A 72089-nucleotide genomic window follows, 5' to 3' on the forward strand; every position below is an offset into this window, starting at 1 on the left:
ACAATTCGGTAATCGAATATGTATGTATTTACATAATGATGTATGTACATAATTGATTTGGTTTGATTTTGATATATACATGTAATATTAATTATATCTATCATTTGAGATTCAACTACGTGATTAAATAATTCATAATTATGTAAGTACGTGATGTTGATAGTCATTTTTTGTCCAAATATTTTATAATTTAATTAAATAATATAAAAGAGTTAAGTCAAAACAAAGAGAGAATAAAAAATTATATGAGGTGGTCCACCGACCACTTAATGGTGGTTGATTGGTTCCTGATCTCCCCATATTTTTTGTGCATGCGTGAAAAATTTTGGTGCCACTCCAATTGGTTGATTGGTTGTGTTAATTTTCAAATTTTATTTCTTATTAATTTGATTGATTGATGAATTTAGGTGTCCCAAGTGTCCTAATTGTTGTCATGTGTTTGTCAATTAAGTAGAGGTTGTTGTTTGTCGACAGTTGATGGTTATGGTGCTTAAAATTTTGAATTTGAAATTCAAAATTCTTAACTCTTATTTTCCTCCACCATGCAATGTCTATAATAGCCCTTTTCCTTTACGTCCAAGATGGGGTTAGGGTTAGAATGGGCAGGACAGTTCAAGTCTTTTGGGTAATAGGAAGAAATTTATATTCTCAGTTCTTTCGTGAGTAATCTCCCACTTGAAACACTTATTTTCATGTTTTCAGGTCCGTCTTACCACCATTTTTATTTTATTTTCAAGTTTTATTATGATTTGTATGTAAGTATACATAGTGGATTTTGTACACTTTAATTGTGTTTAGCATTCATAGTGGCTTGCATGCATTATATGTTAAAATATGTCTCACATGAAAGGGTAATATGGATATTATTTGGACTTAATGAAATTAGATGGTTATTGGTTTTGGAAAAGAAATGTACGATTACTTAATTAGTAAGAAATAATAGGGGAAGTAATTCTCCTATTTACCTACTTTTATGAGGAGTAGGATAACTATTTATTTAATATATATATATATATATATAATTGTCCTTTCTTTACCCATATCTTCCTTTTCATCAAATTTTTCCGTGGAAATTGGTGAAGCAAAGAAAATGGGTTAAATGAGAGAAATAATTTATACAAGTTGGAGATTTCATTATGGCTAATTTCGATATATTTTATGAAATATTTTATTTTCACGATGATTATGTGACCTCCATGATAGTTGAAGTTTCCTATCTCAGTAAATTAAAATTTTACATGTGGTATCAGAGCATGATTGAAGCCACCTACCATCAATCCACTCTCTCTCATCACTCTCCTGGCAACCACCTACCGTCAATCCACTCAACTCCCTCATCCCATTGAGTCCCTCACCCTTGACTCGCTGTCCAATGCATATCCCGCTCTGACTCCACCTACCCCTCCTCCTCCGCTGCCACCGCAAACGGCATCGGCGCCCCCACTCCTGGCACTGGTTTCGGATCGAGCAAAACGGACTGGCAGAGCTCCTGCGCTATCCTCGCCAGCAAGGTCTTCTCTCAGCAACAGGACATCGGCAAGGCCGGCGGGACCTATCTCACCTCCGTCAACGGCCACAAGACCCTAGACCTAGTTCCGATCGGGGGCAGTCGTAGTCCAGCAACCAAGCAGCCCAACCGGGGCCCTTTTCCAGCACCATCTCCGGCCATCCCTCTCCTTCGGTTGTGCCTCCGTCATTTCCGATCATCTACCTACAACAGGTAACCTCAGGCCACTCTCCACTCACAGTCGTGAGTCTTAACACATATTCAAACCCCCACACGCACATAGCATGCACATACAGTACACACACGTCCAGCCACACCCGCACACACACTCCATGCACACACACGATCGGCTCTTCACAATATGGGCCTAGGCGAGATTTAATCAGTACTCTTAATATTTTGTTTAATATATATATTTTTTTCTTCGTTTTTCATGTCCGAATTCATATTTTCTCATTGACATAATTAAATTTTAAAATTAACACTAATTATAAATTGACAAAATATGTAAACAAATAAAAATAAATGTAATAAATCTATAGAAATAATAGATTGAAACAATATAACATGATTATTATTATTATTATTGCAAATCGATCGACGAGCAAAACTTTAGAGATATCGGATTCTTGACGGATACAATGCTCTAACCTCAAAGCTTCCAAAATCTATGAAAAAGTAGAAAAAAAAAATTCAGAGTAAAAATAATAGAAAAATAATGCACAAACATTGAAATCAAAATTAGGATTGATGAAAATTACAGAGAATCGGGGCCCCGAAAATGATGACTACAAGAACTGGAACAAAAATTATAGAGAGAGAGAGAGATGGAAAGATTTTTTTAGAGAGGTTAAGAGAGAGAGATGAGAGTAATAAATAGTTAGAAATATAATAAAGTTGTTAGTTGGGAAGTCAATGAGACTTGAAAAAAAAAATTAAATTGCATTTATTTTATATTTTAAAATACAATTTCATTTATTTGTTAGTTAGGAAGTCAATGTATGGGAAGAGAGCATAATAAAAAATGTTAACATTATTTAATTAAAAAAATTTGGAGGCCAAAAAATATATTATTATATTAATAAAAAATTGGGACCCCAAAATTTTTGAGGCCCTAGACGAGCACCTCTGCCGCCTAAAGGAAGAGCCGGCCTTATGCACACACTGTTTGCACACCAGCAACACAGTGGAACACACACATGCAAACACATAGCAACCCACTCCCCACATGCAAACACACACACACCACGCGCACAGTAAATGCACGCAGCACCTTCTCTCTCTTCGGCCGTGTTTTGGTATATGGTTGTTGCCTTTTACTATTTTTGTATTTAGGTTGAGGGTATTATTAATATTGTTGTGATATTATCATTAATATTACGTATGTTTAGTATTGTATATGCTCATGGTTGTTGTTGTATCTTGATTTTTTTTAATTATTGTAGTGTTTTAAATGTTATTGTATTATTTTATATTTATGTTATCATTGTTGTATATTCGTGTATATATTTAATTATTATATTATTGTGTAATATTGTAAATTTATGTTATTGACGTTATATTGTTGTAGCGTCTTATTGTTGTTATATGTATTTTAATATTTAAATGTTCAAGACTAGGGTATTTGTTGCTATTAAATGTTTAAATGGTAAAGTTTATATTGTTGTTATATTTAATGTTTGACATGTGTTTCTAGGGTTTTGTTGTTATTTGTTTAAGTTGTTATGAGAATTTTATTATGGTTGTATTTATTAAGATATTAATATTCACATTGTAAGGTTTATATTGTTGGTGTATATGTATTTTTAGATGTGTGTTATTATTGTATCTCCTAGTACGTGTTATAATAATAATAATAATAATAATAATTATTATTATTATTATTATCCTTTCTGTGCAGGTATATATAAATATATATATATATATATATATATGTAGTAGGTGTTATTATTATTACTATTACGTGTTATTATTACCATATATCAAAGTACATGTATTTATTATTATTATACATATATATACGTATGCTAAGGTAGTGATATTGTGATTATGTTTTATTATTATTAGTATATAATTAGTATTTATATTTTAATTGTATTATGATATGGTATTAGTATTCTATTATTTTTTATTTATTTATTTTTCATATTATGCTAACTATTTAAAAAAAAAATTATGCTAACTATTGGAAAATTTGGGAAAACTATAGAAAAATCATAAAAAAATAGAAAATTGGGAGAAAATTCTAGAAATATTTTCGACTTGAGTTTCACTATTTTCTTTAATTGTCTTTTCATTATTTAAGATTAGGGAGATATGAAAAATTACAAAAGATAAAATTAGAAAAATGTTTTGGAACACGAAGATTATTCCTTGTACCTTGTCATTCTGATACACTCACTCTCACGAAAATCACTGTGTGTTGGCTTGATGGCCTTGACTGGGCCTAAAACTTGTCGACCCCTTTTAATTGGTTCATTCCCGAGTCGGTTTAGCCTTCCATTTTATTTTTCAATTTTTTCAATTTTCACAGATTTTTCCTTAATTCCCTTTTTGTTATTTAATTATTTCAAGAAAAATATTGAAAAAACACAAAAATAAAAAATTCCAAAAAATGTCTTTGCACTTGAAAAAATCACAAAAAATCCAGAAAAGTCTTAGGAAAATCATAAAAATATTTTCGAGGTTTGTATCATCCCGAAGAAGTCTGAAAACCTCCCGGAATATTATTTTCATACTTAGACAAATCTTACAAATTTTAAAAACCCCGGGAGCGTACTTTGTGTCCTATTCTCTCAATTTTTCAATCCCGATGATTTTAAAGGGAGGCATGAACTATTCGGAGTGCGATATGTCCCGGTTATGAGGGAATATCCATATAGTATTTTCATTATTTTTTGATTTTTGGAAAGGAGTAATTTCAAAGGCTTATTAAGTTTAGTTTAAGGGATAATTTTCAATTGATCTGGTATCGTTCATAAGAACGGGCGTGTAGGGGGTGCCAATACCTTCCCCTCGCATAATCGTACTCCCGATCCCTATTTTGGCAACGCAGACCCATTTTACTCTTAATTGGGTAGTAATCAAGTATTTTAACCACATTTCAAAAGATTTGTGGCGACTCCAGCACACCTTGTTTTTTCACGAAAATATGTTTTCAAAATTCACACCATTTTTCCCAGTTTGCAGCCGTACTCGTGCGTGTTTGGCAGGTCCAGGACGTCACGATAGAGCGAATTTCAAATTATTCATTATTTTATTATTATTATTATTTATGCGAGAAAGCACGCTACCATTTTTCTTGACTGCATGGTGGTACAATAATTGAAGGATCCCTTCTCCCCTCTTTATTATTATTATTATTATATCTATAATGATGGAAGCCGACTTATTATTATTATATTTTATATATATATATATATATATATATATATATATATATATATATTATGTATGCTTGAAGAAGGTAGTGTTGGCTCTTTCTTATTTATCATTGTTTACATGTTTTGGACATCTTGCATTATATATTTTAATGAACTAATGAGGGTCATGAGGTGAATTTTACATATATATATATATATATATATATATATATATATATATATATATATATATAATATAATTGGTTTGGAGGTCTGGCAGGCTAGGTTGGCAGCTCCATGATAACAATCAATCATTCATAGTATATTTTATTATAAGTATATTATCAATCTGAAGACATTGATGTATGACCCGCACTATAGAAATAATAATAATAACACAATGACATTCAATTTGGAATTTGAACATTAAATGATATATATAGATATATATATATATATTATACATGAAGAAAGTATGTAATTGGGTATTAGTTTTTAAATAAAAATTATTATTTTATTTATGTTAATGTGTGGAACGAATGTACAGATAAAATTTTAAACAATTTTTGTTATGATACTAGGGTAATGCATAAAAATAAATAATCGATTGTATCTATTTTTTTTTTTTGGATTGCTACACGAATTGCCTAGTTTGGTAACCCAAATTGGGATTTGGTCGCCCGAATTCTCTTGAGATTTCAACCGCGAACATCCTCCAATATTTGGAGCATAAATTTTGTTAGAGAACTCCAAATAAGAAGATTTTGGTAGTATCAACAGAAAGTTAGGAACAAATCCCATAACTTTTGCATTGAACATTTTTTAAGATGGGAAGTTATTGATAGAGAAAAGTGCACATCAAGGGGGCGATAGAAAAAAGAAGGTGATTTGGAGAATCTTGTTTTGGAGTTTTTCATTCCAAAAATGATTTTAACACTTTGAAATAATTTTTACACATTTATAAAATGATTTTCAATGAAATATAGAGTGCCTATAGTCCAACTAAGGTCACCTATGAGTTTCTTTACATAATCAACGATAGTATACTCACATAGGTCCTACTTACAAAATACATGAAATAAATTCTTCTAATTCTTCAAGCTTGGACTTCATGAGCTCCATAAACATAGTCATAGTCCTCAAGTTTGGTTTTTATAAGCTCCATGTTCATAGCCAAATATCATCGTCTTGTATGCTTCACTGCTTTCCAATTTACATCTATTATTGTGCTTAATATTTTTGTTAATCATTCTAGCCGAGAGTATGTAGTCTAGAGGGGGGTGAATAGACTCTTTTCGCGGAATGTGTATTTTTCTACAAAATAGAATGCTTGACAAGATACAAGTAATTATATCACAATACATGAATTATAAATCATGTATAAGACATAAATAAAAGAGTGAAGGGAGAGAAAGCTTAACACCAGAGATTTAACGTGGTTCGGCACCAAGCCTATATCCACGCCTTAGCACAAAGTTAAGGATTCCACAATCCACTATGAGTACTCCTTCACCAACTGAGTAAGCCTTACAACTCGGGTACTAAACCCTACACTTGGGAACAAATCCCTATCGCTCTCACTAAGAGCCTTCACTTCGGTTCACAACGAACCTTCACCAAACGGTTCACAAAGAACCTTACAAGCAACCTTACAAGAAGATGGAAATACTACACAATGCTCCTTAAATGAGCAAATATAAATTACAACCCAAACCTCACACTTTTCTCTCAAGAATTGAATCAAACACAATAAGTGAGTAAGAGAGAATGAACACATGTAATGAATAACTAATATGCAATGTGTTAGGTTTTGTATAAAATGATGTTTTTCACTAAAAATGATCAAAGACCTTCAAAACCATGTTAATACAAGTCTAATAACTTGTATTTATAGTTCAATAGCCAAAGAAGCCGTTAACTAGCCGTTTGGGAGAAGAAAATATACTTTATTTGGTAAACTAGCCATTTTTCGCCTGTTGGAGCAGTTTTGCCGTTGGACTCGTTGAGTAGTCCCTTGCACTTGTCGACTAGTGTCAACTAGTCACTCATCGACGAATCCCTTATTCTCGTCGACGAGCGCTCTGAATCAGAAAAAGTCATTAACATGAAAGTTGTGGGATTTTTTTCTTAACTTTCCAGGGACACCAAGATCGTCCTTTTTGGACTTTTCCAGCAAAAGTTATACCCCAAATACCGAAGGGTGTTCAGGACTCGAGGATGCACTACGTCAGTCGACGATTGCTCTGTTTTTCCTTATAAAAAAACCTTTTAATGACTTAAAATATTTTTTGGACAAAATATAAGAAAGATATTAAGTCTAATGAAGTGCAAAACTTGTTCAAGTGAGCTTTTTCTCAAATATAAGATATCTTGATTTATGAAAACACAATTGTTGATATCTTATATACTTGGTCCTTTTACAAAAATATACTTAACTTTCTTTAATCTTTAGGACATTAACCATGCTTTGAAAAAATCGAGACCACGTATAAAAATGTTCTTAAAACTAGGATGTTAAAAACTTGTCCCTTTGAAAACATATCTTGAGTTTAGGATTGTTTTTGACAAACTCTTTGAATTTAACTTAGAAAACCATTAATGTGAGTTTGTGACTTTTAGTGCAATCCTATAAACTAAAGTGTCCTAGTATGCAGACATTGGCTCAACTCTTGCTCAGAAATTATGTAGAAACAAAACATAAGAGTTACAACAAGTTCCTACTACACACAAACCTTATTACAAATAATTCAATAACGAAGCTTCCATCGGTTGTGCTTGGGTTCATCCGAGTACGTGACCTTTTAATCTTTCTTACTTCGATCGTCAATTCGGTTAGCAAAAGTAATTACTTCGTCAATGTGTCACTTGTACCAGTACAAAGCATAATCTGCAAAGAAGGAAGACACTAGGAACAACAAGTAGGTTAATATCATCAAAACACAATAAGTCATAATAGTATGGCCATCAAGGCTAACAACTTTAATACCTATGTACAAACTTAGTAGCACAATTACATGTCTTGGTTTGTCATCATCAAAATAGAATGAAACCTAGAAAAGTCAATATGAACAATGGTCAATCTTATATTAGGGTTATAATACAATGATTATATACGAACCCTAAGCGTACAGGAACCTTAGATCCTATCTAAACTATTCCTGTAGTAATCCTGGAGGAAAAACCCTATGATTTGCCCAATCTATTGGCCTCCCGATTTGAATTATGTGACGTGCGCCGAATGAAACCATCGACGGTTTAGGCCAAACCGTCGACGGTTTGAAGTCGAGAGTAGAACCCTGCATTATGCCTAAAACCGTCGATGGTTATCCCTCTGCCTGCAACATTCTCTTAAGCTCTTGCTCCTCGCTTAACGTAACTTTCCCGGTACATGCATTACCACTCAAAATATGAGCCACATCCCCAATAATTGGATTGTTTAGGAGTCAATTTAGTACTATCTAATTCAAGTTGGGATAATTCATGGTTAATTAGGTACCGTTCCTAGAATAGGCGTGTAGGAGTGCTAATACATTCTCTTCGCATAACTATACTCTCGATCCTAGTTCCGATAAAAGTAGAACAAGACTACTGATTCCTTGTCCTTAAGATTAATCTATAGACCAATCAAAGAGTAGTAAATAGGTGAACTAACCGCAATTAGAAAAATAACAGGTTAGTAGTGACTCCATCGAACCATCAATATTGTTATCACCCCTCACCATTTTGGCCCCTTGTCCGAAACGTTGCAACTTGCTTGAATAGCCCTTTGGCCATGTTTAATAAGTTTTTTTTTTTAAATTTTATATTATTTTTATGTTGTAAGATCATGCTAAACATGTATTCCACGCTCCTTTGGAATACTAGAAATTGGTCTAAAGACACAATTTGGTGGGAGTGAACCGAATAGGTAATTGATCCCTAACAATGGTTTTAGACTCGGAATTGCGTGATGTAGCACGATAAAGTTTTAAAAAGAAATTCTTCCAAGTTTCCAACAGATGGCGGCAACTGTTGTTGCCAAAATTTTTTCGAGAGAATTTGGATCAATCACAACTTTGATCACCTAGCAAAAATAAGAGAAAAAATGGCTTGGAGGACGTTGGGTATACTTTGGGGATCATTTCGATGCCTAAGTTAGGGAATCTGGAATGATTGTATGTTTGCAACAGTAAAAGTGTGGATGGGAATGAGATAAGATGAGATGCCTTACCTCCCTCGGGGGATACCTTTTATAAGCATTCATGATACCCCCTATTGATTTCCCTACTAATGGATCGCAAGGGTTACATTTTAGATAGATTACTAGAGAGTAAAGATTGGTATTGTAGAGACCCAAAAAATATAATAACTAAAGAAATTGGAAAAAAAGAGGAAATTCGGTTTGGGAAGCCCAAACCGTCGACGGTTTGGTGAGGGGCGTAGAAAATCGTCGACAGTTTTCTTTTTATTGCGGGCCGGTTACAAGTAAAATAGTTAAAAAGGAGCGGATAAAACCCAAACCATCGACGATTTTGTGAGAGGGGTAGAATACCGTCGACAGTTTTCTCGATAGTGCTGAAATATAAGAAGATCCATGAGCTCTTTCTATTAATCAAACAAAATAAAATCTCTCTCTCACTCTCTCTCTTTACCCTACGGCCCTACCCCCTCCCTCCTTTGATTCTCGTTCCATTAAACCCCGTTTTGATTATTAGAAACCACCACGAGGTTCATGGAAAGGTTCTCTACAACTTCACCAGAGCCGATTTTCAATTTGGGGTTCCGGGGTACCACTCCAAAATCAGGGTAAGTGAGGTAATTTAGAGTTTTATTGTTAATTTGGAGTATATAAAGCCTAGAAAATACTGAATGATAAATATACTGGGTGTTGAGTTGATTAAATTTGGGAAATATGAATTTCAGGGTTTTGAGCTTCGAACGCCGTGGGGTGTGAATTTAGGGTTTCAACAGGCTTATCAGGAAACAGGTAAGGGAAATATGTTATGCTAGATGTTTAGAAATTTTTACCAGTAATTTCTAGTATATATAAATAATTATGTGCCTTCATAATATAATTTCAGGAAAAATTCAGAATATGAAATTGTGGGTAAGAAAATATGTATTTTTAGAAAAATTTAGGAATCTAAATTTTAGGAAAATTCTACAGATTATAAGTTATTTTTATACAGCAAAAAAATATAGATCATAGTATATGAGTTTTATTTATTTAATTGTGTAGCATGAGAAATGACAATTTAGTACACAATTTTACACAACTTCTATATTATCATGATTTACAGTTGATACAAAAACATGAATTACAGATATTACAGAAATATGATTTTAGCTATCACAAAGTTATAATTTATAGTTATACGGAACCATGATTTTACAGTTCTTACAATACCATGATATACAAAAAATATAGAACTATGATATCCAGGTAATACAAAATCATGGTATTACAGTCAATACAATTATTTCAGATAATACAGAATCATGGTTATTTCAGTTATGCAGAATTATGGTAAACAGTAAGATACATACATACATACATCCATACATATATATACAATATTATATAATATTAGATCCCTGATGGACCATATCAGATTACAGAGTAGGGTATAGTAGCTAATATAGAATACGGAGTGCAACCACACATCTCAGATAGAGTGTGGAAATTGATTGGTTGATTGTGCCTAGAGGAGAGACGAAGACTCTCCGGTAGTCCGGGTTGAGGGGGCCAATCAGACCATAGAGGTTTCAGTTTGACTTAACCTAGTAGGCCAGCCATAGTTAAATCCCACCTACGGGCTGCACAACCTGAGCATGCAAGGTTAATTCATGCATACAGTTATCCATCCAAGGAAAAATTTTCACAGATATTTATATATATATATGTGGATTTACAAAAAATAGAAATTATATATATATATATATATATATATATATATATATATAATAGCTAAAAGTATGATTAGATAGAAAATTTAGAAATGCTTGTATTTAAAGTGATCTAGGTGTGAGTTATGATATGATTTATATTATTATGATATTTCAGATACAATTTGATAGATAGATATATTATTCATGAAAACTCTTATGCCACACATTGGTATTAACATATTTCATCTTATTGAGATATGTCTCTCCAGAATTCTAACATTTTAGGTGATCTTGTTAGACGAGCAGAGCAGGCTAAGAGATAGAGAAGACTGTTGGTGCAACCTTGATTAGAGGGTAAGTAGTAGGAAGGAGATTTTTGGGGATATGTTCCTATAATGTTTATGGTCTTTTGGGGATGCAATAGACTCTGGTATTGTATTGTATATGTATATAAGATCAGACATATTATGTTTTTGTAGTTTTGTTGACATGTAATATATATAAACAGGAATAGTCTCGGTACCTATGGGTTTAGGTTAACTCAGGTTATGATTTATGGGTATTAGAATAATAATGTTTTATGTAAAAAAAATGGTATAAAAATCAAAGCGTTACAGGTGTCAGGTGCCAGGTGCCCCTCCTTAGTGGGGGACAGGAATTAAATGGTTTACTTTTTTTAATTGGTTTTTTGGCTTCTTAAGGTGCATGCCTTGTCTCCCATTAAATTTCAAATCTTTCGGGTGAGTTCTCCAACTGTAGCATTGAGCGCATACAGCAGCAGCTAGCCTTTCATTATTTTTCGCCATTTTTGGATTTTCACTCACACAGAACCTCCGTCTGTAGCAGCACCTCACCAGCACTGGTCACCTTCTTCACTACAGCAACCTGCTGCTACTCTTCTCTTCTGCAACTACGACCTTGGATTATTAACATTATTTTGGGATTTTTTTTCTGGTTGTGCTCATTTTGGTTGGTTCTTTGGAGCTTTGTTCAAAATATTTGGTGAGACATTTCCATCTTACTACATTTGTTTATACACTCGTGTATTTGTAAGACTTATGCCTTTTGTATCTACTTTGTATAACATATTTGGTGATAGTGGATTTGGACCGTCGTGCCCCGTGGACGTACCTCAACATTTGAGGGAACCACGTTAAATTTCTTGTGTCTCATTTTTTATTTATTGTTTGCATTACTCCATTGATTTACTAGTGGGAATTGTTTCTCATATATATATATATATATATATATATATATATATAAATATAAATTTTTTTTCCCAACAAGTGGCATCAGAGCGGTGTTATTTGGACTCATTAGTTTAGCGTAAATCATGGATGGTAATGTTGGTCACATGATTAGTTTCAATGGAAGCAATTGGGCAACTTGGAAAACAAAAATGTAAGACCTTTTATTTTGCAAAGATTTGGATGGACCTATTGAGGGTGATAGTCGAAAGCCTAAAGACACGAGTGATGATGGGTGGAATAAGCTTAATAGGAAAACCGTTGGTGTTATCCGATAATGGATTGATAATAGTTTTTTTCATCATGTTTCTACCGAAACTTTGACACATGAATTGTGAAAAAAATTAGAGTCTTTATGATAGGAAGTCGACTACAAATAAAGTTTTTCTTTTCCGAAAAATTGGTGATCTTGAAATATAAAGATGGTGGTCTTATTACAGAGCATTTGAATGAGATGTAAAATATTATCAATCAGTTTGCTACTATGAAAATAGTTTTTGATGATGAATCGCAGGCCTTAATGCTTCTGAGCTCTTTGCCGGAAAGTTGGGAAACTTTGGCTGTGACAGTTAGTAATTCAGCTCTCGATGGAATTGTTACTATGAACCAAGTAACAAGCAGCTTGTTGAATGAAGAAATTAGAAGAAAATCAGTTGGCTCTTCTCATTTAGAGGCACTTATGACAGAAAAGTAGGGGAGAGGCAGAAGCAAAAGCAGATATTCTCACCGTAATGATAAATCAAGAGGCTAGTCCAGCTCAGTTTCGAAAAAAGATATTGATTGCCCTTATTGTCATAAAAAAAGGGCATATGAAGCGAGAGTGTAAAAAAATGAAATTCAAGGAGCAAAACAAAGAGAAAAAATTTAAGAAAAAACATGAAGATACAACTTCAATTGGATCAGATGGTGATCTTATGGTTGTTTGTGATGAAAATTGTATTAATTTGACAAGTCAAAAGACTGATTGGGTTATTGATTCCGGTGCATCATTCCATGTCACTTCTCGGGAAGATTTCTTCACTTCTTATTCCAAAGGAAATTATGCAGTTATTCGGATGGAAAATGAAGGTTTGTCAAAAACTGTTGGCATGAGAAATGTTTGTTTGGAAACAAATATGGGATGCAAGTTGGTGCTCAAAGATGTAAGACATGTACCCAACATTCAGCTAAATTTGATATCTATCGGAAAGCTTGATAATGAAGGGTTTGAGAACCATTTTGGTGATGGAAAATGGAAGCTCACAAAGGGTAATTTGGTGGTGGCTAAAGGCAAGAAGACTGTGCGGCTTTAATACGCTCAAACAAGGTTGGCTGAATCACCAAGCTAGCAATGAAAGCCTGATGATCACCAAACACCATTTCCATGCCAAGACTTTCTAGATCTTGCCTGACATGATGCTGAGCTACAACTGCAGATACTATTGCATGTTCTGACTTACGACTCAACGCATCTGCTACCACGTTAGCCTTTCTTGGGTGATAGCTAATCGTACAATCGTAGTTCTTAATCAATTCTAGCCACCGCCTCTACCTCATATTCAGCTCCTTCTGCGTGAAAAAGTACCTGAGGCTTTTTTGGTCTGTGAAGATCTCACACTGTACCCCATACAGATAATGTTGCCAGATCTTCAGTGCATATACCACGGCAGCTAACTCCAAATCATGCGTAGGGTAATTCTTCTCATATTCTTTCAATTGTCGAGAAGCATACGCCACTACCTTACCCTGCTGCATAAGCACACATCCCAAACCCTTCAGAGACGCGTCACTATAAATCACATATCCACCATCCCCCGAGGGAATAGTCAACACTGGAGCAGTAACTAGTCGGTGCTTCAACTCTTGAAAGCACTGCTCGCAATCACTAGTCCACTCAAACCGAACTCCCTTCCTGGTTAATCGTGTTAGAGGTCCAGACAGTTTAGAGAAACCCTCTACGAACCCACGATAATAACCCGTCAGTCCTAGAAAACACCGAACCTCCTACACACTCTTCGGTCTAACCCAGTCAACCACAGCTTCGATTTTGCTAGGATCAACAGAGATACCGCCCTCAGACACCACATGGCCTAAGAACGCGACTCGATTCAACCAGAACTCACACTTCGTTAGCTTAGCGTACAACTTCTTTTCTCGCAACCTCTGTAGCACTAACCTCAAATGACCCACATGCTCTTTCGTACTCCTCGAGTATACCAGAATGTCATCAATAAACACCACCACGAACCGATCCAAGTACTCATGAAAAACGCTATTCATCAGATCCATGAACACAGCCAGCGCATTCGTCAACCCAAAAGGCATGACCAAAAACTCGTAGTGGCCATATCTGGTTCGGAAAGCAGTTTTCACTACATCCTCTACTCCGACCCTTACCTGATGATATCCTGACCGCAAGTCGATCTTTGAAAAGACTTGCGTCCCCTGCAACTGGTCAAAGAGATCATCTATACGAGGCAAAGGGTAACGGTTCTTCACCGTCACTTTGTTGATCTCGCGGTAATCAATGCACCTACGCATCCACCCGTCCTTCTTCTTCAAAAATAATACTGGAGCTCCCCAAGGCGAAACACTAGCTCGAATGAATTCCCTGTCCAGTAATTCCTGCAACTGCTCCTTTAACTCTTGAAGTTCTGCTGAAGCTATCCGATACAGAGCTTTAGAGATCGGTGCCTTACCAGGCAGCAACTCAATCGCAAACTCCACCTTACGATCCGGAGGTAAATCGGGTAAATCATCTGGAAACACATCCGGAAACTCGCTGACCACTCGAATATCCTTGAGTCTCAACTCATCCCGCGGTGGTTCCTGTACACAAGCTAAGTACCCCTGACATCTGTCCAAGAGTAACCTCCTCGCCTATAGTGCCGATAAGATCTGTGGCGTCGAATGCACACACGATCCCACAAACTCATACTCCTGCTTCCTAGGAGGTCTGAACACTACTACCTTCTTCCGACAATCTATCACCGCATAACTGGAGAATAACCAATCCATTTCCAGTATAAAATCAAAACCCAACATGTCGTACACCACAAGGTTTGCTGGTAACAGTCTCTCCTGAATCACAATTGGGCAGTTTTCTAATACCTTATTACAAACCGATACACTCCCTGTTGGCATAATCACAGACAACATCTCATTCATCACACAGGTTTCTGCCTCATATAATTTCACAAAACTAGCAGATATGAACGAATGGGTTGCCCTTGAATCAAATAAAACAATAGCTTTATTCGAAAGCAATAACATGGTACTTGTCACCACGTTCCCAGCGTGTTCCACATCTGCTAGAGTAAGTGAATATACTCTCGCTGGAGCCGTTGCCGGACCCGTGGTTGCCTGATAATTTCCCCGAGGCACCTGATTACTCCCACGGTTCTGGCTCTGTGCAGGCATAATCCTTCTCTGTTCCGGACAATACTTCGCCATGTGGCCCGACTGGCCACAGTTGAAGCAAACACCCCTAAATAGCTGACACTCACCTTCGTGCCATTTATGGCACTTCGTGCACGGTGCGGAGGATGGATCCCCCTGAGAACTCAGCCGCTCAGTGTTCTGCCGATACCCGGAATTATAGCTCTTCTTCTTCTTCCACGGTCCTTGCCGAGAACCACTCTGAGAACTAGTAGATACTGGCCTCTTCCCCTGTACCTGTACAACCTCATCTCCTCGAAGGTCGGTCTCAACTATGGTGGCTTTATCCACCAGAACAGAAAACTCATGGATTTGCAGCATCCCCACAAGACGGCGGATGTCTTTCCTCAGACCCTTCTCGAACCTCCGAACCTTCTCGTGCTCATTCGGAACTAAGTATGGTGCAAATCGAGATAACTCGATGTATCTGGAAGCATATCTCTGCACCGACAAAGTCCCCTGCATCAAGCTTGAAAACTCATCAGCCTTCGCCTCTCGAGTGGAGACCGGAAAGTATCTCTCAAAGAATACCTCCTTGAAGCGGCCCAACGTCATATCAGATGAACCAGCTCTCTGCTTCTCAAGCAGACTCACCGCTGTCCACCATCGTCCTGCCTCCCCAGCCAGTTGGAAGGTAGCGTACAAGACCTTCTGCTTCTCAGTGCAGTGGAGGACTCCCAAAATCCTCTCGGTCTTCTCAATCCAATCTTCCGCCACAATCGGATCCAGTCCTTCTGTAAATGTCGGAGGGTGCATGCGTGTGAACCTCTCGATGGTACACCCCGCATCAGTAGGAGAGCTCTCGTGTCTCCTAACACTCCGCCCAATTTCCCGGATCACCTGTCTTGTCATACTACTAGACACAGAGGGAGACTTATCACTTGCTGTATCCTCGGAGCCACTTTCCAAGTTATTATCCTTGGGCTTTATGGTGAAAAAAAAAATAGGATTCGGTTAGAATCCCTACAACACATACAGTGAACACAATGATCTACACTAATCATGTTAACTACTTCCTGCCAGGTCCAGGTCTGTCCTATCACACCGACACGAAAGTCATCAATGATCTGCCCTGCTTTTACTAGAATCGTCATCCCAGGAAAAACACGGAATACCGTCGACAATTCTCGGTCTAGCAACTGAACAACCCACAACCAACTCTACCCATATCCACATCCTATACTATGGTATGTACACATCAATACTCCTAACCAAGTCTACAAGACCTAATAACCTGGTTAGTTCTGATACCAAGCTGTCACGCCTCGAACCCTAAAATGGGACCCAGGAGTGAATTAAGTAACCTAACCTGTCTCTATATCAATATAAACCATCCATGATACCATATACAAGAGGGTCCGACCCCGTGGGGTAACGGATGCCCTATATACATACATACAAAACATGTCCATACTCATCAATATACGCAGCGGAATATGGTCTTTCTTTACATCAAACTGTACCATACCAGAGTCTATACCATACAAGGTTAAACATACCTACAAATACTATACATATCACAGGTGTCTACAAAATCCATCAGGACAACCCGGTACAAAATTCGTACCTATCAGGTACTAACAGTAGCTAAACACACCCCCTATTTCTGGATGCTAGTTTCGGCTACCCGAAGGACCTGAAAAATATTTTGTATATATTTGGGGTGAGACACCTCTCAATAAGGGAGAAAACAGGTTATATTACCGTGTGGCATACCAATGTCATTTTCATACTTCATAACACATACATACAATACAGTTTGAAACACATACGTACAGTTTCAAAACAAGTTCCATACATTCCCATACAATTCCATACAGTTCTAGTATTTCTACAAAATCCATTCGAGTTCATACGATACTCAAATACATACATACATACATACATATGGTCAGTGTCGTCACACTACTCACAACTGCACAAGTCACCTAGTCTCACAGCGGTTACGTTCCAACACATTAAACTACGAAGGTTTCCAACTCAGGCCCAATAGTGAATCCATTGCTACATATGCAACTACACAAGGTCACCTGGTCTAACCCCGATTACGTTACCATGTGCAAACTACGCTGCGTCAACCTAGGCCCACTGTGGTCCGTTGCTACATTCGGTGACCAACCGAATCATACTGGTGATATTTCGCACCCTGGATATAGAGCCGGCCACTCTTGCCCACGGTAGTTAGCCGTTATAGGGCACAGCGTACGGTAGTTAGCCGCCCCTAGCTATTACGACGTATGGTAGTTAGCCGCCCCTAGCCGTTTCGGCGTACGGTAGTTAGCCGCCCCTAGCCGTTTCACAAAACCTGAAATCACTTTGGAACTCACGTCCTTATACATTTCAGCGTACGATAATAAGCCGCCACATAATTGTTTTTCACAAATTCCTGGAACATTTACATACATACACACGTACCACACTTATTTGGTTTACGGCAAATCATATCGTTTACAATTTCAAGTATACTGTTTAAGAAAATATGAATTACGGTCACCTCAATAATACAGTTTAAATAACATAAACGGTTTTCCAATCAAATAAGAGATGATACCCGAAATCCCCAATTTTTTCGAAAACTATAACCCGAAAATCCCGTGTTTTATCCAATAGATTTCCCCAAATAAGTAGTCAAAACATACATACGATTGTAGCCTACAGGCTTACCGATCCTAATTTCGAAAATGAACTGATATAAGCAGAATCCCCTTACCTTAATCCGAAACCGAACCACGAACTCTACGGCCCTTAAAACTACGAACCGAGACTCTGAAATCTACAAACCACAATACTAAACATGCTTATAATTCATACTACTATCCATATACCGAATCAGAAACGAAAATCGAGCCTTACCTCGATTTTTGGCCCGAAACTCGAAAATCCCGAATCAAGATTCAGATCCGCAAAAGTTGTAGAGAATCCTTCCACGATCCTCGTGGTAACTCCGGATTTCTGATCCTACCAACGACTGACAAGGAAATCTAGAGAGAAAAGAGAGAGAGTTTAGAGAAAGAGAGAGAGAGTAGAGAGACTTAATGAAGAAGAAAACAAATTTTCCTTTTTTAAGCCTTTGACCCGCCTAGTTTTCGTTGACGAAAAGTCAAATATTTCGTCGCGGATGTCGGCAGCCTCGTCGACGAAGTCTGATATTTAAACTTTTCCAGACCTCTCGGCTTCTCTTCTTCGACGAACCTCTGAATTTCGTCGACGAAAGTCTACTGCCTTCGTCGACGAAATCTGCAGGAATCCATTTTCTATTTTCCGGGTTCTTACATTAGTTAATTTCGAATTGTCAGGTCTCTTTTAGGTTATATCATTGATAATCAAGGAAAATAAAAGAGCTTGAGAGACCTTTTGAGCATGTGACAATCTTCTTTGAAGCTTAAGTCATAATAGGGATAAAAGCATAAAAAACATAATTATAGTCATTTTAGAGTGTCTTAGAGAGTTCTTGCCTTCTCTTAACCTCCCTATTTATAAATGAGCCCCAAACTTAAATGCCCATATGATTTTTAAGTGTCCAAATTGATATGGAAGCTATAACTTTTATGCAAGGTCCATAAAATTGCCTTACGGTCACACATACCTTATCTATTGGGGCAATGAATGATCTTTCACATTGAATTCCTACTAACCTTAGGCTTATCAATATAGGAATCTTATATAGTATTTCTCAAGATTGCCAATTCAAAAAATGCAAATCAAATAATTTTTTTTAAAGTGTTCCTACACTGACACACTTATAACAGTATCTGTTAGATTCAAATATTTTTTATTTTGAACATGAATACATAATTTATACTTAATGATCTTTTATCTCGATCAATCATATAAAAAAGGTGGTGTGAGCTAGTGCATTTCCAACATCTTTTCTATTATCTTGTTGTCAAGAGAAAATAGATATGTTATTAACATGTATAGCTCGATTCATATTAATTCCACATTAAATTGATTCGAATCTTACTAGAAAACTTAAAATCAACTAAATTGTTGCCAAATCTATCAATTCACCTCTAAAATCTAACGAATCAATTTGAATCTATTGATTCATACAATTCTAGACCCATTGTATCTTAACAAGCTCGACTAGTTTAAAATCCATTTTAAAATTGTTTTTTCTTACACGATTATCTTCCATTCCTTGTCTACATGAGTTTTTTTTTGCTAAAAAAGAGAGGAAAATAGAACTTTAGATCTTATGTTGCTTTCACAAAGTCATCCTTCATTATTGGAGCATAGCTCTCTGCCATTGAGAAGGGTGTAGAACACGAATCAACTAAGGTGTTATGCTAGTGGCATGCATAGCTCGATTCATACAATTCATATTAATTACACATTAAATTGATTCAAATCTTCTGATAAAATTAAAATCAACTAAATTGTTGTCAAATCTATCAATTCACCTTGAAAACCTAACGAATTAATTTGAACCTATCGACTCATCTGATTCTAGACCTATCATGTCTTGTCAATCTTGACTAATTTAAAACCTAATTTTTAAAATTATTTTCTCTTACACAATTACCTTCCACTCCTTATCTAAATAAGTTTTTTGTGCTAAAAAAAAAGGAGAAAATAGAACTTTAGGTTTTATGTTGCTTTCACAAAATCATTGTTCACTCTTGTAGTATAGCTTTCAACCATTGAGAAGAAGCAGAACACGAATCCACTAGGATGTTACTCACCATTTGTTTTATATTGTTTAGATTCAAAAGTTGCTATGTTCAATTGTTATTATTATTATTATTATTATTATTATTATTATTATTTAATGTTAATTATTTTTAAATTTTTTAATTCAAAAAAGAATATGCAAGAAATGTTTTTTTTAATTGTCAATAAGCAACAAAAGTTCAAATTTTTGACTAATTCCTTTACTTTTCACTTATTTAGGGAAAGCATACATATGAAATATGATTCTTTTTATTATCAAATCAAAATGTAAATATATGACATGTTGCAGAATATATGTATTTTTTTTTAGAATTAATTTGAAATTTGTCTTATGTTTAAATCCATTCTTGAACCAAAATTAGAATTTCAATCACCATTCAAGTTTTGATTTGACAACTATGGTGAGTGAGTACACTCTAACCACTTTTATTTAGGCAATGAAACTTAAAAAAAAAAAAAAACCCGATAAAGGCCATCTAAATATTTTACACTTTTAATAAGAGTTTTTTCTCATATTATTGTTATTATTATTTTATAATAAAATATTAAAAATATTTTATTTGGAAAATTTTTTCACATTTTAAGGCTTACATAATCTCGCAGGATGGTCCTGCGAGATTTAAACGGCGAGCGAAGTCCTTATGTTGACGCGTGACGGCCAAATCTTGAATAATAGGCTTGCGAAATCTTAGTTTACTCTCCGTGAAAATAGAGCAACCCCAAACTTAATTCTTAGGAAGAAAAGCAAAATTCTCTTTTTTTTTTTTTTTAGTGAAATGCTCTTTTTTTTTTTTTTTAAGTGAGGGTGCAAGACGAGGACTTTCTAACAGGTCATCTATCCTAGTACTTCTCTCGCCCAAGCACGCATAGTTCTGATTGGATCCGGTACATTAGTATGATCGCACCCTATGCCTTCTTCTTCTTCTTCTTCATCCCTCGTCATGTCTCCAAATGTATGGTCTCCCCATACCACAAATCCAAAATTAAGACTCTCAAGCTCCTCGCCTGCGTTTAGGTTACGGTGCTCGTCGACGGGCTCTTCGTCGGCTACACTTGAATTCGCCGTATTTCCGACACGATATGGTGTTCAACTCGCCAGAGGTTCAATTTTCAGATTCCCTACTGGTGGTGCCAAGCTTACCCTCTCCATACCTTATCAGCAATTTGCATGTCATTAAAATTTTAAAAAATATGCAACCCGAAGGAATTATAATGCTCCTTCTCATTTTTTTTTTCATTTTTTATGTTTTCTTTTGTTTAATTTTATAGAATTACGTTTGTTTTTATTTATTATAAATTTTTCTTTATCTAAGGTCAGTGATAGTTGAAAATTCTGGGTGACAAAATTTTTCGGCACTCTGTAAAATTTTCTTTTTTCATTTTGAATTAGGAGATTTCCCTTGCTGAAGTGCCAGAATCGGCCGTCAATTGCATCCAAGGTACATGAACATGGCTAGGGAAGATGTGAAGTGTGAACTCCATCACCCGGCTGGTGACGAAGAGGACGACGTCGCACCTGAAGCCGCATGTGAATCGCTGCCAAAGAGATTATCGCAAGGATCGATGGTGAAGTTCCAGGAGCCCAGAGAGAGAGAGAGAGAGAGAGAGAGAGAGAGAGAGAGAGAGAGAGGATGATAGCTTTTGGATTCTTCAAGCTCCTCTTCGTCTATAAGTATATAGCTACCTCTGTTGCTCTGTTTTTAGTTTTTTGTTTTCTTCCTTCTATGGCAAACTTGGATTTTAATGGGCCATGCAGCCAAAGGAAAAAAAAGAAAAACAAGTGGGAATAATTATATAGGTAGTCATTAAAGTAGCAGTCTACTTTATTTTGTTTGAACAAAACCTGGGAGTACATAGATACCTGTTTTTTTATGGCAACCTAGGATTTTGATGGCACATGCAGCCAAAAACCTATTCGCGTCGTGGTGTTCATGGACGGCGACGGGTGGGCAAAGAGGGGGAGCTGGACCTTCTTTCGCCGGCAAAAGAAGAGCATTTATACCATTTAAAGGGCACTCTGTTTTTTTGGCTTCAACACGAGGTGCAACTTACTTCGCCATCCCTGGCGAGGCAGAATATTTAGGCACGGAGAATGCAGAGGGAATAGAGGCAAGAGCTCAGGCTTCGACCCTCTCTGCATGACGATGCAGAAGGTGGAGGGGTCGGCTTGGACGAAGGTGGTGCTGGAGGAGTCGTGGGGTTGCTAAGAGCTTATTGGAGGCGTTGTTTGATGCAATGAAAGAAAAAATAGAGATTAAAGAAATAGAGACAGAAGAAATAGAGAGTGAAATGGAGAGAGAAGTGCAAATCTCGCAAGATGGTCCTGCGAGATTTGGCTGCACGCGATTAGTGCTCGAATTGTTTGGCCATTTAAATCTCGCGTCTTGTGAGGCCCATCTGCAAGATTACATAAGCCTTAAAATGAGAATTTTTTTCTCAAATAAAGTATTATTTAATATTTTATTAAATAATAAAATTAAATGGGAAAAAACTCCTTTTAGTAATCTTCATAATTTTTAGATTTTAAATATTTTAAAAGAATTAACTTACGATCTATTTGGATCCTAAATTTGAAGGTTTGGATTTGGATTTGGAGCCCTAGAAGCGAAAATCCGTTGGGCCCAAAAGCCATAAAAATAAATCCAACCCAAGGCTGGCTTTTAGAAATCCAGATGGATTTCTTCCCTTCTGAAGAGCCAGATCTGCCGACTCCCAAACCTCACCCTCGACAGCTTTTCTCCCCGACCCCTTACCCTCTTCCTCGCCCTGGACCTGTGTCGCAGCATGTGAAACGACTTCCTCGACCTCTTTCTCGTGCTTGACCTGTGCAGCAGCATGTGAAGATGACTTCCTCAACTCTCTTCTTCTTCTTCTTCTCCTTCTTCTTCTTCTTCTAAGCTCTCTCTTGCTGTCTTTCTTTATGCAGAAATCCTCCAAATTTTGTGTCTTCACTCACTAGGTATGGAACGAACCCCTCCCCATCTCTCTGATATTCATCTCTCTCTCTCTCTCTCTCGCACTTCTTGTTTGTTTTGGTTGAAATTTGAGCCCTAATTTCAATCTCTGAATTCTTCTAATCTACGTGGGTGAGTTCAGTAACTGAGAAAATAGTGCTAAGTTCTGGTGGTTGTTTAGTGTATGTGCGTGCTCTGATATAATCCTAGGGCACTGATTTGAGGTTGCAACTTCTTTTCTTGTTCAAGCTGTATTTTGATACACTGATCTCTAACAAAATATTCATCAAATCAACCGTATTTTGTATCAATTTCCATTTCCACATATTTTCATCAAATTTCAAAACAACATACTATGATTTCTATTTATCAATCAAGATTTCCAACAGAACAAGCACCTTCCAATTTATTGTAATATAAGTCAGATTTGTTGTCAATTTGTCATGGATTATATTTAACTTATATCTAAATTTGATCTACTAATTTCTGGATCAGACACATGAATTTTATTATAGAGTTGTTGGGTTAGAAGCCTTCAAGAAATCAAGATAAATAATCTATTTTAGTTCAAAGCCATGATTCTACTGTATTGCACACCTAATCACCATCTAACAGGCATGGTCCAAAGTTAGAATACTGAGCACGATTCTGTTGAAGTAATGTGAGAAATTGTACCTCTTCAATACCTTGAAGGCTCCGAGTCAGATCCTTTGCGCAAGCATGCCTCCTCTTTTGTCTCTTAGCCTTCATTTCTTAGTCACTCGGATCACTCCTATCTATCACATGCCTTCATTAATACTGCCATGCTTCTGTTAGATATTTGTACGTTCATTTGTGTGCATATATAAGCAATTTTTTTTTTGTGTGAATTTATTTTTGCATTATCTCAGCAAAAAGAAAAAAAAGAGAGATATGGTAAGAATTGGATCTTTGACCCTAATCATCCCTTTTGAGCCATGCTTTTTAACTGCAATTCTACTTTCTGGCAAGAGAGAGGTAAAGAGTAGGTGGAATTCTATATGAAGTTTCCACCCATATACATGATACATGTGTAGCCCTACAACCATCAACCCAGCCCCTTCCAAAAGGGGAAAGGGAAAAGAAAAAGGAGAATTTGAGCATCACCAAGGGATCTTACAACAGCTATTATCTCCCAAAAAAAAATTTATATTTGCATCTACCTCGTAAACAAAAAATAGCACCAATCCAAAAAATACTAATGAGCCTTTCTGCCGGGGATCCAACATGACATTCAACTGAAACTACCTTCCAACTCCTAATTTATTGTAGCCACATCTAATCAGCTTCCACCATCTACATCTGTATATTTTAAAAGTCAATTAAAGCAGTGTCCTGTGCGGGATCAACAATTACAGCATTTGCTGCAAGGTATTGTGCACCAGAAGACCTGTCATGCCTAAATTGAAATCTGTAAAATCAGATTATTTTTGTTTTTATTTTTTTAAAACATAATAAGAAGAGGCTAGGTACATATATTAAGTTTGTTGTGAAATTACGTACACATACACATAACAAAAACAAACGAAACCACAAAACGGTGAAACTGATCACTCAGCATGTTCTTGACATTCTGGTCAGCGTTCATGATCCAAGAGGAACTTGGCTAGTTCATATTTTGCTACACCCTCATACTCACACATACTGTACTTCCTGTGTACTGCATTGAATTTCCCTAGTCCAGCCTTCTGATGTAGAGTAATTATCATGCTTTAGCATTCCCTTTATGTATGTACAAATATAAAGAAACAGCACACCCATTTCAGAGATGGGTGTAGTCCAGTGACATTGTTTGTCATGAAAATGAAAATGGAGAAAGAGAAAATGCCGGAACAGCTCACAGGAGCTGGTATTCAGAGTAGTTAGTATGCCACTCAATCATTCTAGACCACTTCTTAGACCTATAAAGACTGCCCTGAGCAGTGTAAACTGCTGCTGCAGCTGGCAAAGTTGGTGGAAACTTGAGCATTTCATACTCCACCAGGTTTCTAGTATGAGGGTTTTGATTGAAAAGGATTGGGGGTGGGTTGGAGTTGATTCGTAGCAGCTGGCAGGTGGTTGGTCTATTGCAATTTGCATTGTTAGATTTTATTCACAAATCAGTGGGAGGATGTTTTTTCTAGATTTTATTAAAGTTCTTTCCGAGGGTGGTCTCTAATGGGGCTCCTATCCTTTTAAGTTTGAGAACACATGGCTTAGTTACCTTAGATTTTCAATTTGGTTACAGGCTCATGGAGAAACTGCTGTGATGTGGAGGGCTGGGAGCATTTTTTGTTATAGCTTATACAAATAAATATGCATACATTTTTACAATAAAGCAAAAAATAATCAATTATTGCAATGTTATATGTATATAAGTTAATTGTACTACATGGACTATTTAATAAGCTTCATTATAAGATGATATCTTAAGTTTGCAAGGTCCTTGAAAGTTGTGCGTCAAATTTTACCTCCTTTACTTAACAGTTAGTGCTGTGGCAAATGGTCTGCAAGCATGATTGTGCAAAATTTGGGATTACAATTTAGTAATTTGAAGTTACTTTTTTTTTTTTTAACAGAAGAATATATTTAATTGGAATTGAGAATGTACACTTATATAGTGAAGAGAATGAAAGAAGAGCCAAGAGATGGAAGGTTATAACAACATATTATGCTTTCATTTGTCCATAGTAGCTGTGTGGTGGCATGAGAAGTATATTACTAAAGAGCCCACACATGATGACTTGGATACTTTGGAAGTAGTGAGGGCAAGAAAATTGTATTTAAGATGTCTTTATGGAGTTTTTAAATCGTGCACATGCATCTTTGGATCAAGACTTCCTGCAAAAATGAACAAATAAGATAACTAGAACATAGTTCTAGAAAAAAACTTTTGATACTTAATTCGATATAGGTCAAAAGAAAAAGATAATGATTATCTTAAGGGGGCTCTTGGCTATGGTGTTCATTTTTTTCCCTTGCTAATCTCCTAGTTTGGTCTGTTATGTTGATGCTGACTGGGCCGGCTGTCCTGATACCAGATGCTTACAGTGGGTTACTGTATCTTTCTCGGAGTATTTATCCCTTTTCCACTTCTTAATCCCTCTTTCTCATGTGATGCCTTCATGAGCATCTTCGTGATTTTCTAATAGCTCTATCTTCACTAATATTAATGGCCAAGTATAAAAGGTAAAAAGTGTATCTGTATTTTCTTTCCAATAGTGTTGTCGAGATGGTGTCCAATGAGTCATGATCATGCATTCAAGTAAAGTGAAGAACTATTGTATCTCTTTATTATTATACTAAAATTATTCTTAAATTTAAGGTTGAAATTTGTGCTTATATCGTTAAATTTCAAATTTAATTTTAAAAGATGCTACTTACATTGCTTTGGAAAGTCTTAACTCCATATTTCCTTATAATCTTTATATAAACTTTTATAATTACTTATGAAATTTAAAAACAGATTTCCAACAATCAGACTTTCTGCAAAAAATGAACAATTTTCTTATTTGTTCATTTTTGTAGAAAGTATGTATTTAAATCAGACTCGCATCTCTTATCGCCGCTTGCTCTTCATTCTTATAGGTACCTTTTCTCTTTCTCCTCACTACCTCATCCGATGGTAATGTTGATAAGATATATTCATATTGTTACAATGTTTCAGTGATTTCATTTTGTCATTGTTATTTTTTTTTTGGCCTTATCTTTATTTACCCTTTTTTTTGCTGTAGTTGTTTGCTTTTATGCTGCCAAGCAAGGCTATGTCAGGTTTACTTTAGCATTAGTAGTTGTTGTTCTTTGAATCGGATGTTAATAGTTATTCAAGATTGTGTGTTGTGGTTTCTTTGTTGTCTCTGCATTTTTTCGGTAACCAAACAAGGCCCAATTATTGGTAGAAGTTACTTCGATGATAGTTTTGAAAAATATTTTGATACTGATTGCCTGATTTTAATCTCCTTTCGTTAATGACATCCTTTCCTCCTTACTGCTGATTTATGTTAAAAAAATTCAGATTTAGTTCATTTATTGTGCATAACTGTAGTTTCTCTGTCTAATATTGGACGAAGACTGAGACTACTGCGCTACGTTATGGTTAGTTGAAATTATTGATTTAGTTTGACCACTTTTACCCTGCACTTGGGAGTATGAATTTTGGGGTTTGTATTTGGACATGAGTGGATTTGGAGAAAATGTAATACAAAATTGTATTGAGTTTCTTCCAAACCCAAGAAAATCCAAATTCGTCCCCCAAAATCCATACTCCCAAACACTAGTTTAGTAACTTTGTTAGAAAATACAAATGTAGTCGTGGCACAATAACATTGAAAAGGGCTGTCAATTGTATTTACTGGCCACTTGTCCAGTTATTTTGTTTATGATATTGTAAATGAATACATTGAGAAATGCTATGATTTAGGTTGCTGGGGCTTGGCTTGAAGAGCTAATGAGCTCCAAGCTGGTATTAATTTGAACAGATTCTGTTTTAGTGATTCCAAGCAAGCTTGTCATTTACTTGTTTTAGTGCTTTGAAGCAAGCTTGTTATTGAGTTATCTTAGAGCGAAGCTTAAGTAGCCTGTCTTAGTGATTCCTAAAACAGGACAAAGGGTCTAAAAGTGAAAAATTATTGGTGAAATGCAACAATTAGTTGGAATCTTTAACTGGCTACATTGCTCGACAGTGAGTTCTGATTTTATTATAGTTTGTTAAGCATCTGAAAGAGAATATTCTTCCCATATATTTCATAATTCATTCGCTTGATTTCTTATATGTTTCTTTTGTGTCCATTTTAGGTCTTAAAACTTCTATTATTTTCAAATAGTATAGAGTTTACAATTATGTTAGGAGCTTTAGAAACTGTTTGTTATTGAAAATTTGCAACCGCTGCTTATAGTTGGAATTTTTTTTGGACCTAGCATGCTTGTTCTAAGTACTTCTATCGAATTTTTTTTAGATAGATGATGCTTGATTGAGAGAATGGGGAGGAGACTAGAGGGTTGGAAGTGGGCTATCCTTAGTAGGTCGCATTATTCTTACTAGTGCTCATCTTTTTGAATGATTTTTGTTTCCTTTTAGAGTCCCAATTAGTGTTGCTAGGAGATTGGCGATGCTTATTAGAGATTTTTTATTATATGATATGGATGACGGTAAGAAGTATTGTCTTGTTAGTTGGGATGTGATCAGGAGGCCTAATAATAATGGGGTTTAGGATTTGAAAACTTGACATTATAGGAATATCTCTAGATTGGAGGTGCTTATTAGAAATTTTTTATTCTATGATATGGAAGAAGAAGTATTGCCTTGTTAGTTGGGATGTGATCAGGAGGCCTAATCATAATGGGGTTTAGGACTTGGAAACTTGACGTCTATATCTCTCTAAGGGGGAAGTGGTTGTGGAGGTTTCCCTAATACTCCTTATGGCACAAGGTAATTAAAAATTAGCATTCATTGTACTTTGAGGCATTGTTTTCAAATCAAGATTTGGATGGTGAATTGAGATCCCAATTTCATGAATCAAGAATCGAATCGTAAGCTTTGATACAAAATTTGAAAAACCAATTCCAAATGACTTGTATAAATGTACAAGTAGTAAATTAGTAAAATAAATTGAAACTTCAACAAATATGAATCATGATTGCAATCCCAATTTCATGAATCGAGAATTGAACCGTAAGCTTCAATACAAATTTGAAAAACCAGTTCCCAATGATTTGCATAAATGTACAGTAGTAAAATAGTAAAATAAATTTTAACTGCAACAACTATGGATCAACCATGTTGATAATTGGAATCTTGCTCGACTTTGAAGCAAGTTTTTAGGTCTATATATCCTACCATGATCTATTTAACTCAAACATAGATTGATATGAATGGGAAAACTAACCATATAAGCAAGATATACCATGATCTAACCATTCCAACTCAATCAAGTATCAAGATAAGCTAGTTTTTATGGAACTAGAACTCGTGCAATGTCTTTCAAAGCTAAAGCACTGAGTCTAATAGTTCAAGATATATGAAAAGAATAAGATAAGGACTAGTGAAAAATTCTGAAAAATTAAACTTTATGCTGTACATTTACATGTTTTACAATAAAAAATACATCTGCTGGCTCTTTTTTTTTTTAAATGAGAGGAATCAAGGAAAAAATAATGGAAAATGTAACTTTGTGGTTTTTAAGGAAATGAATCAATTAAAAACAATAAAAATTGAGCTTGATGGGATTTATAAAACAAGAATAGTCACTTTTAATTCTTAGGCTTCTCTACAACTCAAACAAGAAGAAAAGTAGATTAAAAACATAACAAAAAATTATTATAATATAAAAATTAATAAAAATCAGACCTTTAGAACTTGAGTGTGGAGAAGGCAATGTGCCAAATAAAAACTCATCCACCCACCTAGTCAACTTTGGCTTTCTTGTCAAGGCTAGTTTCCTTCTACAACTCTGATTTTCTTCTAACCTTATCCCATGGCAGAAATGAAAGGTGCAAATGAAAGCCAACATGCTTCTGTCTTCTTTTTTGGAGGACTAGGCTCTTGTAAATAGCAAATAGAAGTCATTTTTCAATAACAAAGTTGAAAGGTTTTAAGTTGGGTTTTAGAGGAGTCCATCTAAATCTTTTGATATGATTTGATTCATTGACTCTCCAGGTCAATTGTATGATTCACCTCAATTCACAGCCTTATGAGATTCCCCTATGCAATTTGATCCGATTTTTGCCTTTCTCAACACAAATTCTACAGATCAAATTGAAAATCATAGGATTCTAACAACTATGCTTGGACTGTTGTTGGAGTAGCAACCAGGTCAATTGTATGAGTCACTTCAATTTACAGCCTTATGAGATTCTCCCACATAATTTGAACCGATTTAGGCTTTTCTCAATAAAAATTCTACAGTTTGAATCAAGACTCATACGATTCTAAAACAACTATGCTTGGAAGGATGTTTGGGTAGTGATAAAGGTTCTAATGCAAGTCCTTGATAGTTTGTTTCTTTGATTTCTCGTTTATCTTTTATCTTTTCCTTATCCTTATCCTTTTCCTTTTGTTTTATTCTTTTTTCAAATTCATTATTTTGGTTTTGAGAAGTTTTTGAGTGTGCAAGACTTCTTTGGAAGCCATGATGGCTTGCCTTTTTAGGGGCTATTTGGTATCTTTGTCAAAAATTAGAGAATCGAAAATCAAATACGAAAACCAAAAACTAGAAACAAAAACTAAAAACTAGAAACCAGCAACATGTTTGGTTAACATTTATAAAACTAATACAAATTAAAAACTTAATTAGAAAATGCTCATTTTCATCTTTAAATAAAATAATATTGTAAAAATATGATTAAAATAATAAAATTACAAATAATATACATTTAAAAAATTATTATAATAAAAATAAAATTTATTTTAATTATTTTTCTTAATTGTTCTACTTTAAAAATTTACTTTACAAAATAAATTTTATTGGACATGACAAATGAAAAATAGTAAAAGTATTTTGTAATTGACTTTTTTTATTATTTTTTGAAATTTATGTATATTTTTATTTTAATTATATTTAAATTCTTATGATCATTTAATTTTGATTATAATTTATTAGTGTATAAAATAAATAATTTAGTCCAAAAAACTAATTTTGGGTATTAAAATTTCTAGCAACAACTTGCCAAAATAACTGAAAACCATAAAATCTGATTTTCAGTTTTTTGGCAAATAGTTGAAAACCGGTAACAGAAGTAGAAAATTGGCAACATAAACAAACACATTTTTATAATTTGTTCTTTCACCATGGAGGAACAAAAATAGAAAACAACTATACCAAACTAGCCCCTAGCTTTCTTCGGTGCATGACATATCCCACTTTAATTAAATGGAGGGAACTTCTTTTTCTTGTTCCCCCTCCCCCTATTTTTGGGGTAATCTCAATGAAAGAGAGGTTGACGAGCTAACTAATTTCTTTAGAATTTTAGATTTATTTGTCCCTTGAGATGTGATTCACATATTTGGTTTGGATAGTTGTAAATCATTTTAGTTCAAGTTTCTGAATTTGGAAATGTAATTTGGAAGGCAAATGCTCATTATAAGATCTAGGCATCTACTAGGACTTTGACTCTAAATAGGATTAATACTGATGGCTAATTGGGGTTGAAGAGGCTTAAACAACAACAACAACAAAACCAAGCCTTAGTCCCACTAAGTGGGGTCGGCTACATGAATTCTTTTTCGCCAATTTATGCGATCATGGACCATTTCTTTTGATAGATTCAAGGATATTAAATCCTTACTCACTATCTCCTCTCAAGTTATTTTAGGTTTACCCCTACCCCTTCTACTACTCCCCATAGTAACTAAGTCACTCTTCCTCATAGGTGCACTATGTGACCTATGTTGCAAGTGTCCATACCATCTGAGTCGTCCGTCCCTTATCTTATCTTCTATAGGAGCTACACCTAACTTACCATGAATATGTTCATTCCTTAATTTATCTTTCAATGTTATACCACTCATCCATCTAAGTATTCTCATCTCGGCAACTTTTACTTTTTGGATATTATGTTTCTTCGTTGCCTAACATTCCGATCCATATAACATAGCTGGTCTTATAGCCGTCCCTATAAAACTTCCCTTTCAATTTTAAGGGTATTCTACGATCACCTAGCACACTTGAAACACTTCTCCATTTTACCCAACCTGTTTTAACTCTATGCATTACATCATCTTCAATTTCTCCTTCAACTTGCATAATAGATCCAAGGTATTGAAATCTACAAGTGTTATTTATTTCTTCATCATCAAGTTTAACTTTGTCTCTAATATTCCTCCTGTCATTACTAAAATTACATTTAATATATTCTGTTTTATTTCTACTTATCCTAAAACCTCTATATTTTGGTTGAAGAGGCTTAATGGCTCCATATTTTTGCACGGGTTTTTTTTAGAGTCAAAAAGATAAATTAGCCATCTTTTTCTACATGCTGGTGGCTAGATCGGGTTACTGTGTATTTGACTCCATGAGCAGTAGATTTGTTAATGGTGGTAAAGTTTTGGGGTTTTGAAGAATGCAAGGGTTTTCGAGGATACAACAAGGTCTTCAATTTTCCTATTCAGTATATGTTTTCCTAGCTTCCCTTTGGATGTTAGCTTCAGGTTGTTCAGAGCTACTTTATTTTAACTTGCAAAAGGACTAGAGGGCTGTCCTCCTGCAATTTTCTTTTATTTTTTCTATAGGATGATGTCATATCCTCCAACTCTTGTATCTTTTCTCTCTTCTTCACTGAAGAATTTAATTTCTTATTGATCTTTTTAAGCATTCCAAGGATTAATTGTGCTATGATCACGAGTATTGGCAAGTGAGTTTAGATGAGTGCAGTTGTTATTTTATTTTATTTTTTCCCGAATATCTACAAAACCTTACGTCTACTATTTATTTCTAAATTTCTATTTATGTTGATAATTTTGTGGAATGGCAGAAGAGGATTCATGTAGCCAACACCAGTTCTTGGGACTTGGTTTATTGGCTTTATTTTTCTGGGATTGATATGACACATATTATAATGTAGGAGTCTAATCTAGTTCATGACTTCATGTTTGCTAGATGGCAAGTAGGTCAGATCTAGACGTCGATGATGACTTCAGTGAAATTTATAAGGAATATACTGGTCCTCTGGGATCTGCACCTGCAAATTCACAAGAGAGAGTGAAAACAAATAAAAGATCCCATGCAGGTTCAGATGAAGAAGAGGAGCCTCATGATCCAAATGCTGTTCCAACTGATTTCACTAGCAGAGAGGCTAAATTTTGGGAGGCTAAATCTAAAGCTACTGAGAGGAATTGGAAAAAAAGAAAAGAAGAGGAAATGATTTGCAAAATATGTGGCGAATCAGGCCACTTTACTCAGGTATTATTGGTTTCTCTTTTGCAAATTCTTCTGAGTTAGGATCATTGTAAAATAATTTAGATTTCTTACATGCATAATAGCATGTCTTAGGAGGTGTACATGTACAGATAATGCTGTTCTTTTCTACTGTGACAGTGGATTTATTTGTTTGTTGTTGTTAGGTTGAATATGTTTTCTAGGTAAATATAGATAAGAGGAGGCTGTAATTTTTTGTTGATACACCAAGGATGCCACTTCTATCAAAAAAGCAAGTGCCACTTCTTATCCTGCCTATCCTTCATGCCTTATTTAAATCTTTTGATTATGTCAGCCTTTCACAAGTTGAGCTGTGTTGGAATGGTGGCAGATTAACTTAGCATTTAGCACTCCTGGCTTCCACCCGAACTACACATTTTGAAACTCACTGCTTCTGTTTTGGTGCATTTATAGGGGTGCCCGTCTACTCTTGGAGCAAATCGCAAGTCTCAGGATTTCTTTGAAAGAGTTCCTGCAAGAGACAAGCATGTGAAAGCCCTTTTTACCGAGAAGGTTATTCACAAGATTGAAAAAGATATTGGCTGTAAAATTAAAATAGAGGAGAAGTTTATCATTGTGAGTGGCAAGGATAGGTTAATCTTGGCCAAAGGCGTGGATGCTGTTCACAAAGTGATCAAGGAAGAAGGTAACAAAAGGGGATCATCTAGTTCCCATGCAGCTAGATCTAGGTCGTCTGAACGGAGCCCTGTTGGTTCACGGTTGGGACGCTCTGAACCCTTAAGGCCTTTTTCTAGCCCACAAAACACATCACAGTTCCAGCAGAGGTCCAGCAGGCATGAGAAAGCTGTGGAAGACCGTGTTCGTGAGGATCTGCATAAATTATCAAGGGGCTCTCCACAAGGTAGGGACAGCATAGGATATACTTTTGGTGTCCTTATAAGCTGGTAATCTCATGTTTGCAGCTTAGCAGTCCCTTTTTCTTCTACTTCCTCTTCTTTCTTGAAAAAGTTATTTACTGTATAGATTTTGAGTAGTTAATAATGTTGCTTTGTCGCTTATAATTTTCTTTGCAGCGAGAGGTAAGTTCTTTTGTTCAAGCATTGTGTGTTGGAATTTGGATTCTGAAGTAACTTTCGTGGTTGGGTCTGGATTGATCGGATTATCTCTGACACGAACTTATTTACTGAAAGCATATCCGGACTTGTTTGCATCAGATGGGTTCACTATGTGAAATATAACAAAGTGTATCTAAATAAAGCAACCATCTTTGTTAGCGTGTCGAATCAAGTGCTTAACCAACTCTTCCTTTGGTGAAGCTTATGGTAATGATGGAGCCAGAGGTCGTTCAAGCCGTTCAAAGTCTCCAGCACGTGGCCCTTACATGGGTAACGACTATAATTCGTATGAAAATCATACTGAAACCATGGGGATCTACAGAACTGATGGATGGGATACTGAGAGACGAGGATCCGATATCCAATCTGGCCGTAAGTTTGAACACTCCACCTTTCCCCAGACAATAGAAGAATTAGAGCTGGAATATAAGAGGGAGGTGATGGAACTTGGAAGAATTCGAGACAAGGAAGAAGATGAAGAGAATTACAAGCATCGGGAGGTATGGAAATGCCATGCTCTGGAAATTATTTTTGAGTCCAAATGCCATACTTTTGATCAAGAATTTTCGATTTCTAACAATTTGGTACATGGATTTATGTTGGGGCTTTTAGATGTTTTGTGTCAAGACACACTTCCTCTGGTGAGGGATTTTTAATTTTTGAGTTCTGATTGTTCTGTTCATATGGATCGAAGGCTGTCAGGGAAATGCAAGAAATTTATATGAAGAAATTGACTATTTTAAGGGGCACTCAAACTAAACAGTGGGAAGAGTTTCTTCAGCTTGATGCCCAAAGGCGGCAGCGTGCTCGCCAACAAATGCCCACTTCGGGGTTTGGTGGTTATAAACAGCCCAATTTTGCTGACTATGATGGTTCTTTGGCAAACCCTCACTATGCAGCAGCCAATTTTCCTATGGATCCAAGGGGCAGGTATTCAAATGCTATAGAAGATTATCCTTCATCAAGGCCTCATGACACTTATAGTGATTTCCAGCGGCCAAGGCGAGATGATTTTGGGAAATCTTACAATCGTTACTGAATCGGTTTATCAGAATTGAGTGGGGTGAGTTGTTCAATTCTCTGATCAAGGCATCTGAATCTATTCCCTTCACATTTTTTGTCTGCCCTTGTAAAGCATTGGATTTCCCTAGTCTCTTCAATCCATATTTTTGTGATGCTTTGCACGGTGTTGGGCCTGGGTTATTGGGCCATGGATGGGAAATGTTAAAATGCTTTGCCAGCATTTCCAATTTGTTGCTCGTGCAATTATTGCTAGTAACCCGTGCACGGTAAATGTAAATTGATTTAGGTTTTGTAGGATGGCAAGTTTTCTCTCATTTGGCATTAGTTTAAATTTCGCTCCAAAAATTTCAGGGTCCAGATCTTGGTGGACATGGGTGATGCACGTGGAGCCTCTAATCTTAGGTAAGTATGTTAGCCATGCTACTGGATTTGAGAAGGAAGCATGGTGGGGGTATTCACATATCAGGACAGTTTCTTCCGCTTTTTGTTTGGTGGTTCTGTTTTGTTTCCGAATGCGGGTGTGAACAAATGACTTGGTTAAAGGCTTAAAGCTGAATTGTGGTTGAGAATCTCTCGAGATACTGTTTTTTTTAGTGTTTGGCCAAGCCCTGATTTCAGCTTTTGGTTTGCTGGATACATAATTGTTTTGTTTTATTTCCTAATTCTGTGGTCCAAAAGCCTTCAAGGGCAGACTACAGGGCACTTGAGGTGCTATGGTGGTGGTTAGCAGGTAAGATTTGCAATCATCAGTGTGGGTTCGCTATGGATATGGAGCTGCATGATATGACTAATTCTAATTGATACACATGATTATTACCATAGATAAATGGTAAATGCAGCCCTAATAGGCATTTTTGTGATGATTAATTGGGTATTTGGAATGTTTTAGAAAAATTATTTGCATGATTAAACAAATTATTTGTTTATTTTCGAATACGCCGTATGGTGTACATTTGTTTGGAGAAGTTGGGAAGATGTTGGAGTTCTTGAGTCTGAATTTCTAGCCTCATGTTGGTCTATTATTTTATTATAACCATCAGAAAGAAAAAAAGTCAGTTGGCTTGTAGAAATTGGTCAGGGAAATGCTGCACTGACCACTGTGTGCGTCTTATAACCTTGGAACCTCAAATCATGCATAAAATTAATTTCATCTGGTCGCCATCAGTCATTACAAATTAAGCTAATAAAATGTATGTGTATATATATATATAATCGTGCTTCCAATTTGTTTTTGCTGAATATTTTGAAGTAGAAGGGTGATTGAAATTTGATATTTTATTACATCAAAAGCAAAATGGGGAATTCAATTTTTTTTTTTTTTTTATATAAAATTTATAGCGTGTTATTGATATTATATATTAACTTTTGCACAACAAAATTATGAATGTAAGAAAAAAGCCAAATGAATTGGTAGGTAGGAAAAAATAAATAAACAGTTGTAATTATGTGATAAGGTTCTTTTATGAATTTTGATATATGGGAGTAAGCTCATAGGTTCTACATAAATTTCATTAGGGGTAGAGAACACATTTTTATTTTTTAAATTACTTTCTGAACGCCCTTTTGAGCGGTGCCAAAATTTCTTGTTTCTAGGTATTAGTATTTTTGGCATGTATTTACTAAAGTTGACCACAAATTATTTCTAATTTTGAGCGGTGCCAAAATTTCTAATTTTACGAGTCGTATATAATTAACCAGAAACTATTCCTAAACTAAATTTAATGGTACTTAATTAACTCATTAAAAAATAAATAAATATTAAAATATTAAAAGAAAATGTGAAATAAGGTTCAATATAGGAATGCATAATTAGACCTTCAAAGGAGGGGATTGTTTTAGATAAATCCACCTCAGAATTAATATAGATGAGATTTGAAATATATTTTTATCCTTTACTTGATTATTGAGATGTACACACACAAAAACAAAATATGTGCTGATAATTAAAATTGAAATTATTAAACAAATTAATCAAAATCAAGCAAAAAGTGTTTAAATGTAACATCCAGACCTAGGTCTGTTAAGGAGTATTGTGTTTCTTCTTTTTCACCTGAACCAGACAACAGGGGGACGAGCCTTATCGGGCTAATGATTGGTTCAACTGATCAACACGTGTTATTTTCAGTGTGTTTTGTCCTCACTCACACAATTTTTGAGAAAACTTTTCAGAAGGTCACCCATCCCAAGATTACTTCAAGTTAAGTACGCTTAACCGTGGAATTCTTATGGGAAGGCTCTCTAAAAGAAGGGTGTATTTTGTTAATATGGGTAGTAACATCAAATCCTTTTAAGCATTTCTTCTACGGGGTATTACATTCTCTCTCACTTATAGAATGCAAAGTTTTTGTTGCGAACCAACACATTTTCAAACTCAGGCGATGTGAATTTCATCATACTTCTTGTTACGAACCAACACATTTTCAAACTCAGGCGATGTGAATTTCATCATACTTCCAGTAGGGTAATCGCTTTCATACCATTTTTTAATGCTCCGACCTAGGTCTGTCAGGGAGCACTGCGTCTCTCCTCTTCCACTTGGACCAGACAACAGGGGGATGGACCTTATTGGACTAATGACTGACCCCACAGACTAACACGTATCATTTTCAGTGTGTTTTGTCCTCACTTATCTTGAGAAAACTTTCTAGAAGGTCATCTATTCTAAGATTACTTTAAGTCAAACATGTTTAACCATAAAATTCTTATGAAAAGGTTTTTGAAAAGAAAGGACACCTTATTGATATGGGTAGTAATATCTAATTCTTTTAAACCTTTCTTTCACGAGATATCACATTAAACATTCCCAAGATTTTTCAAAAATTTTTTTCTCAAATTTTTAGTTTTTTCTTGCAATTTTCTAGGATTTTAAAAGAATTTTTTATTCATTTTATTTTTCCATTTTTTTATTTGAATAAAAAATGACTCAAATAATTTTTATTTGCTTTTTCTAATTTTTAAAATAATTTGCTTATTTGTTGTTTGATTTTTTTTTTACTATATTTTTTTTTAAAATTTAAAATATATTAAAGACTATTTTTTTTGAATTTAAAAATAAATTGGTGGTTTATGATAGGTCAAATCGGTTCAATCGATCTATACATTGGGTCAACGAATCAACTCGAGTTGATTTGAGTCAATCGAGCTGATCTGATTCAAGAACATGTTCACCACATGTCAGCAGATGGTGGTGATATGTGACACAAGATATATATATTTGAATTCATTCGAGTAGGGTGATGTTAGTGTGATGTCACCCACAACATGGTAGGCTGTGACAGACCTTGGGGTTTTGACATGGATCGTTGCCACATCACGGATCGCTAATGTGGATGCGATCTGACCATCTGAAGAAAACACACATTGGATGACTAGAATCGCACCACGTTGCTTCCCAAATAAGCAGTCTTGACTGCGCCATATTTCACCATCCATATGGTGACAAGTGTTTCAATATCTATTTTTTTTTCCTATTAACTATTAGTTTCCTTGAACCTAAGAATATGTTAGAGATCATCGAACTGGTAGTATCTTAAATAAATGTTTTAACCTTATCTAGGGTAGGTAAGAATCGGTTGATGGTGACTTCATCATCACATACATTCTCCCTTTTATATAATCCAAGTGCACCATTTGGTTGAGGTAGTTCGAAGATTTGATCCCTGTATTTCAAGAGTTGACCCCCTCGGGGATGTCACGATAATATGCATGCATGAAAAGGGAATGTATGTGATCATGCATGTGGGTGTTTGTGCCATGTGCATGCATGTGTGAGTTGGTGGTATGGGTGTTTATGCATGAGAACACATGCATGCATGGGTTTTTATGTAAAAATGAAAGCATGCATACATGCATGAATGTGTATTGTGTATGTAGGAATATTTTAATATGCATGAGCATGATTATAAATATATATATATATATATATATATATATATATATATATATATTCTCTTTTACCGAACTTTGTTCATATATTGGGTGACTATAATTTTATTTTTCCTCTTTAACTAGGATATTCATTCATCATTCTCTTTAATATATCCTTTAAATGAGAAAAATGGGTGTGTAATTAAGCTTATTTTAATTTTAAAATTATTTTATTTCTACTCTTAATTTCTTGCAAGAGAAATTATTTGCCAATTAATCGGTACATGATGGATACATAAATTGTTATCCCCAATCATCTATAGCTAAATATTTAGGGTGGGCATGAGTCACATCTGATCTCAAAGGAATAAACAAAAATATATACAGTGGTCAATGAATATTTCAATTGAAGTTTTAAAAATCACACTAAACCTATTTGATAATTCAATATTTTTGTGATTAGAATCAATCTATATGCATCTAATTATTGACAATTTAATTCAGTTACTTGATCTAAACTAAATTTCACTATATTATTATTTTCTAAAAAATATATATTTTAGGTGTTTTTGTACGAGTCTTACAAGAGCAACTAGCTAGTTAATGATAAGTTTCGAGTAGACTTTTAATTAGTCTACAATTTTAATATTAAATAACTAATACTTTATTTTCAAGACAAAATAATTTTTAAAATTTAGATGAGTTAAAAAAATTTAAATGTCTAAATCTATCCCAAACAATCCCCTTCTAACCCACACAAGATTTTAACAAAAAATTAAAAATAGGAAGTTTACTTTTTAAATGAAAAAAATTATGTTATGTAAAGTTAGGTAAGAACATTCAATTAAAATAATGAGATTGAAGAAGACTTGGACATGACTCGGTGTTGGAATGACCGAATGAATGGAATATAAATGTTTAGAGGTACACATAATTCAAAAAATTAATGTTAAAGATACTTAATATTTTGCATAAGCTAGTGCATTTTTCTACTTTTTTTTTTTTTTTTTGAAAAAAGGAAAAGAGATGATCTAGGCCATTCATATTAAGTGATGGTTCCCATACATATATTAGGTTATGCACCTAACACATTATAAATCTTACAAAATGAAAAATCATTAAATATATCATTGGAATACTTTATTTTATGTTTTTTTTTTCTAATATCACGTAAATACACATAAATATATGTTGAATCACACTGCATACGTGACACTATTTTATTGGATGTACCAGCATTTCTGCATACGTCACTATGATGTAGGTTGTATCTAGAATTTGTGATATAATATAATCTTTATTTGGAGCGAGTTTGAGGTCAGTTAGAATAATATATATATATATATATATATATATATATGAAAAAAAATCTACATTTCATAGTCATTATATAAAAAGTGAAATCGAAAAAAAAAATATGTACTAAATTTGAAAATAAAATTTTGATTTTGCATACATTAAAATTTGATTTTTCCTAATTTAAAATCATGTTAAAAGCAATTATTACTTTTAGTGGTATTTGATATGGTGAGAACATAAAATAGAAAATGGATTTCCTTTTTATTTTTCTCTATTTTTTCTTAAACAAAACCCTTGATCTAAATAAAAATAAAAGTATTAATGAACCACTCTTTCTTGTTTGGCTAACGAGGTATTTAATTTTTCTTTATGCTTAATTTTATTTGAACAAATTTCATATTTAATAATATTTGATAGAGGGAAAACGTAATAGAAAATTGCTTTCTTTACATTGTCCTCTTCTTTTCTTTTTCAAATAAAGGAAAGGCGGAAAGGCAAGGCAAGAGAAAAGAAGGGGAACATCAAAATCACAATCATATGGATGTAATTATTTTGACCCCAATTATATATAGATACTTTGTCATTTATAGTGAGGGAGGGGCATTAATTACCAAAACACATTTGCCTTATAATACATACAGATATTTTTCAAATGAAAAATTAAAGGGTCATCTAGAATTTGAGGTGACTCATTTACAGAAGATAACTTCTCTTGCTTCTTTTAATTGGGCTAGTGCATTAGTGGAAAATTTTCTTTTTTATTGTGTACATAAACATTAAAAGCCTCTCATTTCATAGTGGTCAGCTCTTACTTTTCTTGCAATTTTTATTTATTAATCGACCTTTATGCTTAAATTCAATTTTGATACGTTAACTCCTCTGATAATTATAATGCAATAACAAACGCATTAAGTCATTAAAATAGGATTGTCATAAAGAAAAGGGTGATTGCTTTTCATGGATTTGGTAAGAGCTCCTTGCAGTAATTAATTGGCCATGGATTCTAAAAATTTGATTTTAAATAATGAGCTAGTTTACCGATGGTCAAAGTAGAATTATAAATAAAATACAATAATAAATAAAACAATAAGTTGAACCAAATCAAATCCAATATTTTTTTAAGTTCAAGAAAAAATGTATTTTAATTAATTTATTTTTATTTTAAATTCAAAAGTTTTAAAATGTGAACAATTTAATTAAATATAAAAGGTGAATATGTTTAAATTTTTTTTAACTCAGAATTATTATTGGGTTATTTTTTAACAATTATAATAACTAATTCACATCCCATTACTAAGTGTTTGGTTCAAAGAATCATAAAACCAAAAAATAAGATGCTTTTTGTAATAATATGGACTGTTGTCTATAAAAAATTAGGGAATAAAATTGTCCGGGGGTTATCAATTTATACGCCCTTCCAAACTTAAGCCGATTGCAAAAGAGTTGCAAAGAAAACTTTGGGACCATTTGGTATAACTATAAAAAATTAGACAAATGAAAATAAAAAATTAGAAACAGAAATCAAAAACTAATACAAATTAAAACTTCAACTAAAAAATTGCTCATTTTTACCTTTAAATCAATTAGTATTATAAAAATATGATTAAAATAAAAAGAATTTACAAATAATACATATTAAAAAATTATTATAATTAAAATAATTTTTATTATAATTATTTTACTTTAAAATTTTTATTGGACATGACAATTGAAAAATAGTAAAAGTATTTTGTAATTGGCTTTATTATTATTATTTTTAGAATTTATGTATATTTTTATTTTAAATATATTTAAATTTGCATGATCATTTAATTTTGATTCTAATTTAAAAGTGTATCAAAGAAATAATTTATTTAAAAAAATATTTCTGGATATTGAAATTTGTGACAACAGGTTACCAAAACAACTAAAATCATAAAATTTTGTTATCAATTTTTTGACAAATAGTTGAAAACCGACAACAAAAATAGAAAAATTGATGACATGAATGAACGCATTTTTGTAATATATTTTTTCACTGTGGAGAAATAGAAATAGGAAATAAAAAATAACAACGATACTAAATACTAAATAAGTCCTTAAGAATTGAGAAATTTTGCCTACTTCTTTTTTTGCGCATTCTTTTTCTTTCAAATAAAAGACTATTGATAAAAATGTTTCACATCTTATATGAATTCCAAATCTTAAATTTGAATAAAGTAAAATTTATAATTATATTAATTATGTTTAATCAATTAATTAGGTTAGCTTAATTTCTTAATTTATTTATTTTTGATCGGTAAATGATAAATTTTATTGATCAAAATGGATATGTACAAAAGCTTTGAGCATACCCGAGAGGATGCAAGCCTAAGCTCCAATCAAAGAAACATCAAAAGCGATTATATTTAACCTGGGCATTCCCAGGGACGCAAAGACCAAACAAAGTTTAACTAGCAAATCAAAACTTGTAAACAATATTTAGCTTATCAGTTGATCGAACGGACTCAGTCAACCAAATTTTCTTACTCTCCGTCTGTAACACCCCAACCCTGAGGGGCCTGAGATATTAACTTTTTACTACTAATTTACAGCGGAAGCAAAATAAACTCAATTTTTATTAAACCAGAGCGTTAATCATCCATATTACAATCATTTATTTCAAAAGAAGAAAAATTACACAAACATAAATATCTGAAACCATACTAATATTTCTAATCAATCTTTATTTTTTTTAATCCCCACTCGCATGCTTGCTAAGCCTGATTTCTGACATGTCCTTCAGAGCTATCTGAAATGAAATATGATTGAGGTGAGACGACGCTCAGTAAGTAAATAAGATTATTATTAGTGTGTGGTTAAAATGAGCTTTTAAAGAATTACGTAAAACAATATTTAATACTATAACTTCAAGACTGCTTTTAGAATAAATATAAATTTAAAAATTTCTGCATAAAACTTTTGTCATCAATTTCAACTGTAAATTTTTATAATCATATATTATAACTGCTAAATTAAACTTTTAACTTTAAAACTGTAAAAATATTTAATGACAAATATACATATACTTTTCCTTATATGTTTTCCTTAGATCGTCATTTAAGCACCAGAATGATTCTTTTCACGTAAACTTACACTTTTCCTTCAAATCATCAGTAACTTTGTACACGTAATTAAATATGTATAAACATATATTATAAAAAAATAAAATCACTCTTAGGCCTTTTTGCCGTAAGTCATGTTTACCCCCATGACTGGGTTGTGCGGTCCGAAGACTGGACTTAACTGGCTAGCCGACCAAACTAAATCAACGTACGTAAACTTTAAGTGAGATTTTCCTTATTAAGTCCTGGTCCGGAACCAGGTGTGCACTCAGGAGAAATCCACTAACATAAATAACCACTCTGTAAACAGTGTGGGTGCACTCTGATCCGTATAAACTTTAAGCTGCGGTACCGAGCATCTGTAACTTTGAACTTTTGTTGCCATAAGGGGTTTTAAAATCATCTTATTATAATTTATGCAATTTAAAATAATATAGTGAAAATCTCATCTTTACTCATATTTTCATAAAAATGTAACGTAAAAATAAACTCATGCCACACAATTTTTTGTGTTAAAAATATATATAACTTTCTTTTTGAATAGAAATAAATGCTGAAAATTTACCCGAGGGGATTAGAACATTTCTTAACCCAAAAATAGATGTAAGTATATTAAAGATAGAACTGGTATAATTAAATACGCGTAAAAATAAACTCATGAAAATTTTGTGGAACTAATTAACATAATTGAAATTTACTTATAAAATAAACTCGGGTATGAATTTAAAAAAAAAAAAAAAACTAACATAATCAAAATTTACTTACCTTCTTCCTTACGAACACTGTAACTATCTCTAAGAAATGAGATCGGAAAGAGTAGGTGATTGAGAATTTACTCAAAAATTCTTTCTCCACCACAATTTCTTTCACTCACTAATTCTTCTCTTCCTTGAAAAATTGTTGTGAAAAATGAAGGTTGAGAGCTCCCTATTTATAGGAAAATTTTGGGGAAGAAATGAAATTTATAAAAGTGTGGGGAGATGGGTGAAATTATAATTTTTAAAAATTAAAGAATGGGCAAGGTATGAGTTGTGTATGGGATAGGGATGGAGGCCATGTGGGAGTGCTTGCCACCATTCCCACTAAATAATTTTTTTTAATTAATCACTTACCTAATTAATTAGTCAATTAGTTAATTAATTATTTTATTTTTTTTTTTATTTTTCTTAATCATTATTATCATTATTATTATCATTGTTTTTACTTTTGAACTATTTTTAGTATTTATTTATTTTATTATTTATTTTTGAATAAGAATTAAATTTAAATTTTAAAAACTCATGTGAGCCCCACACAACTTCAAGACGCGAATGGATCCTACGTAACTCGAATAACTCTTATACGATTTTATGCATCCTACATAACTTTGAAACTCGTGTAAACCTCCATACGGCTTCGGGACTCATATGGGCCCCACACAGTCTTGCGGGCCCCGCATAGGATACCTATATTATTATTATTTTATCATATATTTCTACAAATTATATCAGTTAAAACATTATTTTATGTACTTATTTACGTATATAAACAGTGTCTTGTGGCTCCGGGACTCATGTGGACCCCACATAGTCTTGTGAGCCCCACATATGATACCTATATTAGTATCATCTTATTATGTATTTCTAGAAATTATGTCTGTCAAAACACTATTTTATGTATATATACTTATTTACGTGTACAAACAGTGTCTATCCTGTTTATCCTATGAAATTCCATTTTGATCAGGCCGACCTCCAGGGAGCGACTGAGCCGCAATGGTCTCTGAGCACTCGCTAAGACAAAGTCTTTCTTAGGCATCAAACATAGAATCAAGGATCCTACAGAAAAACACTTCTGCATTGATATTAACTTAATGACTATTTTTATTATTTTATTATTATTGTACTTTAATCATATATATATATATATATATATATATATATATATATATATATATTTTTGGGTCATCACACCGTCGATGGAATGAAATGAACCGTTGGCGGAATGGAACAAATTGTCGACGGTTCAGCCTCTTGAATCTCTTCTTTAATGGTATGCTTTCATGGGACGTCGATTGGTTCTTTAATGGTATGCTTAATCAACCAAATCTTCCATGGTTTGTTAAACTTATTCTCTTCTTTAATGGTATGCTTAATAGCCCGATCGGTTCTTTAATTTAATTTAATGGTATGCTTAATAGCCCGATTGGTTCTTTAATTTAATTTAATGGTATGCTTAATATGTTAATTACTTATTAGTTTGAGTGTGGGGATGACTTTGATGATTGGAGGTCTCACTCAATCCCCATTGCGCAGAATAGAGCAATGTAATTTAGTGGTATGGGTATGATGGTGACTTTCATGTTACATAGATATAAATATAAAAAATTATTTAAATCAACTTAATGATAAATTATATCAGTACTAGCTCTTGAATTAATTAATTAATTAACGTATGTCAAGTTTACCACTAGACATTTGTCCGTGTGTAACTAAGGATCTGTTCTTATATGCATAAAACATTATACCACTGTTTAGATGGGTTATCAATTTTACCTTTTTTATTTTTATTTATTTTTCCTTAAACCAAACCCTTGATCTAAATAGAGTACAAGAACTCATTTGAAACTTGAAAAATATAAAAAATAAAAATAAAAATACAAATGAACCACTCTTTCTTGTTTGGCTAACGAGGTATTTAATTTTTCTTTATGCTTAATTTTATTTGAAATTTTATATTTAAGAATATTTGATAGAGAGAAAATGTAATAGAAAATTGGTTTTCTTTACATTGTCTTCTTTTTTTCTTTTTCAAATAAAGGAAAGGCAAGGCAAGAGGAAACAAGGCCAACATCAAAATCACATCATATGGATGTAATTAATTTGACCCCACTATATATAGATACTTTGTTATTTATAGTGAGGGAGGGAGTAGTTGGGCATTAATTACCGAAGAAGCATCTTCACCTTATAATACATATAGATATTTTCAAATGAAAAATTAAAGGTTCATGTAAAATTTGAGGTGACTCAGGAGATAACTTCTCTTAATTGGCTAGTGCATTAATGGGAAAATTTTTTTTTATTGTGTACATAAACATTAAAAGCCTCTCATTTCACAGTGGTCAACTCTTACTTTTCTTGTAATTTTTATTTATTAATCAAGGTTTATACTTAAATTCAATTTGATACATTGACTCCTCTAGCAATTATAATGCAATAACAAACACGTTAAGTAATTAAAGTAGGAATGTCATAAAGAAAAGGGTGATTGCTTTTCGTGAATTTGTTCAGAGCTCTTTGCACTAATTAATTGGCCATGGACTCTAAAAGTTTGATTTTAAATAATGAGCTAGTTTACCAATGGTCAAAGTAGAATTATAAATAAAATACAATAATAAATAAAATAATAAGTTGAACCAAATCAAATCTGAGATTTTTTTTAAGTTCAAGAAAAAAAAAATTTTAATTTATTTATTTTTATTTTAAATTCAAAAGTTTTAAAATGTGAACGATTTAATTAAATATAAAAGGTGAATATGTTTAAAATTTTTTACTTAGAATTATTATTGGGTTATTTTTTAACAATTATAATAACTAATTCACATCCCATGACTAAGTGTTTGGTTGAAAGAATCATAAAACCAAAAAATAAGATGCTTTTTGTAATAATATGAACTATCAAAAAATAAGGAATAAAATAAGGTATAATCTATCTTAGAGAAATATCACACTAATTATTGGAGAATAAGTCAAAGCTAACGGACGTACAACATATCCATTTCTATGAAATTAATGCATGTTGCAATCACGTACTATAAATAGGCCGTCATATGGTGGCCAAACACTACTACTCTTGTATTGATGATATTTATAAAAAAATAATAAAAATATGCTAAAAATTAATAAAGTTAACCAAAAATTATCATACCACTTCCAATTGTCAAAGAGGTCTAAGAATCATACATTAATTCAAAATGTCTAACAGAAGTATTAAGAAAATATATTTTCCTTCAAAATCCACAATTATGTTAGAAGTGAATGAAATTGTGATTTGTTGGATTGCATGTATATACGTATAAGAATTAGCTTATATAATAAATAAAAGGGTATACGATACTCACCTATGCAAACTACAAGGGAAGATTTGTGTTTTTTTTTCTTCCCTTGTAGTTTGCAAATATAAGTATTTTGAGAAAATATTTGTATAAATTCGGTCGATGAATGAGATCCATGCTGATGAATCCTTGGGCTTTTGAAGTTGTAAAGAATTAAATAAAAAAAGAAAAAAAATTAAGCAGTCAACTAAATTAGTGGTACGGGTACGATGGTGACTTTCATGCTACATAGATATAAATATAAAAAATTATATAAATCAACTTAGTGATCAATTATATTAGCACTAGCTCTTGAATTAATTAATTAATTAACCTATACGTCAAGTTTACCACTCGACATTTGTCTGGGTCTAATGAAGGATCTGCACTTATACACATAAATCATTATACTACTGTTTAGATGAGTTATCAATTTTACCTTTTCAAATAATCATAACTATTGAATTCAAAATTTAAACTTATAGTTAATTATGTTAGTTATTTCCTAACACCATACTATTTGGAATTTAATTACAAAATAAAAAAAATTAATTTCAAAGACAAGGTCTTTAATTATCCACATGCACATGCTAAATGTTTAATTAAAAGCATTGTATCAAGTGATTAAATTAAATATAAATATCATTGGACTCATCATGATTTCCATCCATTCAAAAGAAACGTTTTGGAATTTTTTATTTATTATGTGGAAGGGATCCCATTATTGATATTTTATTATGATCGAAGTTTTACATTAGATCAAGAAAAAATAGGATCCCAATCTTTGGAATCCAACTATCCCCACTAATAAAGTTTCTAATTGCATATAACCATTTAATAAACGATTTAAACAAATTTAAATCCATTACCCATCAAGTGACCTATTTATAATTTTTTGTATATAAATACTCATCACTCACTCATTTTTTCAATACGAGATAAACCCACAAAGTAAAATTCTTCATATGAACATATTTCTACCTAAGGAGTTATATAAATTATACCCCTTGCTATTTCTTATAATTTTGGGGATTCAAGCAATCCCCCAAATGGCTTCAAGCTCTTCTGGAGCTATGGTCATATTTTACTCGCACTCAAATGCTCCCACTCCTAATCTTGGTAGCCTATGTTCAAGGTGAAGAATATGATAGGTACATTAATTTCCATTTCCATGAAATTAATGCATGTTGCAATCATGTACTATAAATAGGTTGGCATACATGTGTAGGTGCACTATTCTTGTATTGATAATATTTTTTAAAAAATAATAAAAATATACTTAAAATTAATGATAGTTAACCAAAAATTATCATACCACTTTCAATTGTCAAAGAGTTCTAAGAAACATACATTAATTCAAAATGTCTACTTCTTTCTTACACATTCTTTTTCTTCAAGGCCATTGATAAAAATGTTTCAAATTCTAATATGAATTCCAAATCTTAAATTTGGATAAAGTATAATTTATAATTATATTAATTATGTTTAATTAATTAATTAGGTTAGCTTAATTTCTTAATTTAATTTAATGGTATGGTTAATATATTAATTGCTTATCAGTTTGAGTGTGAGGATGACTGTGATAATTGGAAGGAGAAGCCTTTATGGAAGATTGACGCGTACGTCAAGTTTATCACTGGACATTTGTCTAGGTATAACTAAGGATCTGTTCTTATACACATAAAACATTATACACTGTTTAGATGGATTATCAATTTTACCTTTTCAAATAATCAGAATTCAAAATTTAAACTTATAGTTAATTGTGTTAGTTATTTCCTAACAACAACTATTTGCAATTTAGTTACAAAATCAAAAAATTAATTTCAAAGATGAGGTCTTTAATTATACACATGCACGTGCTAAATGCTAAATTAAAAGCATAGTATCAAGTGATTAAATTAAATATAAATATCATTGGACTTGCCACGATTTCCATCCATTCAAAAGAAATCTTTTGAAATTGTTTATTTATTCTGCGGAACATAGGGATCTCATTATTGATGTTTTACTATGATCGCAGTTTTACATTAGATCAAGAAAAAAAGGGATCCCAGTCTTGGGAATCCAACGATCCCCCCTAATAAAGTTTCTAACAGTAAAATTCATGACAGTGGTAGGGTTAGTTTGGATATGATATCCTGGCCATTGAACTCTACCAGCAGTGTTGGCTCCAGGACCTGTATTATCGTATTCAACATAGTATGCCGTCTTAGACCTATTAGGGGCTCCCTCCCATTGAAGCCATCCTGCGGGATCTATAAAATCACCAAGGTTACTCTGCATGATGATTGATCTTGAGTAATCCTTCCATGGCCTTCCCAAATATGTCTTAATTTGTGACTTATAAGGAAGGAGATCCGGTGCAGCCTTTATCGAACAATTTTGAATCACTGTTCCTGTGCTTGATGTAGGCACAGATCTTCCTTGGGCAGTGATTACGTTTGATTGACCATCAAGAGGTTTTCGCGCGTAAATAATAGAATTTTGCATCACCACTGTAGCGTCTCCAAATATGAAATCTACGGTTCCATAAATTTCACATTCTCGAAAAAATTGAATTCCACTTTGGGGATTTAGGGTATCTTGATACCCAAGAAATCTGCACCTGTAGAATGCAATGTAATCATTCTCGCTAGTCAACGCCAGTGCTTGGCCATAATACGGGCCCGCAGTATTTTCAAAAGTAACATCCATCGCGATGAATCCTGGAGCTTTTATCACTGAAAATTTTTTTTTTAAAAAAAAGAAAAGAAAAAGCCTTAGTTAGTTAAATAAATTATGAACTTAATGTAAGGAGATATGCAATATTGTATCTCTCTCTCTCTCTCTTTTATTTTTTTCTTTTAAATAGTCAAATTATTACCGACAGTAGCTGTTTGGGAGGTTTGATATCCGGCACCAAAACTCTTGTTGCCGGATATGATGGTGGTATCCATACCCTCTCCAAGGAATGCTATGTTTGTTTTTGTGATATCCACAATCACATTCTCCATATATTTTCCGGGTCGGATCTTGATATAGTATATTTGAGGACTGTTGTCCGGAGCGGCTTGGAGTGCTTCAGCGATTGTGGTGAAGTTTCCGGACCCATCTTGGGCCACTACGCTATTAGGGTTTCTGGGTTGGGCGTCGGAGCTCCCAGACAAAACTGATAGGAGCAGAAGTGTGAACAAAAACCCAGCTGCAGCGAAAGTGAACAAATCAAATCAATTAATTACATAAAAATAAGAACTACTTAATATATTAAAACATAGAGCTTCAATTATCATGCATGCATTACAAATCGATATATATGACCCGCCGCAGATATATATATATATATATATATATATATATATATATATATATATATATATTTATAAAGCTAGCCCAGCCCCCATGCATGTAACCATGCAGACATGTCTGATCGCAGAAGAGGCCGAGAGCGGGGAGAGGCGAGAGGGGAGTCATAAAAATAGTGATGATGAAATAAGAATGAGTGCAGGAATTAAGAGAAAGAAACTAAACGGAAAATTAAAAAGAAAATAGATTGAATTTACTGGTGTCCATCCTTAGTTTGAAGCTTGTGGCTCGCTGGGTGGCTCCAGATGGAGAGCATGAAACTTGCACCATCGTCACCTCAGAGACGCAGCGATTCAATCTGATACTATAGTGGCAGCTTAGCTAAGATTGATCCAGTGGGGGGGGTGAGGGGGGAGAGGGTGAGTTTTATGCCTCAAAAAATATCCAGATGTAGGAAATTTTTTTTTCTACACGTTAACTTAACTAATAAAATAAAAATATTTTTAATAAGATTAAATATTAAAAAAATTAATGTTAAAGATAATATTTTTCTTCGAACCATAAACATACATATTTTGTAAGAGGAAAAGAGTTGAATTTGTGGGCTTTAGGTCATGCAGCTACGCAATATATATCTAAGGAAACCAGAAAGAATTAAAGGTTAAAAATACCATTTTCTGCCTTCTCTCAATGTAGGGTTAACTTTATCTATCAAAAGAAACTTCATCACCTTTTTTCTTTTAAAGGTAAAGGAGACTATTATTCAATGGTGCAATTTTCTCAAGCAAGGAGCTTAAGGGTGCAACAAGGCAAAACTATGAACAACCAAAAGAAGAGAGCAAGGACAAAAAAATTCTTTCCGATCAAGGGAAGCGACTTCATGACTGCTTCTCCACTAGTTCACCAATTAAGTCAATAGACTTTAAGAGATTTATATGTATTTAGACGCTAATGCCTTTGTCCACGTATATACTTAGTAAAAAGAGACCCATATGCATGTGTGTGTGCAAATAATTTTTTCATCTTCACACTTTGATGTGTGGTTTTCTTTTTACAGTCTAGAATAATCAAATTAAATTTTGGTTTGGAGTTAATTATTGATGATGTTATAATAGATTTTGAGTGAAATTGTAATTTCCCCCCTTCCAATTAGAATATTGTTGAAAATTAAACTTGACTAGAGATATATGGCTTACAGCCCACATCTGTTGAATTTGGGCTGAAGTCGGCAGCAACCTCACCAACTCCAGCCATCATTGTTGATTATAATCTTCACCTATTGTCCATCCTTTGCTATAAATAGATGTGTGTGTGTGTGTAATGTAATGTGTGGTGTAGAGCAGGTGAATAACCAGTGAGTGAGAGATTTGTATTAAGATTTTCCTTTGTAATTTATTTCTAGTTTATTATTGAAATCAATGGAGTGTATTTGTGTGTAATTCTCATTGAGTTTCAATCACAACCAGTGATTAAGTGAGTCCCCTCCACCCATCAGTGGTATTAGAGCTTCAGGTTTGTCGGAATTCGTCAAACAGAGGCGAACAGAGGGAAAATTTGAATTTTTTCCTAGATTTGAAGTTGCTCAAAATCCAAATTGAGTATACCATTGTGAAATTCGCATCGAGACAAGTCTAGAAGTGGAAACCACATCTCAAACGGAGTCCTAAAGCCTCTACACTCGCTGAGAGGCGAAACCACATCCTCCACACGTGTTGGCAAGGGTACTGACTGCCGACTTCACGCCCTCATGCGCCCGCACGCGTCTTCTTTGCTCAGCTGGTGAGATCTGACCCAAAAGCCTGATTCGTGACTCGGGCTAGCAACTAGCAACCCGGAACCGGTCCCGCGAGCACAACCTAACCCTGCTGACCGACTCGCGTCCAGTCGCCGACACACGACACGCACAGAATCCACCACATGTCCTAATGGTAATATTTGATGCGGTTAAAACTTTGTTATGTCAAACCGTTTAAAAAAACAAAAACTGGTCCAGAACTTCTTTTAGTCGGTTTAGTATCATTTTGACTAGTTCTTTGCAACCCAAAATCGGTTCTAAAGTTTTTCGACCTTCTGAACTCATTGGTGGCATCATATTTGCCGAAATCTATCCTCATCACTCTGTTTTTTGATATATTAAATCTAATGGCTAACGGTACTACACAAGCTGTTATTCCAAAGCTGACATGAGAGAACTATGACAATTGGTCTATTTAAATGAGAGCCCTACTAGGTTCTTAAGATATCATGGATATCGTTGAAGATGGGTACAGAGAAGCCCCATCTAAAGAAGACGAAGCATTTATGTCTGATGTTCAAAGAATGATCTTGCGAGTCGATCGAAAGAAGGATTGTAAGGCGAAGTCCATAATCTACCAAGGCCTTGATGAGAAAATGTTCGAAATCATTGCCTCCGCCAAAACATCCAAAGAAGTTTGAGATTCTCTCCATTGAACACACAAAGGTGCAAACAAAGTGAAAAAGATTCTTTTTCAAACATTGCGAGGTGATTTTGAATCCTTAAGAATGAAATTTACTAAATCAATTGCTGATTACTATACACGAGTTATGGTAGTATCAAATCCATTAAGAATAAATGGAGAGACTCTCAACGACAAGAGAATTTGTGAAAAAAATTTGCGATCTTTGGATCCAAAATTTGATTATATAGCGGTGACCATGGAAAAAATAAAAGATTTCGAAACCATGTCCATAGAAGAACTTGTGGGCTCACTCCAAGCCCATGAGCAGAAAGTCAACAGAAGGAGTGAAGATAAAGCACTAGAGCAAACTCTTCAAATGAAGTTTTCCCTCATTATAGATAGATAGGACGGGGGGGGGGGGGGGGAGGATGTCTCAGTGAGGAAGAGGACGAGGCTGAGGATCTCGTGAAAGAAATTATGGAAATTTTGACTCCAGAAAAGGTGGCAGAGGTGGAAGAGGTCCCACTAGAGAAGGACGCAATCGATAAAACTATGTCCCACAAGGTAGAGAAAAAGGAAGAAGAGAGGGATATAATAACCATTCGAACATAGACAAGAGAAATGTTCAGTGCTATAATTGTCACAAGTATGGTGTTAACTTTACTATGATCCCAAAAAGGGGGGGGGGTGAATTAGTATTTTTAAAATTAATGCTTTACGTCAGTATCCTAATAACAATATATTCACAACCCTAAGGTCAATTTAGTGCAAGTAAAGTAAATCAATTATAATATATATCAGAAATTAAATGACGCAATTTACACATGCACCAGAAAACAGTAAAGAGGAGTGACACGCAGAAGTGTTATCGAGGTTCGAAAAATTACCAACGTCCCTACCTTGGCTAACAAGTACAAGGATTGCCACTATAATGCTTACTTAAATGAGTGGAGTAGCACCTAAACAAACCAAGTCAATTAGCACAGGACTGACCTCAACCTTTACAACCAATCCTTACCGAGTTGGATTACCTCCCCCTTAGGCCTCACCTGGAAACACAACAGTATGTTCACAATAAAATGGTACAGTGATTATGCTTTTATGTAAAGCAGATATGTACCCAATATAACTAATCACATACATCACCAAATGATATAATGAAGTAAGCTCAATGTGGTTTAAGATGTCTACTCTCAAATATTTATGTAAGCGATGCAATCAGTGCATGAGAGTGCAAATAATATGATCTTTGTATCACACAATATATTCAATCATAATGCTCAAACAAAGATGTTTGCCACACTTCAGATATCTCAACAAATAATCTTTCTCAAAATATATGCGTCAAGAGATGTATAGATTTTGGTAGCAAAAAGGATTTGATCTCTGTGTTTAAAAATGATAATATTCAAAGAATATTGCAACAAAGTTCTTTAGAATATAAACAAATATCTCTTCAAGAATTTTTCTCAAAATAAAACGCACGAGATATTTGAAAATGTTTTGAAAATATTTTAGCAACCTAAATCGAATGAGAACTTCTCAAGATATTGCAATGATAGTGCAATACTCCAAAGTTCAAGTGAAGTTTTCTTAGGAAAGATTTATTAATAAAGTCTCCTAAGAAAACTTGAGGTCTTGCTCTCAAACAAGATAATATCAATCAATCACAAAATTGAGAGAGCAAACATATAAGACAAGAACACTCAATTCACATTTACAAACGAATTTTTGGCAATATGGCAAGGTAAGTATGAGTGTAGGAAGCTTTGGAATTCAGAGAATTTTCACTAATCAAGTTTGCTAATCCGATGCTAATTATTTCAAATGAACGGGTATATATAGACATCCCCTTGATTAAAGCCGTCTAGGATATATAGGGAATTATTATAATTTTTTTAAAACATTTTAACCAAATTAACCCTATTTAAATATTTTAACCACGGTAAAAATAATATAGCCACACGAGAGCATCGATCAAATGAAGGCGAGGTTCGGTTGACTGAGTGTTTCAAATTCGGTCGACCGAGTGAAATTTGAACTAGAAGTTCGATCGATCAGTCAACAGGGTTCCAAGGCGATTTTTCTTTTTCGCATGGTTCAGTCGACTGTGAGGTATTGAACAAGGTAGTTCAATCGTCTAGATCTTTGGATTCTCCCACATGTGGGTTCGGTCGATCAAGGCGTCGCCCATTTAAATTTGATTGGTAGACCGAAGAGTCAAAGGTTGACTTCAGTGGGAGTTTGGTCGACTGAGTAAAGTCAACTGAGCTGTGTTCGGTTGACCGGGTAGTGGTCAAACTATTAACCTGGTGATCGATTCGGTCGATCGAAAGATATGTACTTTGTAAAGTACGGTCGACCGAACATGCATTTTAAGTGCATTTCGGTTCTATTTACTTATGTGATCACCCTTTCCATATAACCATATATATGTGTGTGTGTGTGTGTGTGTGTGTGTGTGTGTTTGTGTGCATGTATGAGTGTCCTAGGGTCATTCTAGGCTTTTTTCATTTGAGCTTACCTATTATATCGTGCAAGTGATGCACATAGTTATTACAACCTAGAACCTATTTACTATTATAGACCCATAATAATTAATGAATTTAAATACAATATAAATAATGTCTTTAGGGCCTCCAACTTCTACTTCTTGTGTCATCATTTTGATTTGCCAATTGTATACCTGCACATATCCTCAAACATCCATCAAATATAACAGATATTTGTCATTATCAAAATCGGGCATGACCTATAAAGCCAACATATGGACACTACAGTAATGAGTGTAGAGGTAATCCCAAAAATCATGAAGTAAATGAAAATGCTAACTTTGCAGAAAAGGAGAAAACTAAAGGAGAATCGTTGATGCTGATGGCACAAAATTCAACCCACCAGGACCAAAATATTTGGTACCTTGACTCTGGAGCCAAAAATCACATGATTGGAAGAAAGAACCTGTTTACTGAACTTGATGAGAAATTTCAGGGAGAGATATCATTTGGTGATCTCTATAAAGTCCCAGTTCAAGGAAGGGGAAATGTCCTAATCAAAAGGAAGGAAGGAGACCATGCTTTTGTCTCCAACGTGTACTATGTGCTAGCCATGAAGTCTAATATACTTAGTCTTAGACAACTTGTGAAGAAAGGCTACCAAATTAGCCTTAAAGATAAGCAGATGGTGATAATAAATGCTCGAGGTAAGCTTATTACTCGAGTACAAATGGCGAAGAATCGAAGGTTTTTGCTTACCATTCAACATGATATGCCATGGTGTTTGAGCGCTATCATCAAAGATTGGGCTATGACATTTCAGGTTCGAACATCTGAACTTTGAAAGTTTGAAACAGTTGGGAAGCAAAAAGATGGTGAAAGGCTTACCCAACATCCACCACCTAAATGTGATATATGAAAGCTGTGTTCTGAGTAAGCAACACAAAAATAGCTTTGGAAAGCAAGCAGACTGGAGATCTACCATGCCGCTCCAGCTAGTACACATAGACGTGTGTGGTCCATTAAGGCCGTTTTCAAATGGACAGAACCGATACTTCCTCACCTTCATTGATGATTATAGTAGGAAGACTTGGGTTTACTTCCTAAAAAGGAAGTCAGAGGTGTTCGACAAGTTCAAACATTTCAAAGCCTTTGTGGATATACATAGTGGCTATCGCATCAAGTTACTCCAATCAGACCAAGGAGGAGAGTACAAGGACATAGCTTGCCTGGAATTCCTTAGGCAACAAGGGATACAAAAACAGTTCACACTGACCTACATACCCTAGTTAAACTGAGTTGAGAGGAAGAACCACACGATCCTTAACATGGCCAAGAGCATGGTCAAAGAATTCAAAATGACGGGTATTGGCCAGATGACTCATTTCCTTGGCATAGAAGTCGTGCAAAGCGAGAAGGAAATCTTCATCTCCCAGAGCCACAACGCAAAAGAAGTACTGAAGAATTTTGGGATGGACAAATGCAACCCTGTGACAACTCCTGTTGAAATGGGATTAGAGTTAAGAAAGAATAAGCGAGGAAATGCTGACCCCACATATTTCAAGAGTCTAGTTGGAAGCTAGAGATATTTGACGTGCACTAGACCAGACATACTCTATGAAGTTGGACTTATCAGTAGGTACATGGAGACTCTTAACCAGTCCCACCTGAATGCAGTGAAAAAGATACTCGGCTATGTCAAGGGTACCATCACTGATGGTATGTTTTATTCATCAATAGGTGATTGCAAACTTATTGGTTATTCAAATAGTGACTGGGGAAGAGATCTTGATGAAATAAAAAGCACGACTGGATTCACATTCTTCATAGGAGATACAACGTTTACATGGTCATCAAAGAAGCAACCCATTGTAATATTGTTATCATGTGAAGCTGAGTATGTTGCTCCCAGTTCAACTATATGTCATGGTGTATGGATCAGAATGTACTAAAGTATTTGGGATTTCTTCAACATGACCTTATAGGAGTCTACATCGACAACCAATTAGCGATTGTGCTTGTGAAGAATCCAGTATTCCATGAAAGAAGCAAGCATATTGATACTCGGTATCATTTTATCAGGGAGCATATCAAGAAGAAAGAAGTGGAGTTGATATCTTACAGAACGTATGATCAGATTGTTGACATTTTCATGAAGCCACTTCGGAATAACAAAATCAGGAGATTCAAGTTTAAGGGGGGATGTTGAAAATTAAACTTCATTGGAGATATATGGTCGGTAGCCTACCTTTTTTGAATTTGGGCTGAAGTCGGCAGCAACCTCACCAAACCTCACCAAATCCAACCACCTTTGTTGATTATAATTTTCACCTATCGTCCATCCTTTGCTATAAATAGATGTGTGTGTGTAATGTAATGTGTAGTGTAGAGCGGGTGAATAACTAGTGAGTGAGAGATTTGTATTGAGATTTTCCTTTATAATTTATTTCCAGTTTATTATTGAAATCAATTGAGTGTATTTGTGTGTAATCCTCACCGAGTTTCAATCACAACCAATGATTGAGTGAGTCCCCTCCAACCATCACATGCATGCACATTCAACTCTTTAATTCTTTAAGTGAGCAAAATGTGTGCGTGCGTATAACTAAGCTCATTTTAATTAATTTCTTGCAAGAGAAATTATTAGATAAGCTACGGTTATGCTAATTGTATCCTTCTTTTTTGTTTTTTTCACAATTTTTGTCCAATTGTTGTGTTTGTGTGGTTCTTATACTTGGTGGGGTTCATAAAAAAAAGAAGATTCGACTCTACACTTACAAGATGACACCGGGTAAGCCAATTCTTGAACATCTTGATGAATTCAATAAAATCATTCTTGATCTTGAGAACATTGATATAATTGTAGAAGATGAGGATAAATCTATATTACTGTTAAGCTCTTTAGACTCATCTTATACAAATCTCAAAGAAACAATCATGTATGGTAGATATTATTTAACCTTAGAATAAGTTCAATCTATTCTGCACTCTAGAGAGCTGTAGGCTAAGGAAGAATCTAAAACTGAAACTAGTGAGGGTCTAAGTGTTAGAGGAAAAGAGGATAAATGGGAAAACAAAGGGAAAACCAACATATCTAGGTCTAAGTCTAAAGGCAAGAAGTTTAAATGCTTCTTGTTTCATGAGGAGGGACATTTCAAAAGATATTGCCCCAAGAAGAAACTACATCCAAATAAAAGGGAAACTGTTGAAGGGATGTTATTGTGGTCCTAAATGGATATGAGAGTGCTGAGGTACTCACTATGTCCGAGATAGCTTCAGGTGAGGAATGGGTAATGGACTCTGGATGTTCTTTCCATATGTGTCCTCATAGGTCCTAGTTTGAGTCATTCACTAAAATAGGTGGGGGACATGTTCTTTTAGGGAATGATAGGGTCTGTGATGTCCTAGGTGTTGGTACAGTGAGAATAAAAATGCATGATGGCATGACCAGATTGCTTCAAGAAGTTAGATATGTACCAGACCTTAAAATAAACCTAATATCTTTAAGAATGCTAGATTAGTTGGGCAGCACCTTTAAATTTGAATCAGGGGTTTTAAAGGTATCTAAAGGCTCCTTAATAGTGATGAAGGGTAGACTTAACAATGGGTTGTACACCCTAATAGGTAAGACTGTGTGCGGTGAGGTTTCTAGTGTGCTGAGTGAACATGAAAAACTAACAAAACTTTGGCACATGAGGCTCGGTCACATAAGTTATAGAGGACTCTTAGAACTAGAAAAACAAGGTCTCTTTGGTAAGGATAAAATAGGAGACCTACCCTTCTGTGATCACTGTGTATATGCAAACTCTACAAGAGTTAGCTTTGGTAGGGGAGCTCATCACACAGCTCAACCATTGGAGTATGTGCACTCAGACTTGTGGGGGCCAACAAAGGTTCCATCTTATAGAGGAGCAAGGAATTTTCCAACCATAATAGATGATTTATCTAGAAAAGTATGGCTGTTTGTTTTGAAACATAAAAGTGATACTTTTGCTAAGTTTAAACAGTGGAAAATCTTAGTTGAAAATCAAACTGGTAGGAAGATTAAAAAACTAAGAATTGATAATAGGCCAGAATATTTGTTAAGGGAATTCAATAACTTCTGTAAGCAAGAAGGCATTGCTAGACACTTGACTATTAGGCACACACCACAACAAAATGGTTTAGCCGAATGTATGAATATAACTATTCTTCAAAGGGTAAGATGTTTGCTTTCAAATTATGGTCTGTCCAAAGAATTTTGGACAAAGGCAGCAGATGCTACAGTATATTTTATTAATAGGTGCCCTTCCTTAGCTATTGGGTTTAAGACACCTCAGGAACTATGAACTGGACACAAAAGCAGTTTGAGATCACTTATAGGAGGCTCCGAGTACAGAAACTCAGCTGCGACAAGAAGAAGGAATTGATTCATACAAGCTAGCTAGAGATAGACAAAGAAGGACTGTGAAAGCACCCTAGAGATATGGATACACAGACCTGGCTGCCTTTGCTCTCACAATTGCTGAAAAACTTATAGATGCTGGCCCTAAGACTTAACAAGAAGCAATTCAAAGCAAAGATGTAGAGTAGTGGATCCTTGCCATGAGAGAAGAGATGGAGTCACTGAAAAAGAATAGTTCTTGGGAGATGGTTGCAAAGACAAAGAACAAGAAATTAGTAGGTTCTAAGTGGATCTTTAAGAAAGAGGATGGTACTCCTGGAGTTGAAGGAATTAGGTATAAAGCTAGGCTTGTTGCCAAGGGTTTCACTCAAAAGGAAGGGATAGACTACAACAAGATCTGCTCACCCGTGGTTAAACATAGTTCAATCAGGTTGTTTTTGACATATGTTGCTTCTTAAGACTTAGAGTTAGAACAACTTGATGTTAAAACTGCATTTTTACATGGAGAATTGGAAGAGACAATCTATATGCAACCACCCGAGGGATTCTATGATTAAAATCACAAGGAAGAAGTCTGTTTACTGAAAATGTCACTTTATGGCCTTAAATAGTTTCCTCGGCAGTGGTATAAACGCTTTGACATTCACATGATCAATTGAGGATTTAATAGAAGCAGTTATGATAGTTGTGTTTACTTCAAAAAATATGATGATATCATGGTATACCTACTACTGTATGTTGATGGCATGTTGGTGGCTAGTAGTGATAAGGGTCAGATTTTGCAAGTGAAGAACATGCTGAAAGCTGAGTTTGAAATGAAGGATCTTGGGCCTGCACATAAAATTCTTGGCATGGAAATTGTAAGGGATAGAAGAAAAAGGTTGCTGTACCTATCACAGATGGCTTACATTGCTAAGGTTCTAAGGAGATTTGGAATGGACAAGGTGAAACTAGTGAGCATTGGAATGGGATAGCATTTCAAGCTGTTAATTGCACAATCACCCAAAATAGAAAAGGAGAGAGCCTTCATGAATAAAATACCCTATGCAAGCATGGTTGGAAGTATGATGTACATTATGGTCTATACAAGGCTTGACTTAGCTTATGCCGTGAGCTTGGTGAGCAGGTTCATGGCTAATCTAGGAAAGGCTCATTGGAATGCTGTTAAATGGATCTTCCAGTATCTAGCAGGAAGTAAGAGCATTGGTGTGATGCTTGGAGGAATTGAACAGGCAAGTGATGATATTCTAGGATATGTGGATGCTGTTTATATAGGAAATATTGACTCGAGAAAGTATTTGAATGGTCTGGTATTCACTGTATTTGGGAGTGCTGTCAGTTGGAAAGCAAGCCTTCAATCCGTGGTCGCTCTCTCCACCACAAAAGCTGAATACATTGCTTTAACTAAGGCATTCAAGGAAGCTATTTGGCTGAAAGGAATTTCTAAGGAGTTGGGAATGAGCAGAGGAAAGGCTAATGTCTACTGTGACAACCAAAGTGCCATTTTTTTTAGCTAAAAATTAGATGTACCATGAAATATCAAAACACATAGATATTAGAATGCATTTATTTTGCATTAATAAATTGAACAATCTTCATGAATTGATCCTTGATCACGACCACTTGAAAAGAGACAAATAAAAGTGGCTTGGAGGACCCGAGGTGTACTCCGGGGGACCTCTCCAATGCCTAAGTAAGGGATGAGTTTGAGAGGTTTTTATGCAACAGTAAAGTATGTTAGGATGAGATACCTTAGCCTCTTATCCAAATCCCTATTTATAGAGACAAAGATTGACCCACGAGTGTAATGCAATTTATTGGTGAGTTATGGTGCGGGCGTGAATCGCTCCGGTTCTTACCTCGTTGGCGTGAATTGCTATGCTTATTATAAGGTGAGCATCAATTGCTCTGGTCGGGTGGTTGACTTGGGTGGTAACTGCCCACATAATGCTGCACTTTAGTCTCTTCTAGGTAGGTGATATATTTGGGGTATATCAGTTGCCCCCCTTTAGGTTCGATTTTTTGAAGGTGGCTTCCAAAGTTTGAAAGTTGTTGTTTTGTTTTTGTTTTTTTTTTGCCGAGTGGCTCTTCTTGAGGCATTTTGGGCTGCTTTTCGCTTAATGAGTTGTGTTTTATTTTTTTTTTTCATTTTTGGCCTAATGAGGGGCTCTTCTTGAGACATTTTTTTTTTTCCATTTTTTGGGTTGCACTCTATCTGTATCTAGAAATGGTACCGTGCTCTGTATTCTTTATCTGTATCTGTCTGTAATCTTTCCTCAGGGATCTGATACTATATATATATATATATACATGTACACTCTTTTACTGTTTTCATCATGTTTCCAAAATTACCATAACGCTATTTTTTTGTACTGTAAATACTATAATTTCTGTATACTATATCTGTAACATCTTGATGCTATCTCTGTATATCTGTCTGTATACTCTGTCTATATGTTTTGTCTGTATACTTTTTATGTTATGGTAATAGGAAACATAACATACTATAAACACTGTATATACTGTTCTGTGTAAAACTATAATATATACTGATCCGAGTAAAACTATAATATACTATTCTGGATAAATATCTATGATATACTGATCTGTATAAAATTATAACATAATGATTTGAGTAAAACTGTAATATACTACTCTGGATAAATATTTGTAATATACTGTCTATATCTGTGTAATCAGTATAGTATGATATACTGTAAAAACTATATAAGTTCTTCATCATGTCAATATCTATTTAGGTCACACAAGCATTTAAAACTCATGCTCTGTAAAACTGGGTAATAAACTGGTATATACATATGTGTAAAATCTTTGATAACATTATAAAAATTCCTAACATAACATATTTCCCTTACCTTAGCTCTGAAAAGCCCCTACTGACTCACTCGAAAAATGAGCAGCTCGAAAGCTATCCCAAGTATAGGAGTTACGTCGTGTAATATTAAGCCCAAGGGCTAGATCGTCTCCTCAGGGAATGCGTTTAATCTCAAAATTTACGTTCTCCCAATCGAAAATAAAAATGCACTGAACTTAGTTCAGATTCGGGGTTTTTCAGAATTTTGGAGAGTTAAACAAAAACTTAAATTAAAATCCTAAAACTAGCATGCTTCAATTTAAAGAGTACGTAGGAATGGAAACTCTAATCTACCTAAGGGAACATCGAAACACGCACTCATTAAAAATGGTAACATTGATCATGGAATTAAAGCACATAATGGAAACTCAATTAGACACAAATGCACATACTAAAATCGAACCTTTAACAAAACTACGAAAATTAAATCAAGCATCATATTTTAAATGTAAACACAAACTCAACGAGAATTTAAAGCACGCAAACAATGACGAAATATAATAAAAACATGAGTTTTTGCTCAAACCGACCCTAACTAAACCACGCTTCGGTAAAAAGACTGAATTTAAAAAAAACAACTTCAAAACAAAAACACTCTTTTTTTTTTTCTTTTTATATTTTCTCTTTTCATTTAATTATTTAGTTAGAAATAAAACGGAATTTAAATTGAAGGAACAATAAACAAATAAGAGAAACTAAATCAAATTCTTTCAACCTAATGACAATATTAATTAAAAGAACATAAACATAAAACAAAAATCAAAATTAAACTTCACTCAAACAAATTAAAAATTACTTATCAATCATTCAAAATAAGGTTTTCAAAACTCTACTAACTAACTAAATAAGAAGAAAGGAGTTATTTTGCTGCAATCAACAATAAAAGAAAGAGAAAAAAAATAGAGAAAAAGAGAGATATGTATAGCTGCTGGAACAGGGGCTGCCACCGCTGGAGTTGTTGGAGTTGCAGAGACACACAGCTGCTGTGTTTGCTGGTCTGCTGGAGCTGCTGTGCTCTGGTAGGACTGCTGTGCAGAGGGCTGAGGAGGAGAATAGAGAGCTGCTGGAATAGGGGGTTGTGCTGCTGCTGTGTTGCTGGCCGTGTGCTGGAGCTGCTGTGCTTTGGTAGGACTGCTGTGCAGAGGGCTGAGGAGGAGAATAGAGAGAGAGAGAGGAAGAGAGTGGGGGAGAGTTTAGGGAGAGAATTAAAATAAAAACAGAGGGAAAGAGAAGAGAGCAAGATGAAAAAAAACAAAGCCAACTAAAGAAGAAGAAGAAGAAGAAGAGGAGAGGAGAGGAGAGGAGAGGAGAGGAGAGGAGAGCCCTCATGGGCTGCCTCCTAACAGGGGAGAAGAGAAGGGAATTTATGGGGGGAAAAGCCCTAGACCCGGATCCGTGAATCCATGACCCGACCCGTTTGCAAAGGGTTGACCCGGCAACTTGATTTTTTTTATTTTTTTAATTCTATATTCGTTGCAAATTCTGTTCTTTTGGAGCTCGTATCTCACAAAACTCAAAAAACAAAAGTTGTAGATGATCCTTTCCTATTTCTCTAGAAATTTGAATCGTCTCAATCGGAGCTCGGACGGAAAAGTTATGCACAAAATACGAACAAGTGTCGGTTTTGATTCTCGGAAATTTTTCCTGCGACAAAAAAATTACCAAAATTTCATAAATAGTGTAATAAAGTTCAAGAATGATGATTTTGACACTTTATTAAAATATTGGACAATTTTAGACATTTAATTAAAAATATAAACTGTAAAGTCCGGGTTAAACGCCCAATTACACAGTTTTGACGCGTAATCACCTACTAAAATTTGGCCCTATATCCACTGGGTTCTCCACTCAACACCCTGAAAACCACATCTCCCAGAACAAAACATTAATATTTTTTCGTGTATTGTATTTCTTATAACTGAGGGAAAGAAAAATACCAAATAAAATGCCTTACCTTAAGATTGGGATGAAATCCAAGCCAACTCCACCAACGATCAGTTCTAGTAAACTTGCAAAGAACTTCACCAGGAGCATTGGTGGCTTTAGATCATCGATTCGGCATAAAACGGAGCCGAAATCAAAAAGATAAGGAGGGAGTGATGTTTTTAGAGAGAGAAAGACCCTTTTGCACTGAAAATTCGTCTAAAATCCGAGTTTTCACTATTTACAGAGTCGGATTCGTCGACGAGACACGTCACCTCGTCGACGAGTCCTTTAATAATTTCGTCGATGAACTTCCTCCCTCGTCGAAAAATTTCAGATTGTCCCAAAAACCCTTCTCGGCATCTTCTCGTCGATGAGGCGTGGCTTCGTCAACGAGGTCCCCTTATGCACTCATCGACGAACTCCTTGTATTCGTCGATGAGGCCCTGTGGAAAAATCTTTTGGGTAATTATCTTTAAAGTGCAATGTCGTCGACGAATTCCCTCTCTATTTATTATTTAAATACCATTATTTTTGGGGTTGTTACATTAAAGATGTGAGTTCTAGTATTTTCAATATCACTTAGGATTCGAAATTTGTTCGGGATGGACTTGTTTCAAAGGGTTTGGACGTGTATGCACCAAGTGTTCAATCATTTGAGGTAAAGGGAATTGTAGGTGAGCATGCAGTGTTATAGATTTCGCAAACTATTTTCGTGTTGTCTGTGTCATCTGTGGGGTCTATAAACTTAGATTATTCGATTGTATCCTAGTTGATCCATGAGTCCCATGTTAGATTTTTTGGACATGGGGTTGTGAGTGCAGTGGCAGATTGAAGTTTGAGATTGAGATCTGCGAGATGTCTACCATTGATGACTATGATTTTGTTACTATTTGTTTTGATTATGGTGTGGATTCTTCAGTTAATTAGGCTCCAAGTGCTCAACAAAATGTCACTAAGGAGCTCGGTTTTGCTGTTTGGGGTTTTTCCGATTGCAGTTGTTACAATTATGCAATTTCTGTGTGCATTGCAATTTCAACTCAAATTTTTAATTGCAATTTCAAATTCATTATTTAGAGCACTGTTCAATGCACATGAATATGCAAGAGTCACTATTGCTGACCCCATGGTGCATTCAACCAACCCATCGGAATTTCAAAAGCTTGGCTTTGTTTATTTGAGTGGCAGTGCAGTTGTCATGACCCCACTATGCATTTGGTGTATAGGTCATTGTTCAATCAATTAAATAACTTGAACATCCGATTAATTACTATTAGCTATTAAGGTGGAGCTCTTCAAGCGTTGAAACTGTGGCATCTATTTGTTTTTTAGAATTATTATTGTATGATGGAGAAAAAATTATACCTTGAGAATAGGCACGTTGACTACATAAATCTTGCGCATAGAAACATAAATTGTAGTCGGATTCGTATTAGATCCAAAATTTCTCAATATTGCAAGTTGGGTCCCAATTATTCGTCCATCAATTTTATTACTTGGCTTCTTCAACGTGAGCAAAGCGCCATTGACGTGCTTGAACATAATAAACCCGTACCCTTTACTTTTCCCAGTGACCTTGCCAAGGATTGCGATGGCTTCTTCGAGGTCACCATAGGTGGAGAAGATATTGCGGAGGTTCTTGATGGTAGTGTCCCATCCAAGGCCGCGAATGAAGAGTTTGCGCTAGGTAGGGTCCTAATCGGCGATGGATCGGACGACATCGAGTACGTTTAAGTGTCGGACAATGACATTTGGATGATCTCAATCGAGCTAATGCATTGACCTTCAATTATTTGATGTAGTCGTGATCAAGGATTGAAAAAGAAAACTTCTCAAGAAGTTCCCACAGATGGCGCCAACTGTTGCAGACAAAAATTAAACAATCTTCACGAATCAATCCTTGATCATTATCACCTTACAGAGACAAATAAAAGTGACTTGGAGGACCTGAGGTGTACTATAGGGGACCTCTCCGATGCCTAAGTAAGGGATGGGCTTGAGAGGTTTTTATGCAACAGTAAAGTGTGTTAGGATGAGATACCTTAGCCTCTTCTCCAAATCCCTATTTATAGTGATGGAAGTTGACCCAAGGGTTAATGCCATTTATTGGTGAGTTATAGTATGGGTGTGAATCACTCCGGTTCTTACCTCATTGGCTCGAATAGCTCTGCTTATTATAAAACAGGCATCAATTGCTCCAGTCAGGCGGTTGACTTGGGTGGTAACTGCCCTCATAATGCTACGCTCTGGTCTCTTCTAGGTAGGTGATATATTTGGAATATATCATTTTCGTTAGAGACATCATTGCTTCAAGAGAAATTGGGGTGAAAAAAATTTCCTATTGAGGAAAAGTCCCACAAACATGCTAACTAAGGAATTACCAACTATAAAGTTCAGACATTGACTGGACTTAATACAAATGGGAGATTGTTTAGAACCCTTCGGGGAAGGGCCTCTCACAAGAAGATTCAATGAAGGCTTGATGACTTAACCAAGTTGTCAAGGTGGAAATTTGTTGTAACTAAGTGCCTACTAGGATAAGTTAGCAACATGTGCTAGCAGTATACAATCTCAAGTCACTTATAAGTCAGTTACAAGTCTGTTAGTAATGCTGGTGTAATAGAATGAGATCGAGGCCATATGAAGGAGTCATATGGCATCAAGTTGATATGTATAAATAGCTGGTAGAAACAAAAATGTAGATACATTCAAAAATTAAGCAAGAGATCAGATACAGAGAGAAAGAAAAGAAGCTTGCAAAACCTTGAGAGAATACTTCTTGTACTCGAGAGAAGATCTATGAGGGAGGCTTGAGTTTTCTGCTGTGTACTCTTGGTGTTTTGATTTTAATCTTCAATAAAGAGTGGCCCTTGCTGTGTGGATGTAGGTCATCTTGGACCGAACCACGTTAATTCCTGTGTGTGTGTGTTTTTTTTACTGCATTTTTCAATTTTGTCATTCTAGATTAGTCATCTTCTCAGATTCTTGGCTGACGTTTTGGAATTGTGCTGATATATTCAGCATAAAAGAATTTACAAGTGGTATCAAAGTCGATGGATCATAATGCTGGGTGTGGAAGTGTGTGACCGAGGCTAAGAAGGATCATCTAAGTTACCAAGATGGATCCAAATTGGGTCAAGATGTGGGAGGTAGCATTGGTTTGGAGGTGCCATTTGGAATACAATTCGAGACACATAAGATGACCCACTTGAGCAAATTGTTGGAGAATTTGTCCCGTGAAGGAGATGACTTCCGTTCAAGGGAGAGCAGTTGGAACTCACATGTGGTGGAACTTTCGTTCAAGGGGGAGCAGTTGGAACTCACAAGTGAGGGGGAGATTGTTGAAAATTCCACTTGTGAAATTTGTCTCACATTGGAAAAAGTAAGTGTTTGATGGGTGCTTATATACATGGTGTAGCCTAAGACCTAATAGGCTTAAGCTTTTGGGTCAAGTTGGTGCTCACCCACGTGTATCAAGCCCATCCATGGACTCTTACAGTGCTAACAATATCTCTATTTTTTTAAGTTTATGTTTTTGCTTAATTTGGATAGTTAGGAAATAAAATAATTATCGACTATTGCAATATCTTTTTTAAAAGGCAATTGTTTACATAATGGATGGTAAAAAATATACGTGTATATTTTATTATAAAATCAAAACATACAGTATAGGAGGGGAGGGTGGAGTGGGGGATGAAAAGCATGATAACTATGTGACCAAATAATTAGAGAAGCCAAAGTTAAAGGACGTACAGCATATCCCTTTACGCCAGAGGACTTGTGCAGGCTAAGGGGTAACTACACTAGCTATTTTTGTAATTAATTTAGGTACCTATTAGCTATGTTTGGATTATTTGGGACTAGAAATTATAAATTGTTAGATTTTTCTTCTTCAATTGTTATTTTTTTTTTGACTTTTAAAGACTTTTCGTTGTTTATTAAATACAGAGAATTTTATTTGAGAAAGTGAAGAAAAAAGAAAAAAAGAAAAATATATTTATTAAATTTCCTATGCATGTTTAAAGGTTATAGATTCAATTACTGACATTTGTCCAGTGAATTATCATAAATGTGTCAATGAGCAGGTTTCATTGTTTTCATTCTTTCGTTTGGTGTCATCTAAGTGGGTCTAAAAAGCTTGGTTAGATTGAAGTTTCAGTCATCAAATAAAATAAAATAAAATAAAAATATTTTTAATATGATTAAAAATTATGAAAATAAATTAATAATACCAAAGTATATGTGCGCAAAAAAAAAAAAGAAAAAGAGACAACATAGGATTTGCTTACCTAAAAAAAAATAAATAAAAAGTGGATATGCCAAGGCAACAACTCAATCAACAAAAAAAATAAAAAAATGCACAAACTATATACATTTAATCTTGTTTTAGAAAAAATATCATCAAGGCTTTTTTTTTTGTTTTTTTTCTTTTTTATGACCCAGTTTAAGGGAAGGGAATAGGCGGGAAAAGGCTAGGGGCCACCACGTGTTAGCCATTTGTCAACAACCCAATTTTAACTAGGTCACCTTAAGAAATTCGATAAAATAAGATATAACTTTGAGCCCTGAATGACCCTAAGTTTTAAAATCAAGACCCTGGGTATCCATGACTTCCAAAAATTCAATTTTTTTTTTTTAATTTAGTTCCTAAAAAATTTTCCCAAAAATATAGTCTCTCAAAATCATTTTAGAGAAGATTAAGTTTTCTTGATTCTTGTCTCCTATCGTGGTCCTTTAGTTGAATCCCTGTAACAATCTTTTTTAGGCTAGGTAATGGGTTAAATCTTGAAATCAAAATTGGAGTCCGTAGTTTCAATCTTAAAAATAATTTCTCTGAATTTTTAGTTAGATTCTTGGTTTTCCAAAGATTCAGTCCTTCTGTTTGGATTAGGTTGAAAATTGAGTATTCTAATTTTGAGTTTTTCAAAATTTCTCCAATCAATTCTTCTAATTAATTTTAAAAAAACCAAGTTCTGTTACTTTTTGGAGAATTGAGCTTTTCAACTTCTAAATTTTAAGTCGGGGATTTGTTAATTAAGGTCATTCAAAATGAGGTTTTGGTTTAAATTGAGTCTTAATTTTAGAACCAGTTTTGTTTGGGAATCAAGATCATATTCCATTAACCATGTTTGTTTGATCAAAATTGGTTAACACTGGAGTCATAATCAAGAAGTGCATACATCATTTATTCAGGAAAGAGAACACGTGTGTACACGTGCACACGTGGGTGTTTGACCAAGCACAGGGAAATGAAAATAAAAGTTGTACAAGTTATAGTTGCAGGGGAAAGCTGCATAGGGGTACATACAGAGTATACAAAAATAAAGTAAAGTACCAAGCACAGGGAAATGAAAATAAAAGTTGTACAAGTTATAGTTGCAGGGTAAAGCAACTCGGGGGTACATAACAATATAACAGAAATAAAATAAAAAAATAAAAAATAAAATAACAGGAGGCCATGCCCTCCACTCTTGGGCTGCCACTTGGAACATAACACATGCACACCAAAGAGGGAATCAGTTAATTAGAGCATAAATTGAAGAAAATAAAAATACAAGTTCACGTGCACCTGGAGAGGATGACACTTGTAAAGCAATATTCCCCATTCTGCTAGAAGGGAAAATTGGCGCCAAGAGGCCACCCCAAACTCCCTATAAATAGGGAGTCTCATTGTAGCAAAGGGGGCACATAAGAAAATAGTAGCACCTTGCCCAAAGTGAGAGAGGAAAGAGTTAGAGAAGGGAAGGTTTTTCCGAGATAGAGAAAATCAAAGAGAAAAGGGGAGAGGTTCTGCTTAATTGAAAGTAGAAAGAATTGAAATCTAGAAGCAACCTTTAGAAGTAGAATTCAAAAGCTGAATAGCTGAGAGCAGAGACCAGAAAACCCAGATAGATTCAGAAGTAAGGAAAAAAGGGAAGGAGGAGTGGGAAGAAAAGGTAAAGCATGTAGCTCTCCCTTTTTGTTTCATTCAATTCTTGAATTCATTGTCAGCTCCTTTTGTATGTTATGTGCAGGTACCCTTCCCCAACCTTCTCAAGTTTTGAACCTGAGCTCCCCCAGACCTGAACACGATTTCGGGTTAGAACCTTTGACCCAGAGCACTAACTCTTCTCAAACCTTGACCCGAATTTAGGTTTGGGTTCAATGCATCCCCTAGGCCCAACATCATGTTTAACCCTCAACCCATTTTTTACCCTTGACCCAGAAGCCCACTTTGTTTGTTTTTAAAATCACCCCGAGCCTTGTTTTAAAAATCACCCCAAACCCATACCAAAGTTTTAAACACCCCGACCCATTTTTAAACTTAACCCAGGCCTTGTTTTAAAACTCAATTGGGCCAACTTGTTTTAAAAAAAAATAACACATGCCTTGTTTTCAAAACCCAACTGGGTTTTCAGTAAATAACACTAGCCTCATTTTTAAAACTCCTGGCCTACTTAGGTTTTTAAACCAAGCCCATTTAAGCTAACCCCCAAGCTTGAAGCCATGAATTGTGGACCCCCTTAGAGCCCACATGTGGCTAAAGTCACGTGTCCCCCCTCAAGTACACTCAAGTTTTCCAACTTGTCTAGTTAACCCTATTGAGTCAACTTTGACTCACTTATTCACCCACCGAGTTGAAGACAAGTTGGCTTGTCGTCAACCTCGCCCCAAACTAAGAACCTAATTCTAACGACTCAGCAGAAACCACAATCCTGAACCCCAATCTTCCCAGACTCGATACCCTAATTCTCCTAATACGACATAGGGAATCACAAACACAACCAGTATTCACATATGACACACATCAAATCACAAGCAAAAAAATATAAATAAATAAAAATCAAGACAAAAAAGAGAGAAGAAAGAACTCATCTTTTCATTGGATTTCGAGTGGACCTCTCTGAGATCCATATCAGCCACTTTCTTCAAAATCCTCTAGGGCAGATTTGCCATGGTTTCATTGTAGGCAGCCAGACTGATCATGAGAGTTTGAGGGATTTGTCAAAAGCTATAACTCCTCCAAGAGTTGTTGAGAAGACTGAAAGGGAAATAGAGAAACATAAGAAGTTTACGAAGAGAGTGAAAAAATGTGTTAGCTTTACTGTAACCCCAAGAGGGGGGGGGGGGGTGAATTGGTATTTTAAAAATTTCTCCCCTAGGTCAATTATCTAGTTGCAGTATTACACACCGTAGGGTCAATCTAGTGCAGATATAAAATAAATCAATATATTCATCTGAAATTAAATTACACAAGTAAGCTAATTACGCATACATAGAAGAGCAAGTAAAGAGAGATAACACCAGATATGTTATTGAGGTTCGGAAAATGTGCCTACGTCCCTGCCTTGATTCACAAGCACAAGGATT

At 34.8% G+C, this 72089-nt stretch overlaps 2 protein-coding genes across 6 annotated transcripts; one reads left to right on the top strand and one right to left on the bottom strand.

Annotated features, from left to right (window-relative positions):
* The first annotated feature begins 22670 nt into the window (after nucleotides 1–22670).
* LOC131155208 (uncharacterized) lies at nucleotides 22671–35672 on the top strand. Of its 5 annotated transcripts, XM_058108184.1 has the most exons (9): nucleotides 22679–22912; nucleotides 23002–23034; nucleotides 26615–26651; nucleotides 26761–26797; nucleotides 32620–32922; nucleotides 33352–33799; nucleotides 34215–34513; nucleotides 34708–35076; nucleotides 35388–35672. In XM_058108184.1, the coding sequence occupies exons 5-8, from the start codon at nucleotides 32620–32622 to the stop codon at nucleotides 35050–35052; spliced, it is 1395 nt and encodes a 464-aa protein (XP_057964167.1). In that variant the 5' UTR covers nucleotides 22679–22912; nucleotides 23002–23034; nucleotides 26615–26651; nucleotides 26761–26797; the 3' UTR covers nucleotides 35053–35076; nucleotides 35388–35672. The 5 variants fall into 5 exon arrangements, with proteins under 5 accessions (XP_057964164.1, XP_057964167.1, XP_057964165.1 ...); XM_058108182.1 differs by lacking the exon at nucleotides 26761–26797; XM_058108181.1 differs by lacking the exon at nucleotides 26761–26797 and having other exon boundaries at nucleotides 22671–23034.
* Nucleotides 35673–49385: 13713 nt separating this feature from the next.
* On the bottom strand, nucleotides 49386–51899 carry LOC131156113 (pectinesterase-like). Its single transcript, XM_058109560.1, has 3 exons — nucleotides 51842–51899; nucleotides 50227–50544; nucleotides 49386–50083 (listed from the first exon to the last, which is right to left on the bottom strand). Exons 1-3 carry the CDS (start codon nucleotides 51897–51899, stop codon nucleotides 49386–49388), a joined length of 1074 nt encoding a protein of 357 aa, XP_057965543.1.
* Nucleotides 51900–72089: the final 20190 nt, after the last annotated feature.

Source organism: Malania oleifera, chromosome 5 (assembly GCF_029873635.1).
Source record: "Malania oleifera isolate guangnan ecotype guangnan chromosome 5, ASM2987363v1, whole genome shotgun sequence".
Classification (NCBI taxonomy): domain Eukaryota; kingdom Viridiplantae; phylum Streptophyta; class Magnoliopsida; order Santalales; family Ximeniaceae; genus Malania; species Malania oleifera.

Bases quoted from the DNA above. Each gene is read 5' to 3' on its own strand.
- LOC131155208 (XM_058108181.1), top strand. The intron at 33,800-34,214 runs GTAGGGACAGCA...CCTTTGGTGAAG, and splicing joins ATCAAGGGGCTCTCCACAAG to CTTATGGTAATGATGGAGCC. The intron at 34,514-34,707 runs GTATGGAAATGC...TATGGATCGAAG, and splicing joins AGAATTACAAGCATCGGGAG to GCTGTCAGGGAAATGCAAGA.
- LOC131156113 (XM_058109560.1), bottom strand. From the start codon at position 51,899: ATGGCTGGAGTTGGTGAGGTTGCTGCCGACTTCAGCCCAAATTCAACA. The intron at 50,545-51,841 runs GTAAGCCATATA...CTTTCGCTGCAG, and splicing joins AAATTCAACAGATGTGGGCT to CTGGGTTTTTGTTCACACTT. The intron at 50,084-50,226 runs GTAATAATTTGA...AAAAATTTTCAG, and splicing joins CTCCCAAACAGCTACTGTCG to TGATAAAAGCTCCAGGATTC.